General features: G+C 39.0%; 1 long non-coding RNA gene across 3 annotated transcripts; it reads left to right on the forward strand.

The window, feature by feature from the left end:
- The first annotated feature begins 7734 nt into the window (after positions 1–7734).
- LOC108947470 (uncharacterized) lies at positions 7735–27283 on the forward strand. Of its 3 annotated transcripts, XR_011407977.1 has the most exons (4): positions 7735–8108; positions 8212–8347; positions 20970–26641; positions 26843–27283. It is a non-coding gene; the product is annotated as an uncharacterized lncRNA (long non-coding RNA). The 3 variants fall into 3 exon arrangements; XR_011407976.1 differs by having other exon boundaries at positions 7749–8108; positions 20970–27283; XR_004510422.2 differs by lacking the exons at positions 20970–26641; positions 26843–27283 and adding an exon at positions 9566–11947 and having other exon boundaries at positions 7753–8108.
- The last annotated feature ends 44806 nt before the right edge of the window (positions 27284–72089 follow it).

A 72089-nucleotide genomic window follows, 5' to 3' on the forward strand; every position in this document is an offset into this window, starting at 1 on the left:
TTTATGCTTTTTGTAGAGGTGATTTACAAGGAAAGTGATTCAGCCGGGTGTTTCTTTGAGAGGGCGTTCATGTGCTAGTGGAGCCTTGGAGTTTGATTATATCCGGGACCAAGCCAGAGTGGGTGACTCTCAACAATGGTCCTAGTAGGTTCAAAATTTAAGGTGCGGTGCCTAAGGATTTTGAGTCTATGGTATGGTTAAGTATCGAGTTTTGGCAACGGATTATGGAAAAGGGGACTTGGAATGTTCTATGTTATCATCGATCTGTAGTGTGGCATTTGAGGAATGGGAGAAAATAACTTCAGGTTCATAGAGGGGTTTTCGGAATTGGTGTACCAGTTGAATACGCAAATATGCGCACAAGGAGAGTATGAGATAGTTTGTGGGTTTTGGGGACAATGTGGGTTCGTGAAATGGGGTCACTCAGGATGAGTGCGAATTGAGTTCGTTATATTGATAAAAGAGTTATTGCTATTTCTAAGGAAGATCCAGAGTAAATTAGGAGAAGTCAGATGTTGTTAACAATGGTTGAATTGGCATGATGATGGCAATGATCAGCTCTTTCAGCGTGTTGAGTTATACATGTGATTTGAGGCGGTATGTGCGAGGTTTGACGGCCGCCGTAATAGATTTTATTTGGAGGCATTCGAGTATTATGGCCTATTATGTGTAATTGGATCCCGGAAGAATTATGGTGGTTTAGACCACCACTCGAGGTTTGTATTTTTTGCAGTTATGGGAATTCAGTCACGTGTTGCAATGGTTCTCCTGAAATGAGTTAAGTGAAAAGTTTCTATATGAGGAAGTGTGTACCCTATTGGTGGTTCGGGAGTTATGATGTAATTTTTGTACTCTTGCGTATTGGTATGTTAGGTGCAGTGAGCGGCATGGGAATTGGAAGTTGGGGATCAAGGTTGCAGTTGATGTCGACAAGAATGTCACGAACTCGGATAAGCAGGGAAGAATTCAGATATTTAGAGTAAGCTGGTAGTGTCCTTAGTGTCACCTAAGATTGGTGTCCTGTATAACAGGCTTTGTGTACTCATTTGCAGCTTCTTAATTTGCTTTACAGCATTAGTGTGACCGATGCTATGGATGTGCATACTTGTTACCTGGTGCGGAGGGTCGTGGGAGTGTATCTAACGGGAATATTGTATAAGTGTGACATGTAGTTACTTGATTTGTTAAGGATTTAAAACCAAGTATGGAGATTATGGTACTATCGCTAATGTGTGAATTTATGCCTGAAGGGCACTCGGTTCATTTGGCTGTGGAATGTGGAAGCTTTTTCCGGATTTGACGGCCGTTCTTATGTGGCGTGAATAGATCATTGTGGGTCCTTGAGAGGCTATTTAGCCAAGCATGGTATGATCAGAATCGGTTTGAGGTTCGTGGATGGATATAAATGTGAATGTGGGCTCTATATCAGGCCGGATGTGCTCATCTCAGCATAGCGTTGTTTTCGGAAAGGTCTTTGGGCCTGGGATATTATTTTTGTCATCAGCTATTCTGTGTAATCTATATTATACCCGGTAGGTTGTGAGGTGGTTTGATTATTCACACTCGTATTGAGGTCCCGTATGGTTTATGGTATTATGTGGGTAGTATAGCTCTCGAGATGCAGATCATATATCCCACCTTAGTTGTGCTTGAGTTTTGTAGCGCGTGATGCTACCCATCTCCCCAGGATTTATATTATGCACTTGGTGTGATTATGGTTGATATTCGGGCATTTCGTGTGTATGAGCGTTATGGCTCGATGTGTGTCTTCTTTAGATTATTGTGTGCGGATCAGGTGGTATGCCACTACTGATATATGGTTGGATCGTGAGGAGAGACCCCATAAATTGTAATTCGGCAGGTGGCTATAAGTTCTACACATCTTCTATGTCGTGGCATTTCAAGAATTGGAACAAGATTATATCAGTCATGAGGTGTGTTGTAAGCATCCGATTCGTGGGATTTCGGCTATTGTTGTCAGAAGATGTTATTATGGTCATGTGAATGATGTGGTGCCTGGTGTGAATTCAGTGAGAGTATACAATCACGTATTGGTACATCATGTAGTGATTGATATTGTGTTCGGATGATAGGAGCAGGCCTGACAAAAAATTCTGGATGTTGGAATTTAGCTCTAAGGCAAATTTAACTAAACAAAAGGGGAATCTTTAGATTTTGCTCAAGCAAATGTACTCAACTGGGTGATGGTAGCACGGGTAGGTGCACGATGTTCTAAACAGTGATTTCAGACTACTCCAGAGCAGTTCTTAGCATGTTCGCGGACGAACGTATGTCTAAGTGGGAGAGAATGTAACGACCCGACCGGTCGTTCTGAGCTCTAGCGCGTCATTCAGTGGTTTGAGACCCTGAGCAGCTTCACTGCAGGTATTATGACTTTTGCGTATGGTCGAAATTGAATTTTGGAAAGTTCGGAGTTAGTTTGGGAAGAAAATTCTAAATTCGGAAACTTTAAGTTGGAAGAATTGACTAAAGTGTGATTGTGAGTAAACGACCTCGAAATCAAGATTTTAAGGTTCCAACAGGTTCGTATGATAATTTTGGACTTAGGCGTATGTCCGGATCAGACTGGTTTGTGTGATTGGACGGGGTCTCGGGAGCCTCGGGTGTGTTCGAGGTGGTCTCGAACTAAATTGGAGCTATTTTAGACTACTGTTGCTGGTGTCTGGTTTCCTTCTTCGCGAACGCGAAGGAAGTCCCGCATTCGCGAAGAGGAATTTATGGGACTTCTGGGTTTGGCCTTCGCGAATGCGAGCCAGTGGACGCGAACGTGAGGCAAGAGCTGGACAAGCCTTCGCGACCGCGGCCAAGGCGACGCGAACGCGAAGAGGAAAGGAGGGAGCTGGGCCTAAGGCGATTTGGCCTACGCGAACGCGTAGAGGGGTACGCGAACGCGAAGGGGCGGGTCAGCCGTCCTTCGCGAACGCGATCAAAGGGTGGCAAACGCGAAGACAGATTTATGGGCAATGAGTTGTTTTAAAACGGTATTTTGGCCATGTTTCACTTCATTTCCTCCATGGGAGCCGGTCTTGGAGCGATTTTGGAGCTCCATCATCATCATCATCTATGTCAAGGTAAGTGATTCCCATCTATTTCAAGTTAAATACTTGGATTATATAGGATTTAGACATGAAAATTTGTAGAAATTTGAGATTTTGAAGAAAAACCTAGAAATTGGTATTCTTGGATTTTGATCACGAATTTGGGCATGAAATTGAGAATAAATTATATATTTGAGTTCATCATGCTATGGATAAAGTTTATCTTCGAAAGGTTTCGGAATCCGGGCATGTGGGCCCGAGGGTGATTTTATCGACTTTTCAAGCGGAGTTAGGAATTGTTAGAAATTAGATTATAATAAGTATTAGATTGTGCATTTATGGATTTGCATGTTTATTGACTAGTTTTGGAGCGTTGGGCGTTGGTTTGAGTTATTGGAAGGGCTTGAGAGCCGGTGATAAAACTTCGGAGCGAGATAAATCTCTTTTCTAACCTTGTAAGAGGAAATTTATCCCATAGGTGTAGTTAATTAATATGTATTGTTATCTGTGGGTGCTACATACGCACGAAGTGACGAGAGTCCGTACGTAGCTACTATCCCGGTTTATGTCCGGATAGTTTTAGGTTTGCACCATATTTTGTGGACACCGTTATTTCATTATATTTGTTAATTGTATCAAATGAAACTAAGCCGGGGATTTTAAGGATTTAAAAGCTTCAAGTTGAATTGTATTTACTTTGAAAAGAATCAAGAAAGAGTTATGATTTATTGATAATTTATATTTGACCGCGTCGCATGTATGATCCGTGAGCGGGGTAAAAGATGTATCTATGGTTCATGTCGTTCGACCCTCGGCAGTGCACAGTTTACATTTATGTTGGATCGGGCCGAACGTCCTCGGTGAAATTTTGTGTGTGATAATAGAACTAGAAGTCCCTTTTATAATTGGTATAAATTCATTATTTGAAAAATTATTTGTTTTAAATGAAGGAAGTGATCTGGGTCCTTAAATATGGTGATGAATTGTTTAGTAATTTCTTGTTCTGGGTTTTATTGTTATATATATATCATGCTTAATTAGAATTTTATATTATCATATTGTTGGCCCTTAGTAAGTGTCGAAGTCGACCCCTCATCACTACTTCTTCGAGGTTAGGCGGGATACTTATTGGGTACGCGTTGATTTACGTACTCATACTACACTTGCTGCACATTTTCGTGCAGGTGCATATATGTCTAGTGGCCTTGTGGGCGCAGAGGTGCGGTCATTGCGGGGACTTAGGTGAGCTGCATTCCACGTTACGAGTCCGCAGCCAGCAGAGTCTCCTTCAAAGTATTTATATTTTTCCTGTCCAATTTGTATTCCGGACAGATGTTGTATTATATTTTATATTCCTAGTTGATGCTCATGCACTTGTGACACCAGGTTTTGGGAGATTATAGGTTGCACTGTATTGGAATTTTTAAAGATATTACTATTTATTTCATCAAACTTCATCTTTTTCTATTTAATTGAAAGAAATATGATTTCGGAAATATTAAAAATGAGAACCAAATTTAAGTATTTATTTTTGGCTTGCCTGACCGCGGTGTCCGGTGTCATCATGGCCTTTAATGGATTTTGGGTCGTGATAGTGTAAACCTAAAACTATCCGGACATAAACAGGGATAGTAGCTACGTACGGACTCTCATCACTTCGTGCGTACGTAGCCCCCACAAATAACACCACCTATTAATTAACTCCACCTATGGGGTAAATTCCTTCTTACAAGGTTAGAAAAGAGATTTACCTCGCTTTGTAGTTCCATCACCGGCTCTCAAGCCCTTCCAATAACTCAAACCGATACCCAACGCTCTAAAACTAGTCAATAAACGTGCAATTCCACAAATATACAATCTAATACTTATTATAATTCAATTTATAATAATTCCTAACTCCGCTTAAAATCGATAAAATCACCCTCTGGTCCACGTACCCGGATTCCAAAAATTTTCGAAGATAAACCTTACCCATAGCACGACGAACTCAAATATAAAATTTATTCTCAATTTTATGCCCAAATTCGTGATCAAAATCTAAGAATACCAATTCCTAGGTTTTTCTTCAAAATTCTAAATTTCTACAAATTATCATGTCTAAATCCATATATAATCCAAGTATTTAACTTGCAATAAGTGGGAATCATTTACCTTGTCATAGATGATGATGATGGAGCTCCAAAATCGCTCCAAGACCGGCTCCCATGGAGGAAATTAAGTGAAAATGGCCAAAATCCCGTTTTAACGACTCACTACCCAAAAATCTATCTTCGCGTTCGCGACACATTGATCGCATTCGTGAAGGCCAGGTGACCAGCCCCTTCACGTTCGTGTACCCCTCTACGCATTCGCGTAGGCCAAATGGCCTTAGGCCCAACTCCCTCCTTTCTTCTTCGCGTTCGCGTCGCCTTGGCCGCGTTCGCGAAGGCTTGTCCAGTTCTTGCCTCTCGTTCGCGTCCACTGGCTCGCGTTCGCGAAGGCCAAACCCAGCATGCCCATAAATTCCTCTTTGCGAACGCGGGACTTCCTTCGCGTTCGCAAAGAACAAAACCAGACACAAGCAACATCAGTCCAAAACAGCTCCAATTTGGTCCGAAACTACCCTGAAATACACCCGAGGCCCCCGGGACCCCGTCCAATCACACAAACTAGCCCCATAACATAACACGGACCTGCTCGAGGCCTCAAATCACATTAAACAATATCGAAATCATGAATCACACCCCAATTAAGGCTTAATAAACTTTAGAACTTCAAACTTCTACATTCGATTCCGAAACCTATCAAATCACGTCCGATTGACCTCAAATTATGCACACAAGTTACATTCGATATTACGGACATATTCCAACTTCCGGAATCGAAATCCGACCCCGATATCAAAAAGTCCACTACCGGTCAAACTTCTCAAAAACCTTCAAATTTCTAACTTCCGCCAAATGACCCCAAAATAACCTACGTACCTCTAAATCAACTTCTGGACGCGCTCCCAATACCGCAATCACCATACGGAGCTATTTCCAGACTCAGAATCCCAAACGCATATCGATAACATTGAAATACACTTCAACCCAAATTTACGAGATTCTTTTAAAATGCCAATCTTCCACAATAGGCTTTGAAATGCCCGGGCCATCCAAAACCCGATCCGGACATACGCCCAAGTCCAAAATCATCATACGAACCTATTGGAACCTTAAAATTCCGATTCTGAGGTCGTTTACTCACAATCACACTTTAGTCAATTCTTCCAACTTAAAGCTTCCAAATTTAGAATTTTCTTCCCAAACTAACTCTGAACTTCCCGAAATTCAATTCCGACCATACGCACAAGTCATAATACCTGCAGTGAAGCTACTCAAGGTATCAAACCACTGAATAATGCACTAGAGCTCAAAACGACCGGTCGGGTCGTTACACCATTATAACATTTTATAACTGTTAAATAAAATAATAAAACTGCTCACACTAACCTGCTAAATCTTTTCAATAATTTGATGAACAGTAAGAGGTGCTTTTTCTATCAACACCCTTTTATTTCCTTACAGCTTACCTTCACTTTCTTGTATGCATATATCAGAAAGAGTTGCAAGACTAGTAGAATCGGGTTGCCTTTCCTTTGGTGCGGATGGTGTGTTCAAATTTGATATAGAAATATATTGTTCCTCTTCAGGTGAATCCAAAATTATATTCCCATCTTTAATATCGCGCAAACTAGCATCAACATATGTATCTCCTATTACAATATTTGTTCCACTTTCCTAAGAGAGTGCAAGTACGATATATTGCAAAATATTTTCACTGGACTGAGGTGTGAAAAGCGCATATGTCCCATCATTTATTTTTCTAATAATAGCATCAATATCTGTACGAGATGTGAGATCGGTTTCATCTGGACTACAGTCTGCTCTTTCTTCATCACAAAAAGGACCTTTCACTATATCTGCGCCAATTGGTGCAGCTTGATCAGTACATTTGATATTTTGTCCATGATGGACTGATGCAATATCCATGGCTGATAGCATTGATGACACAGCTCCGCTATTTTGCTTATTATCTTGACTGCACTGTAGTGTTAAAATTGGATATGTCCCATCAACTATTCTTTCCATGATAGCAGCAACATCCGTACCAGTTGACCGAACTTGATCAAGTGCACTACATTCTACTCTTTCTTCATTATAATGAATTTGCGCTGAATTTCCATCACCTGCTGCATGTTCATTAGTAGTTTCTTCATCACAAGAACCTTTCACTAAACTCCAATAATTGCTGCAGCTTCATCAGTACCTTTATTATTTTGTCCTCCGTGGACTGATTCATTATCCATGACTGATGGAATTAACGATGCAGCTGTAGTATTTCGAAAAATATCTTCATTGCACTGTGGTGTAAAAACATCATATGTTCTTTAAGTATTATAACCTCGTTCCATCATTTACTACATAATTTATGCTTTACAGTTGCTATGTGATTTGCCGGGTAATTGATTTGAGTCCGGTGAAATTTCGAAATGAATTGAGACACTTAATCTCGAAGATGAATAGTTAAGTTGAAAAGGTTAATACCAGAAATTGAAAAGGACCGGTCAAACCAAGAATTACCAGAACATTCAAGTACTCTTATAAGACAAACAGTTGGCCATTTTATTAGGCCACGTCGTCTCAATTCAAAAACTGCCACTGATTTACTGTAGTGCTGCACAAGTAATTTCTCACTCTCTAGATAAGAAATAGATTCCCTTATCTTTACAGCTCATATTTCCATATATTCCACGAGAATTTGTTCTCTGCCTAGCTATAGGCACCTCCTAATTATAGACTAATAGTATAAGGAGAATTGAAGTCTCAAATTCTCTGTCCATCATTATTTAAAGAACATAAATTTCTTTTCATTTTCATCCTTGAAGTTCAATGACCAGTTAGAAACAGATTGAAGTTCAATTTGAAGAACCAAACCAACAGAAATGGTGTGTTCCACTAAAAGAAGATGTTTTTGTAACTTTCATGAACAAGGCGAATTTGACAACTCACAAGGCCTTGTGTAAAGGTGCGTTGTTTAGTCCACTACTGTTCGGAAATTTCTTTGATCCTTCAGATGCATTTCCAGTGTGTGAATTTGACTCAGATGTGTTGTTGTCCAATGCCCGCAGGTCCAACCAGTGCACATTTGACTGGTCTCAAACAGAGACAGATTATCTATTGAGAGCAGAAATACGAGATACGAGGCTTTCGGAGACCAATTTACGATGCAAGGGCATTGCGGAGTAAGAAATTACATGGTTTGAGGTAAGTATCATTTCTAACCTTGGTTCGGAAGGTATGAATCCCCTAAATGTTGTGTTATATCAATTATAGGAGATGACGCATATGCTAGGTGACGAGCGTGTGAGCGTGCACCATAAAAATTGTGACTTAAATAAATTCTGTGAAGTTGAGAAATTAAAGAACCATGTTATTACCCGTGTATCCTCCACGTGTTAGAGAAATATAGCCGAGGCTCTTAGTAAAGATCATGTTTAGGCTACGTGATGATATTTTGGGACCCATGGGGTCATGTCGCTGTTGAATTAATTGTTCGAAAATATACATTTCACACTCAGTAATATTTGTTGTGAGGATATTTATGGGATTCAGTTGCGCGACGCAGCAAGCCACAATGGCTTTATACTTTACTATTTTATGGATTGGGGCTGCACGCCTGCAGCAGGCCTTATAGCCTTTATTAATATATGGATCGGGGTTGCCCGCCTGCAGCAGGACTTTAGCGGAAAACGGACTTAATGGACAAATAAGGGATAGGCAAAAATCTGTTCTTGAACAATATAGGCTTTATTATTATTATGAGATCGTACTGCATGCCGTAGTAGGCCATATTAGTTTTATATCATGCTTGGGCTGAAGGAGCCCCTCCGGAGTCTGTACATACTCCCAGTGAGCGTAGATGATTATATATATTCGGGATAGATTTTCTTAGGGCATGGGCTTGCCTTACTTATTTATATTGTGATGAATTTACCTGGACATGGATCTTGTTCGTATCATTTACATTTGGGGATACATTTCCCAGGGCTCGATTGGCCTTATACGATACTGAGAGACTGACTATTAGTCGATGTGTGTGTGTGTATGTGTATATATATATATATATATATATATATATATATATATATATATATATATATATATATATATATATATATGGGATGTAATATCCCTGGGCCGGGTTGGCCATAAAAAGTACCGAGTGACCGAATGATTTGTGACCAGTATTACATGAGATCTTTCCACTAAGATGTCATATTCCTCATATCATGCAGTATTGATCTATTTCACTTGTACTGAGTTTAACTGTTAAGCTGGAAAGCATGCATATATTTCTGTACCATTATTTATATTGGACTGTACCTGCGGAGCTCATCATTACTTTCAGCCCAGAGGTTAGTCTTATTACTTATTGAGTTGGTTGTATCCATACTACATTCTGTACCTCATGTGTATATCCAGGTACTTTCGGACACGGAGACTATTAGATTTCAGAGTACTATCAATTAGAAACTATGAAGGTAGCTGCTTGGCATCCGCTGACCTTGTCTCTCTTTCTTTCAGTTATTGTATTGTTCTATACTTTCAGATAGTGATTTTTATCAGTCAGACATTGTATTCATATTAGATGCCCGTGTACTCAGTGACACCGGATTTTAGGGGTGTTATATTTATAATTGTGAGATTTCTTCCGCTGAATTTAATTATTATATTTTTAAATTTTAAAAGATATGGTGATTTATTGAGATTGTCGGCTTGCCTAGTATTAAGAAAGGCGCCATCACGACAGGTGAGATTTTGGGTCGTGACAAGTTGGTATCAGAGCTCTAGGTTACATAGGTCTCACGAGTCATGAGCAGGTTTAGTAGAGTCTTGCGGATCGGTACAGAGATGTCTGTACTTATCTTCGAGAGGTTGCCGACCCCTTAAGAAAATTTCACTTCCTTGTATTCTATCGTGCGAAATTGATTCAGCTTGAAACATAACTCTTTGAATCTCTTCCACGCATTCGTGTACGCATGTGAGCGCTCGGTATCAGTTGTGCACCACCGACTTGTGATTCCATGAACGAGGTTCGTGATATGTATTCTGTGTTTTGGTGATGGGCCAGCCTGGAGGACTTGAGTCCAGGGTTAGATCGCAACTTAAGCTCGGTAACTTCAGTTGTGTGAACTTGTACATTTGGACTCATATGTCTAGAAGTGTCCCTATGAATGAAATTTATGGCTCGATGAGCGGTTGAATAGATATATAATAAGTATGATGTGATTGCGGGATGTGTTCAGATGGGTTGAATGTGACGAATAAAGTTTACTTGTCACTCAAGAGTTTGCTATTGGGTACTTGATTTATGTCTTGATTTGGCGTATAGTCTCGAGTTGTGAGTGTATTGAAGCATCTTTCACGTTGTTAAATTGTGGGATAAATTAAATTCTCATGTCTTATTAACGAGTTTGGACTCAGGATGATTAAGTGATTGCGTAGTAATTGTGGCTGCAAAAAAGGTATAGCAAGATGCCAATTTGAGGCTATGCAGGTGGGTTGTCTCCTGCGAAGTAATCTACATAGGTGTGTTCCTTATAATGTTGAGTGGAGAGCTTCTTTTCTAACAGCGGGGTGTATGTGTTGAGATTTAAATTTGAATCTGGTCGAGAAAGTTGACTTGAGTGTCAAGAGAATGAATGCGATCTTAGTGGATGATTGAGGTATCTTATGGTTGGTGTTGCATAAGCCTGAGAAAATTTTTCGTTGAACTGACTGCGGTATTATAGCAGTGATAGAGTATGGATATTGTGAGTTATGGAATGTTTTATTCTATGGCTTTGAGCCATGTGGGGGAGTGTGCTATCACCGATTTGATTGCACAGTTATGTGTTGTATTGGTTTTGGTCTGAGGCATGCTTGTGGATTAGTTATGACTTGCAGAGGTTGAGATCGAGGATGTGTCTAGTAAGGAAATTCCCGGATACGGATGTAATGACCTGGTCGGTCGTTTTGAGTATTATAACCTCGTTCCCCAATTTACTGCTCAATTTATGCCTTACAATTGATTTATGACTTATCGGGTTAGTTGGTTCGGGTCCAGAAGGATTTCGGAGTGAAATGAGACACTTAGTTTCATAATTGAAAACTTAAGTTGGAAAAGTTGACCGGATATTGACTTATGTGTAAACGACCTCGGAATTTAATTCTGATGATTTCAATAGCTCTGTATGGTGATTTTGGACTTAGGACCGTGTCCGAAAAATTATTTGGAGGTCCGTAGTAGAATTAGACTTCAAATGCCGAAAGTTAAATTTTTGGGAAGTTTGACCGAGGGGTTGACTTTTTAATATCGAGGTCGGAATCCAATTCTAGAAATTGGAATAGATTTGTTATGTCATTTATGACTTGTGTGCAAAATTTGAAGTCATTACAGATTTATTTGATGTGTTTCAGCACAAAATATAGAATTTGAAAGTTTAAAGTTCATTAGGCTTGAATTGAGGTGCGACTCGTGGCTTTAGCATTGTTTGATGTGATTCGAGGCTTCGACTAAGTTCGTATGATGTTTTAGGACTTGTTGGTATATTTGGTTGAGGTCCCGAGGGGCTCGGGTGAGTTTTGGGGTGGTTTCGGACCATTCCTAGGCCATTTTTAATAGCTAGTTTCTGCCTACAGAGGTGTGCAACGCGATAGCGAACATTTGATCACGTTTGCGATGAGCAAACAACAGTTTGGGGCCTTGTGAATCGCGATCGCAGAAGCTCTTTCGCGATCGCGTAGAATAAATCTCTGCTGCACTGATCCGACTTGGGAAGCTTATATCTCGCAATCTATAAGGAATTCGGAGATGATCCAAAATTGAATGTTTTAGCCCTTGACGTCTAGTTTTCAGAAAGTTAAACCATTTGTGATTTGAAGTTGTGTACCAAAAGTTATTGTGGATACACTATAGGCTGTCTGGAAAGAGTTTGGAAATATCTGTTGCATAGGGCTGACTTTGGAAGCTTATATCTAGAAATCTATATGTAATTGGGAGATGAGAAACAAATAAAAATTATAGACCTTGGTCTCTAGTTTTCATAAAGTTAAACCATTTGTAATTTGGAGTTTTGTACAAAACGTTATGATCATTATACTAGAGACTGTCTGGAAGAGTTGGGGGAGTTTGTTCTTCGCGATCGCGATTGGTTTTTCGCAATCGCGAAGAGCAATTTTGGGGCTGAAAACTTTTGTGCTTCGCTGTTGCGAAGAGTAAATGTCAGGACAGAAGATATATTTTGAGGTTTCGGCCATTTTAACACATTAGGGGCTATGGAGCTCGGATTGAAGCGATTTTTACCATATGGATTGGGGTATGTGTTCTATATCCGAAAGTGATTATACTTCATGATTCTATGGTTATATTCATCATTTATTTCGGATTTAAATAGAAGAAAATCAATATTTTTGCAAATTCTTTCAAAAACAAAAATTTAAGATTTGGAGGTCGAGTTGTTATCGAAATTTAATAAAATTGGTATGGTTGAACTCGTATCGGAATGGGTGTTCGGATTTTTAACTTTTGTCGGGTTCTAAGACGTGGGCCCCACATGCGATTTTTGAGCTAAATTTCGGATTTTTATGGAAAATTAGTTTTTTCTTATGGAATTAATTGCAATAAATTTTATTAACTGAATCGAATTAATTATGGCTAGATTCGAGGCATTTGGAGGCCAATTCACAAGGCAAAGGAATAGCGGAGTAAATAATTACATGGTTTGAGGTAAGTAACACTTCTAAACTTGGTTCTGAGGGTATGAATCCCCGAATTTGGTATGATATGAATTGTTTGGAGGTGACACACACGATAGGTGACGAACATGTAGACGTGCACCACAGAAATTGTGTCTTGAATAAATCTTGTGAAGTAGTAAAATTAAATAATCATGTTATTATCTGAACATGTGGCACGTGTTAGAGGAATTAAGCTGAGGCTAGTAATAAAGATCATGTTTAGGCTATGTGCCGATATTTTAGGACCCATGGGGTCGTGATGCTGTTGAATTAATTGTTCTAAAATATATATTTCACACTCAGTAATAATTGTCCATTGTGAGGATATTTATGGGATTGAGCTACGCAACGCAGCAGGTCATTTGGCTTTATATATGTTATTATTAAAAGGATTGGGGTTGCCCGCCTGCAGTAGGCTAGAATGGCTTTATACATTATTATTGTTCTGGATCGGGGCTTCCCGCCAGCAGCAGGACTTATTGGCTTTACTATTTTATGGATCGGGGTTGCCCGCCTGCAGCAGGCCTTATTGGCTTTATTATTAAATGGATCGGGGCTGCCCGCCTGCAGAATACCTCATTGGATTTATTATTATATGGATCCGGACTGCCTGCCTGCAGTAGACCATATTGGCTTTATATCATGCTTGGGCTGAAGGAGCCCCTCCGAGAGTCTGCACACACCCCCAGTGAGCGCGATCGACTTATAGCGCTTAGGCTGAAAGAGCCCCTCCGGAGTTTGTACACCCCCAGTGAGGGTAGATGATTATATATATTCGGGATGGATTTCCCAAGGCATGGACTTGCCTTACTTACTGCTTATATATATGTTTGGGATGGATTTTTCCAAGGGCATGGACTTTCCTTACTTATTATATTGTAATGAATTTACCTGGACATGGATCTTGTCCGTATCATTTACATTTGGGGATAAATTACCCCAGGACTGGATTGGCCTTATACGGTACTGAATGACTGACTGTCGGTCGATGTGTATATATATATGGGTTGGAACACCCCGGAGCTGGACTGGCCATAAACTGTACCAAGTGACCGAATAATTGGTGACAAGTATCTATAGGAGGTCTTGCTAATGAGATGTCATATTCCTTATATCATGCAGTATTGATCTATTTCACTTGTACTGAGTTTATGTGTTGAACTTGAAAGCATGGCTATATTTCTGTACCATTATTTTTACTGGACTGTACCTGCGGAGCTCATCATTTCTTTCAGCCCAGACATTAGTCTTCTTACTTATTGAGTTAGTTGTACTCATACTACACTCTGCACCTCGTGTGCAGATCCAGGTGCATTCGGATACGGAGATAGTTAGATTTCAGAGTACTATCAATTGGAGACTATCAAGGTAGCTGCGTGGCGTTCGCTGACCTTGTCTCTCTTTCCTTCAGTTATTGTATTGTTCTATAATTTCAGGCAGTGCTTTTTATCAGTCAAACATTATATTCACATTAGATTCTCATGTACTCAGTTACACTAGGTTTTGGGAGTAATATATTTGAATTTTTGAGATTTCTTCTGCTGAATTTAATTATTTTGTTTTCAAATTTATAAGAAATGGCGGTTTATTGGAATTTTTGGCTTGCCTAGTATTGAGATAGGCGCCATCACGACAGGTGAGATTTTGGGTCGTGACAAGTTGGTATCAGAGCTTTAGATGACATAGGTCTCATGAGTCATGAGCAGGTTTAGTAGAGTCTAGCGGATCGGTACAGAGACGTCTGTACTTATCTTCAAAAGGCTGCCGAACCCTTAGGAAAATTTCACTTTCTTGTATTCTATCATGTGGAATTGATTCAGTTTGAAACATAACTCTTTGAATTCCTTCCACGCATTCCGTATGCACATATGAGCGCTCGGTATCAGCTGTGGATCGCCAGTTTGTGATTCCATGAATGATGTTCAAGAAATATACTCTGTGCTTTGGTGATGGGCCAGTCCGGAGGACTTGAAGCTAGGTTTAGACCGCAGCTTAGGCTCGGTAGCTTCAGTTGTAACGTGTACATTTGGGCTCATATGTCCGATAATGTCCCTACGAGTGGAATTTGTGGCTCGATGAATGGTAGAATGGCTTTGTGATGAGTATGATGTAACTGTGGGATATGTTGAGACGATTTGAATGTGACGAGAAGTGTTTCCTTCAAATGTAAAGGAAGGCCATTGGGTGCTTTATTTTTGTTTTGATGTGACGTACAATCTCGAGTGTGAATGTTTTGAAAGATATTTCATGTTGTTAAATTTTGGGGAAAATTAAATTCTCGTGTCTTGTTAATGAGTTTGGACTCAGAAAGATTAAGTGATTTCATAGTAATTGTGGTTGCGAAAGGGTATAACAAGATGCCAATTTGAGACGAAGCAGGTGGATTATCTCTTGCGGAGTAATCTATGTAGGTGTGTTCCTTATGATGTGAATAGAGAATTTCTTTTTTTCCAACAGGGCGTATGTGTTGAGACTTGAATTTGAATCTGGTTGAGAAAGTTGACTTGAGTATTAAGAGAATAAATGCGAGATTAGCGGATGATTGGGGTATTTTATGGTTGGTGTATCTTGAGCTTGAGAAGAATTTTCGTTGAACTGACTGCGGTATTAAGGCAGTAATAAAGCATGGGTATTGTGAGTTATCAAATATTTTAATCTATAGCTTTGAGCCAAGTGGGGGAGCCTGCTATTGACAATTCAATTCATGGTTATGTGTCAAATTTTTTGTTTGGTCTGAAGTATACTTAGGAATCAGAGATGACTTGCAGAGGTGGAGTTCGAGAATGACTCGAGTGAGGAAATTTCTAGATACGAGTTATATTGCGCTTTATGAGTATATGAAAATCGCGGGATGTGTGAGTTTTTATTAGTGAATGATATAGTGCGCACGGAGTATGAATTTGATAGGTGGTATTAAAGTAGGGTTACTTCTTTGAGTGTTGTTGTGCTGATGGGGGCACGTGTCTTTTGGCCCATTTGGGCGGTGTAATGTGGATTTGAGCAAAGGGGGTGACTCTTGAGAAAGTTCTAATGGATTCGAGATTAATATGTAAGAATTGAGAATTTTTGGCAGATTTGTTTATGGCTAAAATCTGAGATTTAAGTTGGATGGTGTCGAGACTTGTGGCATTTTTGTATATCATTATGGATTTTATATTTCGGTATGAGGAAGGTGAATGAAACGGCCTTAGACTAAAATAAGGTATTTTCAGAGTGGGTGTTTCGGTTGTGGTATTTATAGGGATAATTGTGATGTGGTGAGACTCTACAGATGTTTGGTGGCAATATTCTTGGATTTTGGTGACCTACGTGGTTTGGTCGAGTTAGAGGAATTCAGTTCTGATAGTTTAGTTATGTGCAAATGGATTTCAAAGTGTTCTTGATGGTTTCTACCATGGTTTGAGCCGGATATTTCCTATCAGTATGGGGAACGTATTGTGTATTGTGGCTTCCTCCTGGAAAGAAGCAAGAGAAAGGTTTCTAACTAATAGGGTATGTAAATTATTGGTGACTCAAATATGATAATGAGCTTCTTGTGCTTGTCACATGATGGCATGATAGATGTGGTGTGTTGTGCGAGATTTAGATTTATATGTATGAGGTAGTAGCTCATTCTTGAAAGGAAGATCACGAATTCTGGACGGAATGATCAGTGTTATATATTTAGATGAATGTTATAGTTGCTCGGTAATCCCTGATAAGGGTGTGCGATTGAAAGGGGCATTGTGTTTTGATTTACGGAGGTGCATTGGTATTACAATACTCTCCTAGTTAATAGACTATTGATATACGAGTTACTGATATGTGGCACGGAGGAATTATAAGAATATTCCTAGTGGGATGATCGTGCATGAAGGATGTGATAGCCATGCGAGTGCTGGAGTTGTGATAAGTTGCGATGGTTCATGTGTACTTATTTGATTTCTCCTATATGATATGCTTGAATTAAAGGCATGTGACCATGCCAAGCGGATTATGTTACTGACACGTGAGTTGTCCGTGCGGATCCATGTACTGATATTATTGGCACGTGAGTTATCCGTGCGGATCCAGATAATTATATTATTGGCACGTGAGTTATCCGTGTGGGTCCATATATTGATACTATAGCATGTGAGTTGTCCGTGTGAGTGATGTTAATATGAGCTCTAAAAGAGGTGGTTAATGTTATTAAATTTGTGTATCTTGGTTCTACTATATATATAATGAGCTTATATCATTACAGTTGTGGTGGTGCTTGTTGAACTTATAATACGGTTCTCTACTTTGAGACATCTTCCATTTTGGATACAAGGTTGTGTAGTTGTGGATTGAGTTGTATTGGTGTGGCATGTCAATGGGATAGTTGTGTTTAATACTATAAGGTCATTGGACCTAGAATGTGTACTATCAGGTTTGATTACGGTATATTGGGAGGATAATATTGAAAGTCGGCTTCGAAAATGATTTTGGTTCTGGCTGGGGCGGGAGAGCTCCATGACTTGTTGATCTGATAAGATGTTATGAGATTTCGCGTGTTTCTTTCATTATCAGCAGTGTGCGAAAGTTGTAGAATGAGGTTTTGTTTGATATGGGGTTTAATACTATTACCGGGTTACTTTGGAGTAGTTAATGTGATCGAAAATGGTGTAGCAAGCATGGGAGTTGTGTAGTATGTTAAGTGATTATATTTGGGGTTATGGTTATGGCTTAATACAGCTTGTTCAGACTCATACAGCGTGTTGATGTGAGATTCAGGTCTTGAAAAGAAATTCTGAATGTTGGAAATTGAATTCCAAGGTTTATGGGCTAAGGTTGAAGTAATGATTTTTAATTATGTTGTGTTGTCAGGCCTATACAATTTACATGGAATAGGGTGGCGTGGTATCACCCCCCGGGTATGTGCGTGGTAGATGGAATAGTGATGTGGTGGCGTGGAAACAACTTCTGGCATGTTCGAGAATGAACGTATGTTTAAGTGGGGGAGAATGTAACAACCTGACCGGTCGTTTTGAGTATTATAACCTCGTTCCCAAATTTACTGCTCAATTTTTGCCTTATAATTCATTTATGACTTATCGGGTTAGTTGGTTCGGGTTCGGAAGGAGTTCGGAGTGAAATGAGACACTTAGTCTCATAATTAAAAACTTAAGTTGGAAAAGTTGACCGGATATTGACTTATGTGTAAAGGATCTCGGAGTTTAATTCTGATAATTCCAATAGTTCCGTATGGTAGTTTTGGACTTAGGAGCGTATCCGGAAAATTATTTGGAGGTCCGTAATGGAATTAGACTTCAAATGCCGAAAGTTGAATTTTTGGAAAGTTTGACCGGGGGTTGACTTTTTGATATCAAGGTCGGAATTCAATTCTAGAAATTGGAAAAGATTCATTATGTCATTTATGACTTGTGTGCAAAATTTGAAGTCATTACGGATTGATTTGATGTATTTTGGCACAAGATATAGAATTTGAAAGTTCAAAGTTCATTAAGCTTGAATTGAGGTGCGATTCGTGGTTTAGCATTGTTTGATGTGATTCGAGGCTTCGTCTAAGTTCGTATGATGTTTTAGGACTTGTTGGTATATTTGGTTGAGGTCCCGAGGGGCTCGGGTGAGTTTCGGGGTGGTTTCAGACCATTTCTAGGCCATTTTTAATTGCTGGTTTCTGCCTACAGAGGTGTGCATCGCGATCACAAAAATTTGGTCGCATTCGCGAAGAGCAAACAACAGTTTGGGGCCTTGTGAATCGCGATCACGGAAGCTCTTTCACGATCGCGTAGAACAAATCTCTGCTGCACTGACCCGACTTTGAAAGCTTATATCTCACAATCTATAAGGAATTTGGAGATTATCCAAAATTGAAAGTTTTAGCCCCTGATGTCTATTTTTCAGAAAGGTAAACCATTTGTGATTTGCAGTTGTGTACCAAAAGTTATTGTGGATACACTCTAGGCTGTCTGGAAAGAGTTTGGAAATCTCTATTGCATAGGGCTGACTTTGGAAGCTTATATCTAAATATCTATAAGTAATTGGGAGATGAGAAACAAATAAAAGTTATAGACCTTGGTCTCTAGTTTCAGAAAGTTAAACCATTTGTAATTTGGAGTTTTGTACAAAACATTATGACCATTATACTAGAGACTGTCTGGAAGAGTTGGGGGAGTTTGTTCTTCGCGATCACGATTGGTTTTCCGCGATCGCGAAGAGCAATTTTGGGGCTGAAAATTTTTGTGCTTCATGATCGCGAAGCATTTTCCGCGATCGCGAAGAGTAAATGCCTGGACAGAAGAGATATTTTGACGTTTCGGCCATTTTAACACATTTGGAGCTATGGAGCTCGGATTGAAGCGATATTTGAGGAAATTTTTACCATATGGATCGGGGTAAGTGTTCTATATCCGAAAGTGATTATACTTCATGATTCTATGGTTATATCCATCATTTATTTCGGATTTAAATGGAAGAAAATCAACATTTTTGCAAAATCTTTCAAAAACGAAAATTTATGATTTGGAGTTCGAGTTTTTATCGGAATTTAATAAAATTGGTATGGTTGAACTCGTATCGGAATGGGTGTTTGGATTTTGTAACTTTTGTTGGGTTCCGAGACGTGGGCTCCACGAGCGAGTTTTGAGCTAAATTTTAGATTTTTATGAAAAATAAGTATATTCTTATGCAATTAATTTCAATAAATTTTATTAACTGAATCGAATTAATTGTGGCTAGATTCGAGTCGTTTGGAGGCCAATTCACAAGGCAAAGAAATAGCGGAGTAAATAATTACATGGTTTGAGGTAAGTAACACTTCTAAACTTGGTTCTGAGGGTATGAATCCCCAAATTTGGTATGATATGAATTGTTTGGAGGTGACACATACGATAGGTGACGAACATGTAGACGGGAACCATAGAAAGTGTGTCTTGAATAAATCCTGTGAAGTAGTAAAATTAAAGAATCATGTTATTAGCTGAACATGTGGCACGTGTTAGAGGAATTAAGATGAGGCTAGTAATAAAGATCATGTTTAGGCTATGTGCCGATATTTTAGGACCCATGGGGTCGTGATGTTGTTGAATTAATTGTTCTAAAATATACATTTCACATTCAGTAATAATTGTCCATTATGAGGATATTTATGGGATTGAGCTGCGCAACGCAGCAGGCCATTTGGCTTTATATATATGTTATTATTAAATGGATCGGGGTTGCCCGCCTGCAGCAGGCCAGAATGGCTTTATATATTATTATTGTTCTGGATCGGGGCTTCCCGCCTGCAGTAGGCCTTATTGGCTTTACTATTTTATGGATCGGGGTTGCCCGCCTGCAGCAGGCCTTATTGGCTTTATTATTAAATGGATCGGGGCCGCCCGACTGCAGAATGCCTCATTGGCTTTATTATTATATGGATTGGGACTGCCCGTCTGCAGTAGGCCATGTTGGCTTTATATCACGCTTGGGCTGAAGAAGCTCCTCCGAGAGTCTGTACACACCCCCAGTGAGCGCGGTCGACTTATAGCGCTTGGGCTGAAGGAGCCCCTCCGGAGTGTGTACACCCCCAGTGAGCATAGATGATTATATATATTCGGGATGGCTTTCCGAGGGCATGGACTTGCCTTACTTACTGCTTATATATATGTTTGGGATGGATGTTTCCAAGGTCATGGATGTTTCCAAGGGCATGGACTTGCCGTACTTATTATATTGTAATGAATTTACCTGGACATGGATCTTGTCTGTATCATTTGCATTTGGGGATAAATTACCCTAGGGCTGGATTGGCCTTATACGGTACTGAATGACTGACTGTCAATCGATGTGTATATATATACGGGTTGGAACACCCCGAGGCTGGACTGGCCATAAACTGTACCAGGTGACCGAATAATTGGTGACAAGTATCTACAGGAGGTCTTGCGACTGAGATGTCATATTCCTTATATCATGCAATATTGATCTATTTCACTTGTACTAAGTTTATGTGTTGAACTTGAAAGCATGCCTATATTTCTGTACCATTATTTTTACTGGATTGTACCTGCGGAGCTCATCATTTCTTTCAGCCCAGACGTTAGTCTTCTTACTTATTGAGTTAGTTGTACTCATACTACACTCTGCACCTCATGTGCAGATCCAGGTGCTTTTGGATACAGAGATAGTTAGATTTCAGAGTACTATCAGTTGGAGACTATCAATGTAGCTGTGTGGCGTCCGCTGACCTTGTCTCTCTTTCCTTCAGTTATTGTACTGTTCTATAATTTTAGGCAGTGATTTTTATCAGTCAAACATTGTATTCACATTAGATGCTCATGTACTCAGTGACACTGGGTTTTGGGAGTGATATATTTGAATTTTTTAGATTTCTTCCGCTGAATTTTATTATTTTGTTTTCAAATTTAAAAGAAAAGGCAGTTTATTGGGATTTTTTGCTTGCCTAGTATTGAGATAGGCGCCATCACAACAGGTGATATTTTGGGTCGTGACAACGGGTTATATTGCACTTTATGAGTATATAAAAATCATGGAATGATTAAGTTGTTACTTGAATGATGTGGTGCGCACGAAGTATGAATTTCATTGGTAGTGTTATGGCATGGTTACATCTTTGGGTGTTGTTGTGCTAATGGGACACATGTCTTTTGGCCCGTTTGGCGGTACAATTTGGATTTGAGCATAGTGGGTGACTCTAGAGAGGGTTCTAATGGATTCAAAATGTATATGTGGAAATTGAAAATTTTTCAGATTCGTATATCGTTAGAATCAGTTATTTACATTGGATGGTGTCGGGACTTGCGGTAATTATGTATGACTATGGATTCTAAATGTCAATATAAGAAAGGAAAGAAAAACAATTTAAAATTCACATAAGGTCTTTCAGAGTGGGTGTCTCGGTTATGGTACTTTATGGTGTAGTTGTATGTTAGGATGTCTTGTAGTGAGCTTTGGTTAAGGATCATGAAGTTCCGACAAGAAGAAGTGTCAACTTGAGGGTAATTCAGAAGAAACTCAGAGAAAATAGGACGAATGGGTAGTAGGCTGGACCAGTTTGGAAATGGTATGATCATATCTTTGGGTACCTATGATGTGGTGAGGCTTTACAGATGTTTTGGTGGCAATATTCTTGGATTTGGTGACCTGCATGGCTTGGTCGAGTTAGAGGAATTCAGTCTGATATCTTGGTTGTGTGAAAATGGATTTCAAAGTGTCCTTGGTGGTTTCTACCATGGTTTGAGTCAGATATGTCCTACCGGCGTGAGGAACATGTTGTATATTGTGATTTTCTCTTGTATGGGAGCAAGAGGAAGGTTTCTAACTAACCGAGTATGTAAATTGCTGGTGATTCAAAGTTGATAATGAGATTCTTGTGCTTGTCACATGATGACATGATAGATATGGTTTGGTGTGTTGTGCGAGATTAGGATTTACATGTACAAGGTTGCAGTTCATTCTTGAAGGGAAGGTCACAAATTATGGACAGAATGTTCAATGTTATTTATTTAGATGAATGTTAGAACTTTTCGGTAATCCCTGAGAAGGGTATGCATTTCACAAGGCGCATTGTGTTTTGACTTACGGATGTTTATTGATATTGCAGTACTCACATGGTTGATAAACTGCTAATATTCAAAATATTGGTATGTGGCGTGGAAGAATTATGGAAGTATTCCTCGTGGGATGATCGTGCATGAAAGATGTGTTGGTCATTCGAATGCTAGAATTGGGATCAGTTATGATGATTCATATGTCCTATGGATTTGGAGACTGGGAGTTCTCAGAAGCATATTGTTTCAGGGTTGTGACCTATTTGAGGTGAGTATTTTATTTAGACTCAATGGAGGCACTAGTTGCGTTAATTATTTGTGATAGCTACGCGCTATGAATGTGCATATATGTGAGGTTTGAGCCCATGTCCGGGCATCAGGGCAAGTATTCATACTCAGAAGAATGCTTAGGCTATGATATGCCTAGAGTTGACTGTTCAGCATAAAGTTATAACGCTTCTCGTATTCGTACATTTGTGGAGAACTACTTGAGATTATAAAGAGGCTAATTCCCTGAGAAAACTTGGTAGTTACTATTTTTGTGTTAACTTGCCGATTTGAGTTTTGATAGCAGACTTTGCACATGGCTACACTATGGCGTATTATTTATACCAGTCCAGGAGCATGAGAATCTTATTTCATTATCATATACATGTATACTTGTTTAATTGCTCCTGTATGATATGCTGGGACTGGAGGCATGTGACCATGCCAGGCGATTTATATTATTGACACGTGAGTTGCCCGTGTCGCACGTGAGTTGTCCATGCAGTGTGTGGGAATTTTATTTATTTGATAATTTATCTCATTTCATTGATTTCCTTCCTCTACGATAAAAATTACTTGAGTACCGTATTTGAGGAATTATGTACACGCGCCTACAGTTATCCTCTTCATAAAATTTGAGGAGTTGGTTGTAAAAATTAGGTTGTGGCGGTGCTAGCTAAACTTGCAAAACGGTTCTCTTCTTTGAGATATTTTTTATTTTTGGGTGCACAGATTTCACAGTTTTTGGCTTGAGATATATTGGTGTGGTGTGTATGTTGAATAGTTGTGTTTGATAATATAAGGTCATCGGACCTAAAATGTATACTATCGGTTTTGATAATGGTATATGTAGGAGGATGATATCGAAAGTCGACTTAGAAAGTGATTATGGTTCTGGTTGGGACGAGAGAGCTCCATGACTAGTTAATATGATAAGTGGTTATGAGATTCCGCATGTTTCTTTCATTATCAGTAGTGTACGGAAGTTTTGGGAACGATGTTTTGTTTGATATAAGGTTTAATACTAGTACTAGGTTGGTTTTGAGTAGTTATTGTGATCAAAAATGGTGCTGCGAGTATGCGAGTTGTGTAGTATGTTATGTGATTATATGTGGGGTTATGGTCATGGCTTGATACAGCTTGTTCAAACTTATAAAGTATGTAGATGTGAGACTCGGGTCTTGTAAGAAATTGTGGATGTTGGAAATTGGGTTTTAAGTTTTACGGACTAAGGTTAAAGTAATGATCTTCAATTATGTTGTGTTGTCAGGCCTATATGGAATAGGGTGGCGTGGTATCACCCCCAGATATGTGCGTGGTTTAATGGAATAGTGATGTGATGGCTTGGAAACAACTCTTGGCACGTTCGAGGACGAACGTATGTTTAAGTGGGGGAGAATGTAATAACCCGGCCGGTCGTTTTGAATATTACAATCCCATTACCCTATTTACTGCTTAATTTGTGCTTTACAGTTGTTATGTAACTTGTCGGGATAATTGGTTCGGGTCCGGTGAAGTTTCGGAATGAAAAGGTTAATACCAGAAATTGAAAAGGACCAGCCAAACCAAGAATTACCAGAACATTCAAGTACTCTTATAAGACAAACAGTTTTACTATTTTATTAGGCCACGTCGTCTCAATTCAACGACTGCCGCTGATTTACTGTATTGTTGCACAAGTAATTTCTCACTCTGTAGATAACAAATATATTCCCTTATCTTTACAGCTCATATTTCCATATATTCCACGAGAATTTGTTCTCACCTTCTAATTATAGACTAATAGTATAAGGAGAATTGAAGTCTCAAATTCTTTGTCCAGCATTATTAAGAGAACACAAATTGCTTTTCATTTTCATCCTTGAAGTTCAATGACCAGTTACAAACAAATTGAAGTTTAATTTGAAGAACCAAACCAACAGAAATGGTCTGTTTCACTAAAAGAAGATGTTTTTGTAACTTTCATGAACAAGGCGAATTCGACAACTCACAAGGCCTTGTGTGAAGGTTCGCTGTTTAGTCCACTACTGTTCGGAAAATTTTTTGATCCTTCAGATGCATTTCCACTGTGGGAATTTGACTCAGATGTGTTGTTGTCCAATGGCCGCAACTCCAATCAGTGCACAGTTGACTAGTCTCAAACAGAGACAGATTATCTATTGAGAGCAGAAATATCAGATACCAGGCTTTCAGAGACTAATTCACGACGCAAGGGCATTGCGGAGTAAGAAATTATACGGTTTGAGGTAAGTAACATTTCTAACCTTGGTTCGGAAGGTATGAATCCCTAAATATTGTGTTATATCAATTGTTGGAGATGACGCACATGCTAGGTGACGAGCGTGTGGCCGTGCACCATACAAATTGTGACTTAAATAAATTCAGTGGAGTTGAGAAATTAAAGAACCATGTTATTAACCGTGTATCCTCCACATGTTAGAGAAATTTAGCCGAGACTCTTATTAAAGATCATGTTTAGGCTACATGCTAATATTTTAGGACCCATGGGGTCGTGTCGCTATTGAATTAATTGTTCGAAAATATACATTTCACACTCAGTAATATTTGTCCATTGTGAGGAAATTTATGGGATTGAGCTGCGCGATGCAACATGCCATAATGACTTTATACATTATTATTTTATGGATCGGGGTTGCCCGCCTGCAGTAGGCCTTATAGGCTTTACTATTTTATGGATCGGGGCTGCCCGCCTGCAGCAGGCCTTATAGGCTTTATTATTCTGGATCGGGGTTGGCCGCCTGCAGCAGGCCTTATAGGCGTTATTATTATTTTTATGGGATCGAAATGTATGCCACAAAAGGTCATATTGGCTTTATATCACGCTTGGGCTGAAGGAGCCCATCCGGAGTCTATACACACCCCCAGTGAGCGTAGATGATTATATATATTCGGCATGAATTTTTCCAAGGCATGGACTTGCCTTACTTATTTATATTATGATAAATTTACCTGGACATGGATCTTGTCCGTATTATTTACATTTGGGGATAAATTTCCCAGGGCTCCAGCCCTTATACGGTACCGAGAGACTGACTATTAGTCGATGTGTATATATATATATATATATATATATATATATATATATATATATATATATATATATATATATATATATATATATGGGATGGAATATCCCTGGGCCGGATTGAATATAAACAGTACCGACTGACCGAATGATTTGTGACCAGTATTACATAAGATCTTTCCAGTGAGATGTCATATTCCTTATATCATGCAGTATCGATCTATTTCACTTGTACTGAGTTTAACTGTTGAACTTGAAAGCATGCCTACATTTCTATACCATTATTTATACTGGACTGTACCTGCGGAGCTTATCATTACTTTCAACCCAGAGGTTACTCTTGTTACTTATTGAGTTGGTTGTACTCATTCTACACTATGCACCTCGTGCGCAGATCCAGGTGTTACTCTTCTTGTTACTTATTGAGTTGATTGTACTCATACTACACTCTGCACTTCGTATGCAGATTCAGGTGCTTTCGGACACGGAGATTGTTAGATTTCAGAGTACTATCAGTTAGAGACTATCAAGGTAGCTGCTTGGCGTTCGCTGACCTTGTCTCTCTTTCCTTCAGTTATTGTACTGTTTTATACTTTCATACAGTGATTTTTATCAGTCAGACATTGTATTCATATTAGATGCTCATGTACTCAGTGACACCGGGTTTTGGGAGTGTTATATTTGTATTTGTGAGATTTCTTCCGCTGAATTTAATTATTATATTTTTAAATTTTAAAAGATATGGTGGTTTATTGAGATTGTCGACTTGTCTAGTATTGAGATAGGCGCCATCACGACATGTGAGATTTTGGGTCGTGACAGATGACGCAGCTCCACTATTTTCCTTATTATTTTGACTGCACTGTGGTGTTAAAATTGGATATGTCCCATGAGCTATTTTTTCCATGATAGCAGCAACATTCGTACTAGTTGACCGAACTTGATCAGGTGCACTACATTCTACTCTTTCTTCATTACAAGGACTTTTCACTGAATTTTCATCACCTGCTGCATGTTCATTAGTAGTTTCTTCATCGCAAGAACCTTTCATTAAACTTCTAACAATTGTTACGGCTTCATCAGTACCTTTATTATTTTGTCCTCTATAGACTAATTCAATATCCATGACTGATGGAATTAACGATGCAGCTGCGGTATTTTGCAAAATATCTTCATTGCACTGTGGTGTAAAAATATCATATGTCCCGTTAGCTATTTTTTCAACGATAGCATCAACATCTGTACCAGTTGAAAGAACTGGTTCAGTTTAAAGAACTGGTTCAACTGCAGTACAGTTTGCTCTTTTTTCATCACAAGAAAGACTTTTCAGTAAATCTCCACCAGCTGCTGCACCTTCATTACCACCTTCTTTATCTCGTCCTCCATGAACTGAATCAATATCCATGATTGATGCCATTGAGGATTCAGGTGTGTTGTACTGAAAAATATCTTGACTGCACTATTGCGTAAAAAGTGGATATGTCCCATTAGCTATTTTATCCATGATAGTATCAACATTTGTACCAGCTGTGAGAACTAGTTCAATTGCATTATAGTCTGCTCTTACTTCATCACAAGGACCTTTCACTAGCTGTTGCAACTTCATCAGTAACTTCTTTATTTTGTACTCCATGAACTAAATCAATATCCATGGCTAATGGCATTGAACTAAAATGTGCTCGACCTTCATGAGCAGCTTCTTTATTTGATCCTCCACGGACTAACTCAATATCCATGATTACTGGCATTGAAATAGAAGGTCACGTCTCCTCAAACTCCTTATTGCACTGTTCATCATGTTTTTGTAAATCAACATCTTCCTCTTGTTCATCCTGTTTGTCACCCGACAATTGAGCAGAATCTCTATTATAATAATTCTCTTCACCAACATCACCACCTAAAGAATTTTGATCAACATCTCTATCAGAATATTTCTCTCCATCATTACTTTCACTATTTTCATGTTCATTACTTTTGTCATGTTTTTCCTTTGAAAATCTGGAACAATCTCTTAATTCATTCCTTTCATCTTCATCATTCAACAAGCCATGATGATATTTCTGTTTACTTCCTTCATTAAAATTTCGAATGAATTGTAAAACTATATCAAGCTTCTCTCTAATAACCTGTAACAATGAATAAATAATATTAACATATAATATATTATTATACCAACAAAATCAACACTAAAAAAAGCACCAAACTAGTTAATTACCTTAATAGATTTATCAACATATGTCTTCATCTTTTTTCGAGTAGCTTTAATATTTTTCTTCATCTTTTTCTGAAAATTAACCTGATCTGCACGTATAATATCTTCAATTTTGGCTGATACCCTCTGAAAAGAAAAGAAAAATGAATGTTTTAGTTTCTCTACTAAGAATTTGAGCATCATAACACAGGAACATTCTTATCGAGTGTAAAAATAATTCAAGAAGGCTAGCATATAATTTTGTATTGTAAGTTATTAGAACTGAAAAATATAGTGAAATAAAATATATTATACTTATCCAGTATCATATACTGATGGAGTATATTATGGTTATCCAGTATATTATACTAATCTAGTATAGAGTATATTATATTAATCCAGTATATTATATAGATTGAGTATATTATAGTAATCCATTATATAATACTAATGAAGTATACTGTATGAATATATTAAACTCATAAAGTATATTAAAATGATTGAGTATTATAATCATCCAGTATACTAATCTAGTATAATATATACTAAAAAATATGTTAAACTCAACCGGTATAATATATTGATCGAGTATATTATACTTACACTGATCGAGTATATTATCCTCATCCAGTATATTATACTTATGCAGCATACAAATTATATTAATCGAGTATATTATGATCATTCAGTATACTATACTAATCTAGTATATTATACTCATACAGTATATCTCTCATATAGTATAATGTTGATCTAGTAAATTATACTGATCAAGTATATTTCACTTTCCAGTAGAAAAAACTGAAAAATAATGCATCTGAGAACAGACTCACAGAATAATATACATCAACCAAAATTTGAAATGCAAATTATCAGAACAAAAATCTAGTATACGATAGTAGAAATTAATTAAAAGCAAGACTAATTAAAATCAGAGAAACAATAACTTACATTCACAATGTCGCTAACATTAACTTTTGATGAATGTTGGAGAAGATATGATGGATTCACCTTGAAAACCTTAAACTTCTATTAAATAAATAAAAAGATAAATAATCAGATTAAAATAAAATATATGAGCAAAGAAATATGATAAAAAGTCAAATTCTATTAACTTACATTTGCATTTGTAAAGAAATTATTATAAAGTGTGTCATATTTTGGACATCCAATGCTTGAGTAACGCAACATCCTAATTGGCCCCCGATCCTCATATTTTGAAAATTGACGGAAATCATTAAACACTTCCATTATCCATACATTGAACAAAAATGGGAATCCAAGCGCCGCATAAGATGGGATCCTACCAATTGGTTTCTTTTTCACTGACTCAGTTATTAGAAGATGAGATAAATTATCAATAAACTCATCAAAATAGAAACTGCCCCATGGAGAAGAAACACAAAGCGCTTCGTCATTTATGATTTTTATAGAACGATCACTTATATTTCGACCTTCAAATTTACCCAATAGAACGGCTTCTAATAGATAAATCTGAGCAAGCTTTACTGCATCTTCATCGCAGATCTCGACATCAACACATACATCATTTGTTGTACCATCATGCAATCGAGACCGCTTTTGCATAAATTTATACAAAGTCTCTACCTTCAAACCCTTTTTCACTTCAGAGAAATACCGTTCCTTCAAACGGTTCACTCTAGCGTCAACGAAACTATAATCGGATGCCTCAATCTTAAGTCCAATAATAGTATGGAAATCATCTTCTGTAAATGCTCCATCATACCCAAAAATATTAAAAACTATTTTGCTTTTATCATTGTAGAAAAGTTAAGATAGCAACATACAATGAGTCAACTTCCCAGAGTGACTCACTTCATTCAACTCGAAAAACTTTCCAAATACACTGTTCTTCAACACATCCATTTGAGTTTCGGACAAAAAAGATAAAATAATTTGCTTAAAATTTCGATCGTCTTTCCAATAACAATCACCAGGAAACCACTCCTTAAAGTCATAAAATCTATCTCCCTCCTAAAATTAAAATACAACAAATATAAGCAACATTTCATATAACTTTAACATAAAAACTTGAACATTTCAGGAATACGTACCTTCAATATACTACTTGAAGATTCCATTTCTATAAAATCATGAAAACAAAGAATATTACAAATTAGATTAGTAAACGCGATCATAATCCAGTATATAAAACAGAACTAAAGTATAAAAAGAACTCATCCAGTATAAAGTACTGGACAACAAAGCCTACAGATAGCAGTCTTCCAGTAAAATATAATAGATCAAATTAATTAGAAGGAATGAAACTCCAGAAAAAAAATACTTGGGTATAAAGAAGAAAAATAATCAAAAAACATAATTAAAAAAAGACAAATAATCATTCAAAAAAGGTAATCACAAATAAAATAAAACTCTAGTCTAAACAGAACTCATCCAGTATAATATACTTGACAACAAGCTTACAGACGGCAGACTTCCCGTAAAATATACTGGAATCAAACAAAACTCAAGTATATTATAATAATCATCCAGTATAACATACTAGAGAAAAAACATTCAGGTGACAGACTTCCCGTATAATATACTGGACAAAATATATTACAAAACTCCATAAACAAAAAACATAATCAAAAACCATCCAGTATAAAATACTGGGAAACAAGCCTTTAGAAGACAGATTTCCCGTATAATATACTACACCAAATTTATTACAAAAATAAAACTCCATAAATAAATACTGGTCTAGAATTAAAAAATATAATATACTAGAACTAAATTTATTACAAAAAAATTAAATTTTTAAATATGAAGTCCAGCACATTATTCTGGATTTCAAGTTTTAACAAGAACTCGAGAAATCTATAATGCAGTTGAAGCAAAAAAAATACTTGAAAATTAACCCTAATATACAGAGATTAGAAAAATATTTGAACAACGTATCAAAATAAATTACGCAACGATTACACCATTACAACATAAACTAATAACAGAGTGACAAAATTATCAGAAATAAGATGACTACTGAACAGAGAAACAATCGTAAATGTTAAAATACCACAAATATTTAAACGCTAACAGTACGGAAATCAAACTTAAAACTAACGAAACAATAATAATAATGAAAATTCAAACACATTATTATAAAAACAATACTCACCCAGACAATTTTGAAAAAAATTGGACCTAACCCAGACTAAATTCGAAGAAAGTGCTCTCACGAAATGTGATGATCCAAAAGGTCATCTTATGTTTTAGAACTCGGATCTACGCTCTTAAGCCTTAAAGATTTTATTTTTATTCTCCTCGATTTGCGTGCACAGTCCGGGCAGATTTTCGAAAATGCTTTTATGTTGAAAACTAATGAAAATAAGAATTTATGCCTTAAAAGTTAATTTTAGTTGACTTCGGTCAATATTTTTGGTAAACGAGCCCGGATCTATACTTTGACGGTCCCGATAGGTCCGTATTGAATTATGGGACCTGGGCGTATGCCCGGAATCGAATTTGGAGGTCCCTAGCTCAAGTTATGATTTTTGATGAAAATTAAAAGTCTGAAAATTATTTGTTTTTAAGAATTGATTGATGTTTGGCATTGTTATTATCGGGCCCGTATTTTGGTTCTGGATCCCGGTACATGTTCATTATGATATTTAAGACCTGTCTGTGAAATTTGGTGAGAAATGGAGTTGATTTGATGTGATTCGGACCTTCGTTTGAGAAAATAGTAATTTTAAAGTGTTCTTGAGAATTTCATTCGATTTGGTGCTAAATTCGGAGTTCTAGGTGTTATTTTGGCGGTTTGAAAGTGCGAGCAGGTCCGTATGATATTTTTAGACTTGTATGCATGTTTAGTTTGGAGCCCCGAGGGCTCGGGTGAGTTTCGGATAGGCTACGGGGTGATTTGCACTTAAAAAATCTGAGATTTTTGCTGCAGCAGCTGTTCTGGTGTGCCCTTCTTCGTGTTCGCGTAGGTAGTCTCGCGAACGCGAAAGGTAAAATGGGGGCAGGGGAATTTTCTTCTTCGCGAACGCGAAGCGTTGGGGATGGTACCGTTCGTGAACACGATCTATCTCACGCGAACGCGATAGCTTAAGGGACCTGGGGGGGGGGATCATGTTCTTCTATGCGAACGCGTCCATTGGGTCGCGAACGCGAAGGCTTGGGGGGAGCTGCCTTATGCGAATGCGTAGAAAGACTAGAGAACGTGAAGGCCTTAGGCCGTTGTGCATCGCGATCACGACAGGCCTCACGCGAACGCGATGAAGGCCTATCCAGTGACTTAATACAGACTCCAAACACGGGTTTAAGCCATTTCTTCAACATTTTTCAAGAACCAAACGGGTAGAGGCGATTTTCAAGAGTCATTTTCTTCTCCAAAGTGTTGGTAAGTGATTCTAAACCATTTTCTTTTAATTACCCATTATATTTCTTGAATTTCAACCTAAAATCTAGAGTTTTCATGGTAGAATTAGGGGTTAGGGTAGAAACTAGGGATTTCGGAAATTTGGGGATTTAGACCTCAATTTGAGGTCGGATTCCAAAACCAATTATATATTCGGGGTCGGGGATGAATGGGTAAATGAATTTTGGTCTGAACCTCGGGTTTTGACCAAGCGGGCCCGGGGTCGATTTTTTGACTTTTTGGAGGAAAATTTGGGAAATTTAATTTATGCAATATAATTGATTCCTTTAGCAATATTTGATATTATTGAGTCATTTTTGAATAGATACGAGTGGTTTGGAGGTGAATTCCAAAGGAAAAGCTGTGATTGAAAATTAAGTGGCTTTCGGAGCGAGGTAAGTGTTGTGTCTAACCCTGACTTGAGGGAATTAGGAACCTTAGATTGCTTGCTATGTGAAATTCATGTGAGCAGTGTATATGTGAGGTGACGAGTACTTATGTGCCACCAATTTACCTGTTTTCCATGTTTCTCTGTTTTTTTTCTTATATTTTCTCATTCCTATGTCTAATTGTTACGTGTTATACTAGTGTTATTTAATTTATCGTTCTTATCATGTTTACAGATTTTCTGGTGATAATTGAGTTTCTATTTCAAAGTTGAGATTGATATTATGGAACCAAATGTTGAAGTAAGGTTTGTACTTGTTATTCTATCTCCCTGTTATTATTTATGCATTGCATTATGGTAAGGGAGAGTGTTAATGCACAAAGGATGATGCCATGCCATATTGTGCGTGTTAATGCACGAAGGGTGATGCCGTGCCATATTGTGAGTGTTAATGTACAAAGGGTGATGTCGTGCCATGATATGAGAGTTAATGCACGAAGGGTGATGCCATGCCGTTTCAATTAATTTTATGGTGAGATTGAATGTCGTGCATTTTTCCTTACTGTATTCTCTATTCCTGTTGATTAATGGTATATTTACTGCCCGGTGATCGTTCTGTTGTAGTTCTTTATCTTGTATTTCTCTCAGTATGTTCCCCTCCCTACATTTCCTGTTTAGTTCTTCATTTCTGTTATTTGTATATATACTGTTAAATTGTACAGGTTGATTTGTAGGTGCCTTGCCTTAGTCTCGTCACTACTTCGTCTAGGTTAGGCTCGACACTTACCAGTACATGGGGTCGGTTGTACTGATACTGCACTCTACACTTTCTGTGCAAATTTTGATTCAGCTCGGGTTGATCGAGATTTTGCTATTGGTCCGCTGTCCGGAGACTCAAGGTAGATCAGTCGGCGTTCACAGACCTTGAAGTCCCCGTCTATCTTTTCTGTTTTACTGTTTCTTTCATTCAGACAGTTGTATTTATTTCAGACTATTACTTGTAGTAAATTCTAGAATGCTCGTGAATTGTGACTCAAGATCCGGGTGGCAGTAATTAATACAGTTTTATGATAGTCCGCACTAATTATATTTCATCTTAGTTAATTATTGTTAATTACTGAATGGGAATAAGAAATTGGTATAATGATTCTTTAACGTTGGCTTGCCTAGCAAGTGAAATGTTAGGCATCATCATGGTCCCGTCGATGAGAAATTTCGGGTCGTGACAAGTTGGTATCAGAGAAGACTGAGAAACCACGATCATTTCGAATAATATCACTTTAATTAAATAATCTCATTTCGAATAATATCACTTTAATTGGAAAAACTCCCATATCCCCTCGGGAAAAAGGAGGTGTGACAACGATCATAAAGAGAAGACTGAGAAATCACACAAGCCAAAACTTGGCTCAGCTCAGAAACATCCAATCTAACAAACTGGTTGGCCAAGGCCTGGACATCCAATGCTAAAGGCCTCTCTGTTACCGGTAAATATGCTAAACTACCCAAACTCTCTGTCTTACGACTCAAGGCACCAGCCACTACATTGGCCTTCCTAGAGTGATAGAGAATGGCGATGTCATAATACTTAAGCAACTCCAACCATCTCCACTGCCGCAAGTTAAGATCCTTCTGTTTAAACAGATGTTGTAGACTCCGATGATCGGTGAAAACCTTACAAGGAACACCATACAAGTAGTTCTGCCAGATCTTCAAGGCATGAACAATAGCCGCTAACTTGAGGTCGTGGATAGGATAATTCTTCTCATGCACCTTCAACTGTCTGGACGCGTAGTCAATCACCTTACTGTCCTACATCAACACCGCACTGAGACCAATGTGAGACGCATCACAATACACCGTGTAGGACCCTGATCTGATAGGCAACACTAATATTGGGGCTGTAGTCAAAGCAGTCTTGAGCTTTTGAAAGCTCTCCTCACACTCCTCCGTCCACCTGAACGGAGCACCCTTCTGGGTCAATCTGGTCATAGGTGCGGCAATAGAAGAGAAACCCTCTACAAATCGGCGATAATGCCCCACCAAGCCAAGAAAACTCCGGATCTCCATAGCTGAGGATGGTCTGGACCAACTCTTCACGACCTCAATCCTCGCACGAAACTATATGACCCAAAACTCCCACTGAATCAAGCCAGAATTCACACTTTGAAAATTTTGCATATAACTTCTTTTCTCTCAATGTTTGAAGCACAGTCCTCAGGTGTTGTTCATGATACTCCCGACTCCGGGAATACACCAGAATGTCATCAATAAACTGATGGTCAGCCCAAAAGACATCACAAGGAACTCGTAATGACCATACCAAGTCCCGAAAGTAGTCTTTGGGATATCTTGCTCCCAAATCTTTAAATGATGATAGCCTAAACACAAGTCGATTTTAGAAAACACTCTGGAACCCTGAAATGGATCAAATAGGTCATCAATACGTGGCAATGTATACATGTTCTTCACTATAACCTTGTTCAAGTGGCGATAATCAAGACACATTTGCATAGAACCATCCTTCTTCTTCACAAACAATACAAGAGCATCCCATGGCGACACACTAGGCCGAATGAAACCTTTATCGAGCAACTCTTGCAATTTTTCCTTTAACTCATTCAACTCTACTGGGGCCATACGATAAGGTGAAATAGAAATGGGCTGAGTGCCTGGTAATAAATCAATTCCAACGTCAATATCTCTGTCGGGCGGCATGCTCGGAAGATCTGCTAGAAATACGTTTGCAAATTCCTTCACTACCGAAACTGACTCGACAGTAGGAGTATCAATACTAACATCTCTCATATAGTCCAGATGCGCATCACACCCGTTCTCAACCATTCGTTGAGCTTTAAGAAATGAAACAACACTGCTAGGAACATGATCCAAGGTACCTCTCCACTCTAGTCGCGGTAAACCTATCATAGCCAACGTCACCATCTTGGAAGGACAATCAAGTATAACGTGATAGGGCGACAACCAGTCCATGCCTAAAATAACATCGAAATCCACCATACTAAACAATAATAAATTGGCTATAGTCTCAAAACCACTAAGAACAATCAAACACGAATGATACACAAAGTCAACAACAATGGAATCACCCACAGGTGTAGATACATAAATAGGTGAACTCAAAGAATCACGGGATACACCCAAATATGAAGCAAAATAAGATTACACATGGGGAAAATGGAGCCTAGACCAAATAAGACTGATGCATCTCTATGACAGACCAAAACAGTACCTGTGATAACAGAATCTTATGCAACTGCCTCTGTCCTAGCAAGAAGGACGTAATATCTGGCCTGACCTCCCTCGCTAGGGCGACCTCTACCTGTCCAACCTTCACCTCTAGCTGATTGTGTAGGTGGGGTGGTAGCTGGTGATGTAATTATAGCCTGAGGACCCGGTGGAGCACGCGGTGCCTGAGAAATCTATGGAGGTGCACCCCTCCTGAATCTGGGGCAATCCCTCACCAAATGACGAGTGTCGCCACATTCAAAACAAACTCTCAGAGGACGTGGCTGTTGCGACTGGCTCGGGCCTAATCGACTGGACTGGCCACTGGAAGCACCTTGTACAGGAGGCACACTAGACACTGGCGGTGCATAATAAGGATCCTAGGGCCTAGAAGTGGCCTAAGCACCACTGGCGATTGGAAGTGCTGAATGAACAAGGCGACCCATATAACCTCTGCCCTGACGAGCTATAGATGGGGCACGAGTACCACTATAAGTTCCAGACTTTCGAGACCTCTTGGCCTCTCTCTCCTCTCTATCCCAAATCAGCATACCCTCCAACCTCGTAGCAATCCCTACTACCTGCTGGTATGTAATTTCCATCTCCAACTCACGGGCCATGCTAAATCTGATACTGGGGTTGAGCCCCTCAATGAACCGACAAACAAGCTCTCAAATAGTAGCGACCACGGCTGGTGCATGCCTGGCCAAGTCACTAAATCAGATCGTATATTCTGACACGGTCATAACACCCTGGCGCAAATGCTCAAACTCCGCGCGCCAAGTGAGTGAAGCTACCTCAGCCGGGCTATCCAACTCATATGCGCGCCACCACAGATAGGCCGCTCCTCTAAGCTGGAATGTAGTGAAAGAAAACCCGCTAGTCTCTGCAACACCTATAGTTTGGAGGATACGGTGGCACTCCTCAAGAAAGCCCTGGGCATCCTCTGACACCAAGCCACTGAAAGTAGGTGGGTGGTACTTCTTGTACCTCTCGAGTTTGAGCTGCTCTGCCTCAAAAGTTGCTGCCCTAATATCGGGCTGAACTGGAGCTACCGGCTGCATCGATATAATCTCTGGATCCTGGTCTACCTGAACCCGCTGCTCTAAGGTGCCGGCGATGGGAGTTTGTGCTCCTCCCCCGGCCTGAGATGTGGCAGGAGCAAGAGGTATCAATCCTGTCTGAGCCAAGGTAGTGAACATGCTCAAGAACTGGGCTAGAGTCTCCTGGAGGGATGGTGCAGTAACAGTCATCTCGGGTGCCTGTCCTCCAACTGGAACTATTGGTGGCTCCTCTGTAGTAGCTCGTGCGGGGGCTCTGGTTACACCACGTGGACGTCCTTTGCCTCTACCCCGGCCCAGACCTCTCGCGGCTCTAGCAGCGGGCGCGGCTGGCTGGTCATCTGATCCAGTTGTACGTGTCCTCACCACCTGTGAGAGAATAGAAAGACAGAAGTTTAGAGTCCGAAGTCAAAATCTCACACGATAAGGAAATCAAGAAAGTGAAACTTTTCCTAACAGTTCCATAGCCTCCCGAAGATAAATACTGACGTCTCTGTACCGATCCGCGAGATGCTACTAAACCTGCTTGTGACTCATAACACCTATTAACCTCGTGCTCTGATACCAACTTGTCACAACCCCATTTTCCCTCTGTAGGACGTTGTGATGACACCTAGTCTCTAAGACTAGGTAAGCTTACAAATTTGCGGAATCAATGAATAATGAACTGAACTCCAATATCAACTCATGATATATAAATATAAAGCTGTCATTCAATAATTACAACTCCCAAACCCCGGTGGAAACAAGTCACAAGCTTCTAATAGAAATGCTAAGTGTCTCTATACATCAAGTCTAAGGAGAATCAGGGAAATAGCATAATAAGGATAGAGAGGGACTCCGAGGTTTGCGGACGCTGTCAGATATACCTTGAAGTCTTCATGTGCGGTCCAACTCACTGTATCTAGTCTGGTGGAAAGAACCTGGATCTGCATAAAAAGATGTGCAGAGTGTAGTATGAGTAAGCCACAACGGTACCCAATAAGTGCCAAGCCTAACCTCGGTAGAGTAGTGATGAGGTCAGGTCAGGGCCCTACTAGTTTAAAAGAAAAGTTAGGCAGAAAATATAATAATATTATGAAATGACTGAGATTTTAAACAATAAGAAGTTTCAGAAAATATCAGCACAATAAATAGAGGCACACAACATGGGCAATCCTGAGGTACCGCCTCGTAGTCCCAAATGTAAAGATGCAGTACAGGGGGATCTCTCGAGGAACCGCCTCGTAGTCCTAAAGTAAATATACAGTACAGGGGGATCTCCTGAGGAACCACCTCGTAGTCCCAAAGTAAATATGCAGTACAAGGGGATCTCCCGAGGAACCGTCAAAACTCTATTCCGGAGTTGTCTTCACACAGTTCCAACTAAGGTCAATTCCTATGACTTAAACCTCCATCTTAGGGACTATGTGTCCCATTTCGCTCTAAAACCAAAAACAAATCCTCCCGGTAAGTCACAAAACCAAAAAAATTAATTAAAGGGAACATTAAATAGGGATTTGGGGCTAATTTCCTCAAAATGACTGGCTGAGTCTTTACAGCCACCCGATGAACACATAACAATAAATAAGGAAATACCCATCAAGCCATAATGCTCATACCTACAAAATACCGAATATCGGCCACAAGCACGCCAAATGCAAAAATACAACCCTGGGGAGACGGATAACGCCATATGCTACAAAACCCAACCATAACTAAGATGCGATAATGATCCGTATCTCGAGAGACATCTTGCTCATATAATACCACAAGCTACACGGGATCTCAATACATGTGCAAATAATCAAGCCGTCTCACAACCCACATGACACAATAGAGTATTACATGGAATAACTGACGACGGGAATAACATCTAATGTACGAAGACTCTTCCATAAGCAACGCTATGCTAAATGAACACATCCGGCCTGATGTAGAGCACACATTCACATTAGACCCATCAACGGACCTCAAGCCGGTTCTGATCATACCATACTGGGCTAATAACCGTTCAAGGATCCACAATAACCTTTTCTATGACACACAAGAACAACCGTCAAATCCGGAACAAACTCACACTGTCCACAACCCACGGAATAGAATGCCTATCAAGCATAAACCCCCACATTAGCGATAGTACCAAAATCTCCATAATTGGTTTCAATCATTAACAATCAAGTGACCATCATGTCACACCTATACCAATTTCCCCGTGGGATATGCTCCCACGACCGTTCGCACCAGGTAGCAAAGTCTGCACCTCCACACCACCAACCGTACTAATTCTGTAAAGCCAACCAAGATTCCGCAATTCAATACACAAAGACTCTTACACGGGACGCCGTTCTCAGGTGGCACTAAAGATGATGTCAGCTAACTCTGAACTTCTGGATCCTTTCCCCCGCTCCTCCAAGCTCGGGACATTCTCATCAAACTAAATTGTAAGCTTGATCCTCAACCTCAAATTTCCATAACTGCAGAAAATACAAACCTCAAGTTGTGGTATAAACCACCAAAACTCTTTCGGGATCCATCTACAAATAAAAGACCATTATAATCAAATACCTCCATATCAATCAAATTACGACGGCTATCAAGCCCACACGTATAACAATAAACCACCTGTATAACTTAACACGCCGAAGTAATTGATCATTTCCACAATCATGCTGATTCAAACCATTACTAGTTAACCCCACTTCTTCCAATTTACTCTAGACTTGCCTTAGAAATAATAATTATTATAATAGCTTCATTCGAAACATAACGAACTAAATCCGCTCTCATCCTAAGTGACCCGAATCACAAGACCACATCGCCTCAATACTCATGAACCATCTCATACCCTTCTCATGCTCACAACAACATCTCCAATTGGTACACCCATTCCTCAAATACTGTGCAAACTCGATGATAACATAGAACACTCCAACCCCCCCCCCTCCCCCTTCATAATCCATTGCAAAAACTTGATCCTTAACCACACAACGGATTCGAAATCCTTAGGAACTGCACTTTAATTCTTGAACGGTCACGACCCGAAATTTCCCACCGTCGGGACCGTGATGGCGCCTAACATTTCACTTGCTAGGCAAGCCAACGTTAGAGAATCATTAAACCAATCCTTATTTCATTCATTAATTAATAGTAAATTAACTAAGATGAAATATAGTGAGTGCGGAATAATATAAAAACTGTATTAATTACTACCACCCGGATCTAGAGTCACAATTCACGAGCATTCTAGAATTCACTACAAGTAATAGTCTGAAAGAAATATAACTGTTTGAATGAAAGAAACAGTAGAACAGAAAAGATAGACGGGGACTTCAAGGTCTGTGAACGCCGACAGATCTACCTTGAGTCTCCAGATAGCTGTCCAACAGTAAAGATCTCGACCAACCTGAGCCGATACCAAAATCTGCACATAAAGTGCAGAGTGCAGTATCATTACAACCGACCCCATGTACTGGTAAGTGTCGATCCTAACCTCGATGAAGTAGTGACGAGGCTATGGCAAGGCACCTACAAATCAACTTGTACAGTTTAACAATGTATATACAATTAACAGTAATGAAGAATTAGACAGGAGATATCGGGAGGGGAAACATGCTGGGGGAAATACGAGATAAAGAACTACAAAAAAATGATAACTGGAACAACCAATATATTATGAATCAACAGGAACACGAATACAGTAAAGGAAAAATGTACTGCATCACCCTTCGTGCTTTTACTCTCAACCTCACCATAAAACTCAATAGAAACAGCACGTCATCACCCTTCGTGCATTAACTCTCATATCATGGCACGACATCACCCTTCGTGCATTAACGCTTATGGTACGGCATCACCCTTCGTGCATTAACACTCATAATATGGCATGGCATCACCCTTTGTGCATTAACACTCACAATATGGCACGACATCACTATTCGTGCTTTTACACTCACAATATGGCACGACATCACCCTTCGTGCATTAACACTCACAATATGGTACGGCATCACCCTTCGTGCTTTTACACTCACAATATGGCACGGCATCACCCTTCGTACATTAACACTCTCCCTTACTAGATTGCAATGCATAAATAATAACAGGGAGATAGAATAGTAAGTACAAGCCTTACTTCAACATTTGGTTCCACAATATCAATCTCAACTTTGAAATAAATACTCAATTATCACCAGAAAATCTGTAAACATGATAAGAACGATCAATTTAACAACACTAGTATAAACACGTAGCACTTAGGCATAGGAAAGAGACAATATAAGAAAATGGGAGAAACAGGGAAAAACAGGTAAATTGGCGGCGCATAAGTACTCGTCACCTTACATATATGCCGCTCACATGGATTTCACATAACAAATAGTCTGAGGTTCCTAATTCCCTCAAGTCAAAGTTAGACACAACACTTACCTCGCTCTGAAGGCCACTTAATACTCAATCACAGGTTTTCCTCTACAATCCACCTCCAAACTACTCTTATCTATTCAAAAATGACTCAATAATATCAAATATTGCTAAAGGAATCAATTACATTGCATAAATCTAGATTTCCAAAATTTTCCTCCAAAAAGTTAAAAATCGACCCCGGACCCGCTTGGTCAAAACCCGCGGTTCGGACCAAAATTCATTTACCCATTCATCCCCGAGCCCGGATATATAATTGGTTTTGGAATCCCACTTCAATTTGAGGTCTAAATCCCCAAATTCCCGAAATCTGTAGTTTCCACCTAAACCCCTAATTCTACCGTGAAAACTCTAGATTTTAGGTTGAAATATTATGAAATGAAATGGGTAATAGAAAGAAAATGGTTTAGAATCACTTACTAACACTTTGGGGAAGAAATTATCACTTGAAAATCACCTCTAGCCCGTTTGTTCTTTGAAAATGTGGAAAAATGGCTTAAGTCCCATTTTGATTCTGTTTTATGCACTGGGCGACAGTGTGCATCGCATTCGCGAGGCCACTGTCGCATTCGCGAAGAGCAGAGCTACCAAGCTTACGCGTTCGTGAGTCCTCCCTCGCGTTCACGAAGGCTACTCCCCCTGGCCTTCGCGTTCGCGAGACCTTACTCATGTTCGCTATGAAGGATTACTGACTCCTCCCCCCCAGTGCCTAACACTACGCGTTTGCAATGAGCTGGTCGCGTTTGCGAAAGGTAACGCCCCCATCGCTTTGCATTCACGACCAAGCCATCGCGTTCGCGAAGAGGAAAATTCTAGCCTGACCATCTTACTCTTCGCGTTCGCGAAAGTACCTTCGCGAATGCAAAGAAGAACATACCAGAACAGTTGCTGCAGCCAAAATACCAGATTGCCTAAGTCCAAAACATCATGTAGCCTATCCGAAACTCACCTGAGCCCTCAGGGCTCCAAACTAAACATACACACAAGTCTAAAAATATCATACGAACTTGCTCGCATGATCAAATCGCCAAAATAACACCTAGAACTACGCATGTAGCACCAAATCAAATGAAATTCTCAAGAAAACTTTAAAACTTTTATCTTCACCACCGGACATCCGAATCACGTCAAACCAACTCCGTTTCTCACCAAATTTCACAGATAAGTCATAAATATTATATTGGACCTATACCGGACTCCGGAACCAAAATACGAACCCGGTATCAACAAGGCCAAACATCAACCAATTCTTAAAAACAATTAATTTCAGACTTTTAATGTTTCATCAAAAATTTATAACTCGAGCTAGGGACCTCCGAATTCGATTTCAGGCATACGCCCAAGTCCCATAATTCGATACGGACCTACCGGGACTGTCAAAACACCGATCCAGGCCCGTTTACCAAAAATGTTGATCGAAGTAAACTAAAATCAACCTTTAAGGCAAACATTCTTATTTTTATCAATTTTCAACATAAAAGTTTTCCGGAAACACACCCGGGATGCGCACACAAATCGAGGAGGGTAAAAATGAGATTTTTAAGGCTTAAGAGTGCAGAATCGAGTTCTAAAACATAAGATGACCTTTTGGGTCATCACATTCTCCACCTCTAAAATAATCGTTCGTCCTCGAACGGACATAGAAAAGTACCTGAGCTGGTGAAAAGGTGGGGATATCTACTCTGTATATCGGACTCGGACTCCCAAGTTCCTGCCTCAACAGGCTGACCTCTCCATTGCACTCAAACTGAAGGGTAACTCTTTGATCTCAAATGGCGAACTTGTCACGCTAGAATAGCCACGGGCTCCTCCTCGTAAGTCAAATCCTTGTCCAACTGGAAAGAGCTAAAATCTAACACATGGGATAGATCGCTGTGATACTTTCGAAGCATGGACACATGGAACACTAGATGAACTGATGATAACACCGGTGGCAACGCAATCCTGTAAGCTACCTCTCCCACTCTCTCCAGAATCTCAAAAGGTCATATATACCTTTCATAGGTGAAACCCAGAGTAATATTCTTTCTCCAACCATGAATGCAATATCACGAACTTTACGGTCGGCATAACTCTTTTACCTAGACAAAGCTGTGCGAAGTCGATCCTGAATAACCTTGACCCTATCCAAGGCATCCTGTACCAAATCGGTATCCAACAACCGAACCTCTCCCGGTTCAAACCAGCCATCTGAATGCTCGACTTTTAGCTATTATTATAAGCAAACTCCGCAAGTGGAAAGAATTGATCCCAAGAACCTCCAAAGTATATAACACAAGCGTGAAGCATATCTTCCAATATATGAATAGTGCGCTCTGGCCGTCCGTCTGTCTGTGGATGAAATGATGTACTCAACTCAACCTGCGTGCCTAATTCACATTGTACAGCCCTCCAGAAGTGTGAGGTAAATTGCGTACCTCGATCTAAAATAATAGACACGGGCACATCGTGTAGGCAGACAATCTCACGAATGTAAATTTCAGCTAACCGCTCTGAAGAATAGGTAACTGCCACTGGAATGAAATGTGCTCACTTGGTCAACCTATCCACAATGACCCAAACTGCGTCAAATTTTCTATAAGTCCGTGGGAGCCCAACAACAAAATTCATAGTGATACGCTACCACTTCCACTCAGGAATTTTTAGCTTCTGAAGCAAACCACCATGTCTCTGATGCTCATACTTGACTTGCTAACAATTTAGACACCGAGCTACATATGCAACTATATCCTTCTTCATTCTCCTCCACCAATAATGTTGTCGTAAATCTTGATACATTTTTGGTGGCTCCTGGATGAATAGAATACCTGGAACTGTGTGCCTCTTTAAGAATTAATTCATGAAGCCCGTCAACATTAGGCACATAAATACGATCCTACATTCGTAGAACTCCATATTCCCTCACAGCAACCTGTTTGGCATCACCGTGTCGCACTGTGTCCTTAAGGACAAGTAAATGGGGATCATCATATTGTCGCTCTCTTATGCGCTCATATAAAGAAGATCGAACGACTGTGCAAGCTAGAACCCGACTAGGTTCCGAAACATCTAACCTCATGAACTGATTAGCCAAAGTCAGAACATCTGTAGCTAACGGTCTCTCACCAACCGGAATATACGCAAGACTACCCATACTCACAGCCTTTCTACTCACAGCATCGGCCACCACATTGGCCTTTCCGGGGTGATACAAAATGGTGATATCATAGTCTTTCAACAACTCCAACCATCTTCTCTGCCTCAAATTAAGATCTTTTTATTTGAACAGATACTGAAGGCTACGATGATAGGTAAATACCTCACACGAGACACCGTAGAGGAAATGTCTCCAAATCTTCAGCGCATGAACAATGGCTGCCAATTCTAAGTCATGAACAGGATAATTCTTCTCGTGAACTTTCAACTGGTGCGATGCATATGCAATCACCCTGCCATATTGCATTAATACTACACCAAGCCCAATGTGAGATGCGTCATAATATACCGTATACGATCTTGAACCTGTGGGTAATACCAACACTGGCGTCGTAGTCAAAGCAGTGTTGAGCTTCTGAAAACTCAACTCACACTCGTCTGACCATCTGAATGGGACACCTTTTTGGGTCAGTCTAGTCAATGGGCTTGATATAGATGAAAACCCTTCAACGAACCGACGATAGTAACCTGCTTAACCTAGGAAACTCCGGATCTCGGTAACTGAAGTAGGTCTAGGCCAATTCTGAACAGCCTCTATCTTCTTAGGATCCACCTTTATGCCTTCTGCCGATATAACATGCCCCAAAAGGCAACTGAGTCTAACAAAAACTCACATTTTGAAAATTTGGCATATAACTGATTATTTTTCAAAGTATGAAGCACACTCCGAAGATGTTGCTCATGCTCCTCTCGATTGCTGGAGTAAATCAAGATATCATCAATGAATACAACCACAAAAGAATCCAAATAGGGCTTGAACACCCGATTCATTAAATCCATAAATGTTGTTGTGGCATTTATCAACCCAAATGACATCACTAGGAATTCGTAATGCCCATACCGAGTCCGAAAAGCTATTTTAGGGACATCAGATGCCCTAATCTTCAACTGAGGGTAACCAGATCTCAAATCGATCTTCGAAATACCTTGGCACCCTGAAGCTGATCAAATAAGTTGTCACGACCCAACTGGAGGGTCATGACTAGCACATGGGCCATACTTGCGGAGCACCAACGTACATTTTATCTAACCTTCCTTATTATCTTTAAGGGCACAAGATCAATATAAATAGTAGACATGGATCATGAACATCCAACAATGAAAGATAATGTCATGAACATACATAACATGGGACGACAAGACTGTCAAGAAACTATATATAAGGTACGAGCTACCATGCTGCCATGAAAGACTACACAACAAAAATCAGCCGACAAGGCATTCCAAACCATACATAAGTCGACACCTGTCTATGAGCCTCTAAAGGAACATAAGTGCTACAACATTGCCGGAACAGGGCCCCGACATACCCATAATGTCTATAACAAAAATGCATACCAAGACCACGGCAAGTCCGGAGAAGGGATCTCGCCAATAACCGCTGAACTGGACAGCCTACTGTGGTGGGGGAGCTACGTCTACCTGTCTATCAGGACCTGCAGCACGACATGCAGCGTCCACAAATAAAAAGGACGTCAGTACGAATAAAGTACTGAGTATGTGAGGCAAGAAAGCATAAGTAAGAACAGTAATGTAAACAGGGATAGAGAATATACAACCTGTGACATCTGGGTACCTCTGAGGGCTACTGACATGAAATACATGATACATACATATATATACATAAACTTTTAAAACATACGCCTTTGTGGGCATCACCATCATCATATCGTACCCGGCCATAATAGGCTCGGTAAAACGTACCCGGCCATCATAGGGCTCGGTAGAATCGTACCCGGCCACGTGGAGCTCGGTAAAACCCAACTGATCAGTGGTTGCACAATAGGTGCCATACCCGGCCGACTATAGCGCGGCTCGGTAGAGTAAAATAGATACATATATATGATGCATGCTGGACTCATTGGAATCACATTTTGAACCTTTCGGAGTGACGTAAGGTCGGTATCCTTCGTACACGTTATTAGGATTAACTCTTCATCAAGAATCTTATAAGAATCAGGAACTACCAACAACATTGATAATATAAGAATAAGAGAAGTAACATCAATATCAATCGTTTCATAAGAAGGGCAGCAATGTAAGTACTGCTAGCTTCTAAGAGTAGAGTATCTTTGGGAGCTCGTTCATTACATTATGTACAATCGGAGTCGTGCAAAAGAATGAAGGGGATATCCTCACATACCTTGTATATACTGCCCAACCTCAAGCTATGCAAATGTCACGACTCCTTAGTCTACAATAAGAGAAATGACACTATTATTATCGTTTAAGCGTCGTAACTATTATGTATCGACCGCAACCTATTTTATGATGAAACAGACAGCACCTCCCCTATTTATATGACTTCCCACAAGTCAATACAATCACCAAACATCCCAAACAAAATCATTAATAATCATATTGAGCCTCCAAAATAGTCCACCAACTAACAACATTACTACCAAGCCTGTCGATATATATTTCACAAGTTCTAGCATCAACGACTTAGCCACAACTTGGATAATCTTAATTATATATAGAGTAAGAGGTTCCTTACCTTTAAACAGAAAGAACAACTACAATTTGACCTTAATTTTCCACGAAATATCCCTTCAATTCTGCCACAAGAACAAGGAAGCGAAACTAGCAATTAATTCGGGTTTTTCGACACTAGAATTACTTTAGAAGACTTGAAATCACCTAGGGTTGATATTTAAAACTTGAAGGTGTATTTACAGAACATAAAACACTTAAAACAACCTCCCACACGAGCTGGAACAACACAAAAATCAGCAACAACAAGAAGAACAAGAAACTTACTAGCGCCACGGGATTCCCGATATTTGATTTGTGTTGTTTACCCTTTGTTTGGGTCTTGGATCATGAGAGAACCTTGAGAGACTGTTTTTAGGGTTATAAGATCTGAATATACAGAAAAATAATGACTTAAAACGGGGTTGAGGTATCTTATATATGTCCATATGTCTTAAACCGCCTTTGTGGTCCCCATAGAGAGCAGCTTGGCGCACTCTCGCGAAAACGCGAATATCTCTCTATTCCAAGATCGTATCGACAAACGGTTTAATGCGTTGGAAACTAGACTCATAGATATTCAATTTGATAGGTAGATCACCCCATAATTCTAAGCACATTGGGAGAAAAATGTAGTAACATTTGACCTAAAGTTTAAGTAAAATTATAAACCTAAGTTGCGACAACATTTATCGACTTTTGTTTCATAACTCGCTTGACTTCAAGACTTATGATACGGATATTATATGATTCAAATACATTAAAACAAGACCTCTTGGGACAGTTAATCACCTCTAGTGTTACCCGAAAATACGGGTTATAACATCCTTGATTCGTTTAACTTCTAATACTTGTTAACCACTCTTATACACCCTTGTATCGTTTAAGACCAATAGGATTAACTTCTTATCATCTCAAAGATAATCTCTTCTTGGATTTACGTCGACTAACTTACGACGTGATCTATGGTACACGAAATTGGGTTGTAACATAAGTCATCAATTCTTGGCAGCGAATATTTGTTCTTAATAGTTGTTCATGATCAATTACAGATTTGCCAATTAACCTCATGTTAGCAAAAATCTCGTTGCAAACCTTCACAATACTAATAACGAGATATGAGGCATGAAGACCTCGAAATTATTCACCCGAATAAATGAGTAATATTTAACGCTACCTGGGCGAGCACTACCTCGTAGGTTAAAATTCGATAATTACAAACACGAATTTTGGCAAATATACACAGAGAATTTCATACAAGAATTCTCAAATAAGCCTAACAGGAATGACTCCCTATTAGTACTATAGTACAAAATGTAATTTCACAAGAGAGAGCTTAAACACAAGAATTTTCATGACAAGGATCTCGTCCTTATATAACTTTCACCGCAGTTCATAGCCCGATTTAAACATATCAATTTCTTTTAAAATGGGAGGATCTCGTCCTCAGTTCTGAATCACAAGTAATATGCACATTGTGCCCATCGAAACTTTCCATTTTCTCCTTTAAAATAATTTATGTTAAACAAAATCACAACACATAATGAACCCCATACTGGCAGGGCATCTAATTCACAATTTGTAATTAATTATCCAGAAATTACATTAAAACTTACCGAAATGAGTAACAAAAAGCTACCTTTAGCCTCGCAGATCTTATTTGTGGCCAACACGGAATGATAGGCATAGTTATCTCCATAAAATCTCCAACATGAGTAAACACATAAGTAGATTATAGAATTACAAAGCTCACTCATAAGTGAAGCACAATAGGAGGACTCGTCTCAATACTCAGAACCAAATCAAGTTAAGGAAATTATTCCTTTATATTAAATCGAGGTCGTACCAGTAACAACACCATCTGATGTAGCGACCCCCGCCATACCATAAAACAAATATATCAAAGGTTGGGCCTCCACCTCTAGGACGCCTTCTACTCGTCTGTCCTCCACCCCTAACCGGTCATGTGGGTGGTATAGTAACTGCAATGTGGCACGTAGCCTGAGTGCTTTGATGAAATATGTATGTCCCAAGTCTGGGACAATTTTCTCATGATGTGCCTAGTATCACCACATTCATAAAACCTCTTGCGGGTTTGTTTTCTCATACTGAGTTTGTGTTAGATAACTGGAATGACCATTGTAGGAAACTCATGTCAGTGGTGCATTAAAAGAACTTACTGGAGCACCTCGAGTAATCCGATGTGCGAACTGGGCTGGCCGACTGCCCGAGCTCTCGTCATAATGATTTATACTTGTAGAGTAGAATCCACTGAATCCTCTAGAACCTCGAGACGTCTTGGTCTCCTTAGTTTCCTTTTTCCTCACCCCGAACACGGTCTAATATTTTGGCAATTTCTACCACTAGCGTAAATAAAGTATCAGAATGTAGCTCCCGAGTCGTACAAAATGTTTTGATCATAATTGAGTCCTTTAATGAGTCTGTGGACTCGCTCCCTGACTGTAGGAAGCAAAGTAGGAATATGACGGGCTAACTTATTGAACCTGATGACATATTCTATCACCGTCATAGTGACCTGACGCAATCGTTTAAACCCTATGCGCCATACATTACGGAGAGTCCGGGAAACAAACTCTTTCAAAAGCATTTTTGAGAACCGATTCAAGTGGGCGGTATTGCATTGGCTGGTCTGCCCTCTTCATAGGCTTGCCAAGAACACCTGTGGAGAATTATCTCTCCCAAGGCCAATTTCTTCTTTTGTTATGCTAACTCAACACGGTTGAGCTGACCCATTTCTTAACATACTCTTCGATTCTTCTTTGGGATAACCTTTCAGTACCATATATATATATATATATATATATATATATATATATATATATATATATATATATATATATATTTCAGGCCAAAACTGATATAACACATGACCCCGCAATCCATCCATAGATAGTGGACTCCTCCCCACTCGGCTCGAAGTCATAGGTCACCACGTCCGATGATCCACAATATTAACTGTCTCTCAATGCGTCCGCATCTTCAGTCGGAACCACACATTGAGGCAATGTTTGAGCATCTCTGGCTCCCTCTTAGTCCACCTGCAGCATCACAAACCATCGACGCATAACTGATACCGAGTGCGCAATGTCATACACGAGTGGATACAAGGGAATACAAGATATATGTTTCAAGCTAAATCAATGTTGCACGATAAGAAATGAAAGAAGTGATATTGTTCCTAAACTTCATAGCCTCTAAGAGATAAGTACAGACATCTCCGTACCGATCCTTCAGACTCTACTAAGCTTGCTCGTAACTCGTGAGACCTATGTAACCTAGTGCTCTGATACCAACTTGTCACGACTTAAAATTTTCCACCGTCGGAACCGTGATAGCGCCTAACATTTCACTTGCTAGGCAAGCCAACATTAGAGAATCATTAAACCAATCCTTATTTCATTCATTAATTAATAGTAAATTAACTAAGATGAAATATAGTGAGTGCGGAATAATATAAAAACTGTATTAATTACTACCACCCGGATCTGGAGTCACAATTTACGAGCATTCTAGAATTCACTACAAATAATAGTCTGAACGAAATACAAATGTTTGAGTGAAAGAAATAGTAGAACAGAAAAGATAGACGGGGACTTCAAGGTCTGTGAACGCCGACAAATTTACCTTGAGTCTCAGAATAGCTGTCCAATAGCAAAAATCTCGATCAACCCTAGCCGGTACCAAAATCTGCACAGAAAGTGCAAAGTGCAGTATCCGTATAACCGACCTCATGACTCAATAATATCAAATATTGCTAAAGGAATCAATTACATTGCATAAATCTAGATTTTCCAAATTTTCCTCCAAAAAGTTAAAAATCGACCCCGGGTCGGCTTGGTCAAAACCCGAGGTTCGGATCAAAATCCATTTGCCCATTCGTCCCCGAGCCCGGATATATAATTGATTTTGGAATCCGACCTCAATTTGAGGTCAAATTCCCGAAATTCCTAGTTTCTACCCAAATCTTTAATTCTACCATGAAAACTCTAGATTTTAGGTTAAAACTTTATGAAATGAAATGGGTAATTGAAAGAGAATAGTTTAGAATCACTTACCAACACTTTGGGGAAGAACTTATCTCTTGAAAATTGCCTCTAGCCTGTTTGTTCTTTGAAAATGTGGAAAAATGGCTTAAGTCCCGTTTTGATTTTGTTTTATGCACTGGGCGACAGTATGCATCGCATTCGCGAGGCCACTGTCGCGTTCGCAGAGAGCAGAGCTACCAAGCTTATGCGTTTGCGAAGGCTACTCCCCCTGGCCTTCGCGATCGCGAGACCTTGCTCGCGATCGCGATGAAAGATTACTGACCCCCCTCCCTCCAGTGCCTAACACTACGCATTCGCGATGAGCTGGTCGCGTTCGCGAAGGGTACCGCCCCCATCACATCGCGTTCGCGACCAAGCCTTCGCATTCACGAAGAAGAAAATTCTAGCCTGACCAGCTTACTCTTCACGTTCGCGAGAGTACCTTCGCGAACGTGAAGAAGGACATACCAGAACAGTTGCTGCAGCCAAAATACCAGATTTCCTAAGTCCAAAACATCTCGTAGCCTATCCGAAACTCACCCGAGCCCTCGAAGCTCCAAACCAAACATGCACACAAGTCTAAAACATCATACGAACTTGCTCGCGTGATCAAATCGCTAAAATAACACCTAGAACTACGAATTTAGCACTAAATCAAATGAAATTTTCAAGAACGCTTTAAAATTTCTATCTTCACCACAGGACGTCTGAATCACGTCAAACCAACTTCGTTTCTCACCAAATTTCACAGATAAGTCATAAATATTATATTGGACCTATACCAGGCTCTGGAACCAAAATACGGACCCGGTATCAACAAGGTCAAACATCAACCAATTCTTAAAATAATTAATTTCAGACTTTTAATTTTTCATCAAAAATTCATAACTCGAGCTAGGGACCTCCGAATTTGATTCCGGGTATACGCCGAGGTCCCATAATTTGATACGGACCTACCGGGACCGTCAAATCACAGATCCAGGCCCGTTTACCAAAAATATTGACCGAAGTCAACTAAAATCAACCTTTAAGGTAAAAATTCTTATTTTCAGCAATTTTCAACATAAAAATTTTTCGGAAACACGTCCGGACTGCGCACGCAAATTGAGGAGGGTAAAAATGAGATTTTTATGGCTTAAAAGCGCAGAATCGAGTTCTAAAACAGAAGATGACCCTTTGAGTTATCACATGAATCCTCTAAGATCGTTGTTGAGAGTCACCCACTCTGACCGGGGCCCGAATATAAGCAAACTTTAACGCTCTGCTAGCACATGAACACCTTATCAAATAAGCAACCGGCAGAAATCTTTTCCTTGTACATTACATCCACAGGAAACATAAACTCTGAGTCTTCCCAAAACCTGCACATGAATCGATAAGGCAAAAATATATCACACATTTAACAAATTCTTTGCTCGAATTACCCTTGATGTTTTCTTTTCTTAGTCATAAATAATCCACCAATGCCCCGATAGCCAGAAACCACACAAGCAGACAACCACGCGATCCAATTGTAGATGGTGGGCTCCCCTCACTTAGCTTTAAGCTAACATCACAAAATGTAGAGCCCACAACGATTCCTCCTTCTCAATTACCATGATCTCGCACCGTTAACCCGCCAAATTTCTCGAAGTCATTTGTTAAGCTTTTCATGAAACATTCCAAATTATCAGCCACGATCGCATAGTCGACCTTCTATTGGGTAGTAGGTAGAACTCTTCGTGGAAACCTCATCAAAATCACGCAACCGCTAAACTGTTCATAGGGGATAACCCACATGTGGAAATTCCATACCGACATCTTCCAACAATGTTGCATTGGGTACAACTACCACGAATCTTGTAAACCCTCCTGGGCCTATGCTCATCTACCAGCTGTAGAAATTTGTTCCTTCCCCATTGACATCAACTGAAAGTCCAACAATACCTTCCAAACTCAAAGTCAGGTTGCATCCAAAATGATAATCAAATCTTCACACCCCTCTTTATTTCAAGCAAACTCTTTTCTTCCATATTAAATCTTCCTTCGTACAGTAACCACCATTCCAATTATAATCCGTGGACCTAGTCACTTTCCACCATGCCTCCCAAATCGCTCACAACTTCCTCAAGGTATATGGCTATCCTATCACAGAATCCATATGCTACTCTTCCACTCCCACTTCGGTCAAACCATCTCCTTTAAGCAACTTCTCGACCTCCGCTTTTCATACTTGACCTGCTTGTAATTCAACCACCGCGAGACACCTCCCGCCATATCCTTCCTTATACTTCGCTACCCAAATGTTGCCTCAAATCAAATCCATGCCTCATCCAAGATTACCTCTCTCTCCAGCCATCAGCATTAGAAATACCATTTCGATTATGAACCACTACACACCGCTATCTATGACAACCGCTCCTCAGGCACCATTTGATAACAACCTGCCCTGAAGGCAAAACCAAAGAAGACCATATCACCGGGGAACACTATTGCGTTCGAACAAGGATGATGAAACCACATCACAAATGAGAATTCCACCACGCTCAAAAATATCAAGTCTCATTACTTCATCAACCAAACCTGGACATCTATAGTCCGATTGCCTTTCCTCTGCTGGAATTAAATGATGAACCTCCAAATCATGCACTGAGAAATCCTCCCTTCAAGTCATTCACTGCCTCAACACATAAACGATCACCCTACCATTACACCAACACTATGCGATAACAATGCATGAACATCATAGCAGTCTGTGCGTAGCCTAAAAGCCATAGGCAATACTGATACATGGCATGGAACGAGATAACCCTATTCCACAAGACAACGATAATAACTCGCTCGACTATGCAGGGAAAAATATCCTGCACCACATCTGCAGTACCATTACAACTCCTCAATGCCCAATTGATACCAAGTGTTTCATGTCGCATAAGATTGAGTAGTAAGAAAATAAAGGCATAAGCCTCAAAGGAATCAAATCACACGATAAGGAATCAAGATGGAAAGTGCTCCTAACAACCCTGTAGCCTCTCGAAGATAAGTATAGATGTCTTTGTACCGATCCGCAAGACTCTACTAAACTTACTCATGACTTGTGAGACCTAATTGAACCTAACGTTGTGATACCAAGCTGTCACGATCCAAAATCCGCTAAAGGTCATGATGGCACCTAACACCGCCGTCAGGAAAGCCCACAGTGATTGATCAACTTCTTTACTCATTTTATTACTTTAAAATCAAAATTTCCATCAATTAAATAGTATAAAATAGAATTTACAAGGTAAATGATAATATTTATACGAACTACAAAAATGAACAACCTGAGGAACCCCCAAAACCCGGTGTCACAAGTGCATGAGCATCAACTAGAAAATGTAACAAAATACAACATCTGTCTGGAATACAAATTAGATAGGAGAATATAAATAACTCTAATGGAGACTCTACAGGTTGCGGATCGTAACATGGAATGCATCTCACGGTAAAGTCCCCGTAATAGTCGCGCCTTTGCGCCCAAAATACCATCAGTCATATATGTACCTGCACAATAAGTGCAGCAAATGTAGCATGAGTACGTAAATCAACGCGTACCCAGTAAGTATCTATTCTAACCCCAAAAAAATAGTGATGAGGGGTCGGCATCGACGCTTACTAGTGGTCCAATAAGACAAATATAGTAGAAGTAATATATGTGAGTCAGAGTAAATAGACGAAATAACAAGTATAAATACCTGGTAAAATCCTCCTCTCAACAATAAACTCAAGCTCTCAGCTAGTATTTACCTCCTCAATTGGAGTATATATATAATGGACCTCACCAGATAGGTCTCCACAATTCAATCAGGAAAACTTATAGATATACTGGCTTTTTGTCAAATATTACGCACGATTTCATAAGGTTATTTTGAGAAATGCCGAGGCGTACGGCCCGATGCCATCATAATGTGTTCACAGCCGAGGGTCGAACAGCACGAACCATAGATACATCTATTATATTGGCGAGGCGAACTGCCCGCTCACATGAGAGTGTGATACATAATCCTGCCGAGGCGAACGACCCTATCCCATCATAATGTGCGCACTGTCGATAGTCAAACGGCACGAACCATAGATGTACTTATTATACTGTCGAGGCGAACGGACCAATCCCATTAGAATAAGAAGCTTTAACGGGTCCTTGACCCCATTCACAAATAAACTTGCGAGTTATGAACTTTAAGGAAGCTTTTGGAAGAAAACGCAAACGCGGGAGAAATTCGTAAGGAGAGCACAATTATTTTGCGGCTAATCATGAAGCCCGTCGAATCTTTACAATAGCAAGTCTATCACCCTATGCAAGTCTAGTCTCAATTTATAACGTAAAATAAAGGAGTTTAAACGAGTAGAGATAGCTCAAATAGTAAATTTATAGCATGGCGTGAGCCTAAGTCTACACGGACATAATCATGAATTCTAGCATACACACGGACACTCGTCACCTCGTACGTGCGTAGCTCCCACAACATGTAGCACATAAGAACGTAATACCAACGAGGTAATTTCTCCCTCACAAGGTTAGACAGGAGACTTACCTCACTCTGAAGTTCCATAACTTGCTCCAACGCCACTCAAACACCTCAACCCGTATCCCGTCTCTCCAAAACTAGTCAAACAACATGCAAACCAATCAAAATATACCCCAATACGTAATAATTTAACAATTTATAATGATTCTCAACTTAGCTCAAAAGCCAACAAGTCAACCCTCGGGCCCATGCGCCCAGATTTCAAAACATTTCAAAGATAAGCTTTACTCATAACACCACGAACTCAAATATATAATTTATTCCAAATTTCCATTTCCAATTTCGTGGTCAAATTTCAAAAATACCAAATTCTAGGTTTCCTTCCAAAGTCCCACAATTTCTACTAATTTCCATGTTTAAATCCTTACAGAATTCATGTATTTAACTTACAATAGGTGGGAATAACTTACCTTGCTATAGATGATGAAAATCTCCCCTTGAAGCTCATCAAAAATCTCGCCCAAACCAAGAGAGAAAATGAGTGAAATGAGAAGAACCCCCGATTTTTAAACAATATGCCCAGCCAACTTTCCGCACCTACGAAACTCCTTGCGCGTCTGCGGCTCTACTTCTATGGAAGCTTCCTCGCATATGCGGCTTTCCCTAGAGGTTCCAGCTTTTTCCGCTTCGGCGGCCGTATAACTGCAAGTACGCATCCTCTTCTGCGAAAATCCTCTGCATCTGCTGACTCCCCAGCTCAAGCACCACTCTGCACCTGCGCAACCATGACCGCACTTGCGGCTCCGCAGGTACACTACAACACTCGCACCTGCGATCATCCAGCCCCAAACCACTTCTGCTTCTGCACTTCTTCGCCTGTATCTGCGAGCCCGCAGGTGCGGTAAATTCCTCGCAGCTACGAACTCATCTAACCTCATTTCCTATCGCTTCTATGACCCTTGGCTGCTTCTGTGGTCTCGCACCTGCGACCATAACCTCGCAGGTGCGATCACACCAGAAGCCTTAAGCTTCAGCAGTTTCTCCAAGCCCAAACTCGATCTGTTTCCAATACGATTTGCACTCGAGGCCCCCGGGACCCCGTCCAAAGATACCAACATATCCCACAACACGATACGGACTTAGTCAAAACCTCGAATAATGTCAAACAACATCAAAATTACAAATCGACGGCCAAAACCTTTCTTTCAACTTTCCAACCTTCAAACTTCGCCGAACGCGTCTGAATTATAGTTAAACATCTCGGAATGACGCCAAAATTTACGTGCAAGTTATAAATTATGATACGAACCTATTCCAAGGCTCGAAACTTCGAACGGACATTAATAACACCAAAATTCATTTCAAATTAAATTTAAGAATTTCTTAAACTTCCAAAATGCCAACCTTCCATAATAGGCGCCGAAATGCACCCGGATCACCCCGTACTCAACCCGGACATACGCTCAAGTCCGAAATTATCATACGAACCTATTGTAACCTTCAAATCCTAATTCTGAGGTCGTTTACTCAAAAGTTAAACCTTAATCAATTCTTCCAACTTAAAACTCTCGAATTTAGAATTTTCTATCCGAATCAACTCCGAGCTTTCTGAAATTTAATTTCGACCACACGTACAAGTCATATTACTTGAAGTGAAGCTACTCAAGGCCCCAAGCCGCCGAACGACGCGCTTGAGCTCAAAATGACCGGTCGAATCGTTACAATTCATTCACTGTGTATTTGATCTCGATGAGTTTTACAAAGTATCGATCATTAGGTGCTATGCAATTATGGCATTCAATTAACTATAATTTAAATCTTCATTGACTATAATTCCGTCAACTTCAAAATCTATGTATCTTCCAAAGTTATCCCACTGACTATTGAGCTGAAGTATTATTGCCAATTTTGACATTATATCGCCAAATTCAATTCAATTGTAGAGAAAAAAATTACCAAATCTTATAAAAACTTTAGAATGTAGCTATATTTTTAGAGCTGATTGTCAATTGTAGAGAAAATATTAATCTGCAATTATTTTCTTCAAAAGATTTTTGTTTTTTGGAATTTATTGCCTTGTTTATGGAAAACCAGAGAAAATCTGCGTTAGAGAAGGATTCTCCTGAATTTGGGGTGATGATTGCGTTTAATGTTTGTTTTAAATTTTTACCGTCTAAATTTTGTAACTGAAATATACGCTGTCCCAAAATCGCGCGTCTAAAAAAGGAAGTCTATCGAAGAAAGGAGTCTATTTTAAACGAATATATAATTTTTGTAGTTAAAATATGTTTAGATCGGATAAATTCCAAAACTGGGACAATTTTGACAATGAGGTTTCATATAGCGTATAGGAAAGAAAAATCCATTTGTTATATCCTTTACTACTAATTATTTCTCAGTCGTATGGTTGATCTCATAAATCTTTAAGCCCATTAGGCCACAATTCTCTCTCTTTTTTTCCATTTTGGAACTTCTAAAATCTTGTTTTAGTAGTATATCAAACAAAACAGATACACACAATACAGCTAAAGATAACGTAAGAGTATAAGCTGATGATTGGCCTTAAGTACAGAAGGAAATTGGATTGATTCTTTTTGTACTATTGAAAGGCCGGCTGCAAATTTAAATTGTTTCATCAGATATTATTGGGTAATTTAGTTGGTTTTATTTTAGTACTTCTAGCTACTTACAATATTAAATATCGATGTCCTAATAAGCTAACAACCCCGGTTACTTTTATTTGATCAGAAGCCCTTTCTTTTCTTTCAAATGTCACCTTATTTATTAGGTAAAAATAGCACTGGCTAGTCAGTTTTTAGACTAATAATTCAAAAATAGCCAGCGTTTGTAAAGTCATTGAAAAATAGCCACTATTTTACTGCAATACAGACCGGTCCAGCATAATATACTAGAAATTGGTACACATGTGTATGAACTTCTAGCATATTATGCTGGAGCGGTATATTATACTGAAACTTCTAGCATATTATGCTGGAGCGATATATTATACTGGAACTCCAGTATATTATGCTGGAGTTCCAGTATATTATACTGGAACTCCAGCATATTATGCTGAAATATTTTTCGAATTTTGAATAGCGTTTTCGTTCAGATTTATCTTTATATGAAAAGTGGCTAAATTTTGATTATTTTTGAAACTATTGCTATTTTTCAATTACCACTTGTAAATCTGGCTATTTTTGAATTTCTCCCATTTATTAGGGGCTTTTGCATCTATATCCGATTTTGGGATCACAATTGAACCTATACCTACTTTGTAAAAAACTTTACAAGCCTACCCACTTTACGATGAACTTTAGACTTATCGGGTCTGAAGTTAAAAAAAAAAAATTAGTCTGAAGTGAAAAATTGCACTTTAAATGCACGTAAGACTAAATAGGTCTGAAATACAACCAATGCCTATATGCACTTAAGGCCAATAAATCTGAAGTGAAAAATTACACTTAAGGCCAAAAGGTCTAAAGTGGAACAAACGTTTTCCTACACTTAAGGCCAATATCTGAAGTAAAAAATTGTACTTCAGATGCACTTAAGGACAAATAGGTATGAAGTGCAACCAATGGTTTCATGCTCTTAAGGTCAATAAGTCTGAAGTGAAAAATTGCACTTCAGATGCACTTAAGGTCAAAAGGTCTGGAGTGTAACAAATGTTTTCCTACACTTAAGACTAATAAGTTTGAAGTGAAAAATTGCACTTCAGATGCACTTAAGGCCAAAAGGTGTGAAGTGCAACTAAAGTTTTCATGCACTTAAGGTCAAATAGGTCTGAAGTACAAATTGCCCAAAAACATAAATTTGTTTTTCAAATTTTAACAATTCAATATATGATTTAATACCTAAATCTACTCCAAGTGAGCTCAAATTTGAAACATAACTTTCAAATATCATCAAGAACAAACCCCAATCATCAATTTGTCAAAACAACAATAAATCTAACAAACCCATTTTGCAATTAAGAAAAAGAAAAAAGAAGAAACCCTAAGCAATAGTAAAAAATAAAGTTGCACAATAACTCACAATTGTAAAACATCATAAACTACATTAAAATTTATTCACAAATACCATATAAAATCATTGTTATCCGACGACGACGAAAAAGAAGAAGAAGATGAAGAGGAGGAGGAGGAGGAGGAGGAGGAGAATGAGGAGAAAAAACGTAAATTGTTTAAATAGTGAATACAAGTTTAAAAAGATTTAAAAAATGGGTAAATATTAAATTAGGCAGACCAAATAGCGCCGATGCAAGTTTTACTATTTATTATGTAGATAAGTCATTTTTCATGTAAAGAATTATTATGTCCATGTAATGTTGTGTATAGTTCTTTTTCCTTACCGAACATTTAGCTTTAATTTGGTTCAACATGAAACATGCAAATTAGAAACCAAATAGTGAAGTACGAAGATAAAAACAACGAATAATTAGCTAGCTGTGTGATACACTCATAAGCTGCCTCCACTAAAGTTCGATCGATCCTTCGATATGCGAAAGCATAAACGTCACCATATATTAATGTTTAAACTTCCACAATTATAAAATAATTGGTCAAATCTATTTTTAAGTATTAGAACTTGCCACTATCTACAATTAATTATAGGTATACATGAATGTACTAAATTAATGTTTAATGGAGCTTTTGGCAAGAATTCATAAATAGCCTTTTCATTCTTGTGAAAAAGGAACACTAATAAGAGCAACAAGAGAAGAAAAAATCTAAGTATATATTCACTTAGGTCAATCTTCTTTTTCCCTCATTCTCAACATGAATTTTGACATCAATGCTTTAATCTTTTCATCTTTAATTATCATCTTATTCAATGGTGTTTTTGCTATTAGTTCTAACTCTGCTTCCTAATGGTACGAATGCTTTATTCCTCCGTTGTTGGTCTAAAGACACTAATTTTGGAACTCATTTCCTTAATCATGGAGAGGGTGTTTTCATTGGCATTTTCACGAAAACTTTTGGGAGACAACTAAGTTCCAATGTGAATTTGTTTGGAATATAAAGACCATAACCTTTGACGTTTTTGACCATGGCTTGTCAAGCAAGTGTGAAGGTCGTGGTAATATATGTTATTGGTTAGTTAGGGCAAATGGCTTCTATTTTGCAAATTATCTCAATCATTTCGAATATGTATCCATGGTGATACAGAGAATGCAACATTGTTAGTATAAAATTTATCAACGGCTGATTGAGTGGTTTTACCTGTTGTTTTCTCTTGATCTTGTGATCACACAAATTAAATAATAAAGCAATCAATTAGACTTTATGGTCAGTTTTCAAATTAAAACTCAAAATTGTTAACAAACTTGAGTAAATAAGTTAATAAATTAGCTACAATTTCTAACATCATCTAGTGCAATTTCTGCTAGAACTACGTAATCTTTAGGCCTAAGTCATATTTAGATCATAATTAAGTTCTAAATATATTTTTGTTATACAATGAACATAGTACAAAAAACCAAAAGGGTCCCCACGAAAGGTTCATCATGAAAACTTGGGTCACACTCATGATATCAAACGCAAAAAATGGCTGAATAATAGATAACCGCAGTTGATTTGAGATTGCAAAAATAGTTAAATAGACGGGCGCAGTTCTAGAAACATATATATATCCTTTTTTTCTTTATTATATTTTATGCTCCACATTATCTCAAATCATGCAAGGGTAAGGACCAACCACGAGTAGTTTAAAATAATAATTTAAAGTAAAAACATAACCAAAATCTGCTAACTTAAACAAAAAAGAGTCATTGTTTTCTATTACAACACACTATTAAGAATTAATCCAAATAACCGTTCATCTAATCTCTTAAACTAAAAATAGTCGGTGAAAGTATAATTTATATATTATATGTATATAATTATGTATAATCAATGTATAATTTATGTATATGATTAGAAAAAGTAAGCAATGAATATGACCGACTATTTGTACAAAAGATCCCCACACTATTTGCCTAGATTTCAGCCCACCCTTTTTTTATACGAAGCCAAAATATGATATGACTTTCCTTGAATTATGATACTGAAATAACTGAACAAGATATCTAAGCATATAAAGTATAAGAGGATTGGTGAGGACTCACTTGGAACTTCTTTTTTGAGCTACAACTTTGCCGACGCAAATACAATTGAATTAGCTTTGGACAACGAGAGAGCTAGATAACGCGGATAAATGTAAAACGACTTTAAGAGAAGAATTATATATTTGAAGAAATAATTCAGTATTTAAAGGGTAAAAAGATCGATCAACTTTTTGGAGTTGTTTTCGTTGATTAACATTATGCTTCATAGCTTCTTACAATAATATAAATATAGATATAACTGTAGATGAGATACCATATAGATAGATCCATATTAATGTTTAGCATCAACCGTTATAAGACTATTGGTCAAATCTAATTTTGAGTATCAATTAGAGCTCGTCATTTTTTGCAATTAAATGATAAAAATCATTAATGCCTAAATGTGCTATCACTAACTCCAAAATTGCATAGATTGTGTAATCTAAAATTGTTTGACTTTCTAGGTATGTGAATAAGCTAAATTAATGGAGCTTTTTCCTCATGAATTAATAAATAGCCTTTTCATTCTTGTGAAGAAGAAACACTAATAAAACCAATAGTAGGAGAAAAAAGTATTCATTGGGGTCAATTATCTTTTCTCATTCTCAGCATGCACTTTAATATCACTACATTAATCTTTGCATCTTTATTTATCTTGTCCTTCAATGGAGTTGTTGGTGTTAGATCTAATTCTCCTTTAAATGGTTATCAAATATGGTTTGCTGATGACCTCCCTAATAATACGAATTCTTTGTTCCTCCATTGTTGGTCCAAAAATGATGATCTTGGAACTCATTTTCTTGTTAATGGAAATGGTTTTCATTGGCATTTTCGCGAGGATCTTTGGGCGTCAACTAAATTCAAATGTGAATTTGTTTGGAATATGAAAACCATAACCTTTAACGTTTTTGATCGTGGCTTGTCAGGCAAGTGCAAAGGTCGTGGTAATATATGTTATTGGTTAGTTAGGGCAAATGGCTTTTACTTCGCAAATTATCTCAACCCTTTTGAATATGACTTAAAATTCATGTATCCATGGTGATATGAGTAGGATAAAATGCCAACTGCTTATTGAATGTTATTAACTGTTATTTTCTCCTGATATCTCAAATTACATACAAAAGAGTACAAAACAAAATGTGTTTAATCTGCAGTGATCTTGAATAGGGATCCTACAGCGATAAATAGAATCCCCTTCTTATTTATAACCGCTTTGCAAGACGGTGAAACTCACCATGTTATGTTTAACGCGGCAATGGAGGTCAAATTAACAAAATATAATATTCAAATCCTTGTTCTTGAAAAATGGGAGTGCATGGTACAATTTCTTTAAATTAATTAACCAAGGATAGTTTATACAGAATGCATTAATTGTAATAAATGAATTGATAATCACTTGATTATTTAGTGTGTTTTTGTGAATATTAGGTTCGCTGCATTAAGAATAAAATAATGAGTGATATATGTGAGTTTAATTCAAATTTTACGTGTTTTAAAATAAATAAAAGACAAAAGGGAGAAATCAAAGTTGTGTAGGTGTTTTATATCTTAACAAAGCTAATCCTAGTATGAGTTTATCCCATGTTGAATCCGCATAAAATAATATTGTAAGTGTGGTACAAAACTATATTGGTGTTACTTATACTTAAACGAAATACCAGTCAAAAACTGTATAAAATAATACCAAACCTTATATCAAGATTATGACCTATTGTTTAGTTTATCTGAGCCAACTCATCTAAGGCATACCAGTAACCCATACATCTATTAATCTTGTTATTTTACCGTTCATGTCCAATCCAGCGAACTTTTTTGCCACCTCTAGATCAACTTATTAACATTCTTCTATATTTTGAATATTTTGTGCTCCTCACAATCTCCAATCTATATTTTAACACCAAAACCTACGCCTTTGTCTCTCCACTGTTCGGTGAAGATTCGAAAAAACAATTATAGACCAACTTTTTTATAAACCTTAAACTGCAGTCTAGTGCCACCTAATTTGAAGCACACTGACCTCACACTTAGTATTGGATAAAGGTGTACAAATCGAATCTGAAAATTGCACCAAATTAAAAAGTCAAATAAAATTGATTAAAATTTTTGATTAAGTTTAGTTTGATTTAGTTTGGTATTAAGTAAAAAAAAATTTAAATCAAACCGACATATAAATATATAATTTTTAAATATACTTTTAAGACTTTATATAGAAATTTCTTTAAAATATATCTAGAAATATGAAGTGCATGTTAGAACATGCGCAGCGGAAGCAAGCATAAACTCAGGTATCACAAACATGTAAACTAGACAATGATTTAATTACAAAGATTAGAAGAACTAACCTCTCGAAATTGTTGCACAAGTCCTTCACAGAACAAGAATCCAAGGCTGCAGTCTTCTGCTATGCTCTTAGTAAAGCCTTGGACGAAATTATTTGTGTAGGCAAATAATACTACTCTGAAGAGTGAGTAACTAGGTGAAACTAGTCTTCTATTTGTAGACCCGAAATTAAGCCAAAAACCATGCCAAAATCGTGTAGGATTCTGCTAGTGTAGCAGAATCTTAGTCCAACTCAAACAGAGAACTTTTCTTCCAAGTCACTTTTTACCCTAGTCTATCAAGGTTTTTATTAGGTATAGTAGGGACCACAAAAATAATGAGAGGCTACCAATTATAGTATTAATTTGAAATTCGGATGAATTAAATCCTACTATAATTAATCACAGTTTATTCCACTAAAAACTGCAATTGAACTCCTCAATATGAATTTTGAAATTCACTGTCACGACCCAATTCCCACAATAGGCCGTGATGGAGCCCAACATCGTCGCTAGGCAAGCCAACGGTGAACTATCCATGTAATTATTCATTTTAATATTTTTAAAGTCATTGATTTTATTTAATAAGAGAACGATTAATAAGTGATTGTAGTAATGTAAGGCATGAAATAAACGAAAGAGTGAAGTAGTGAATTTAATAATCAAAACCATAAAATATCTACTAGAATCTACCCAAACTCGGTGTCACAAGTGCATGAGCAAACTAGTAGAATATACAAAACTTCTTATACCACTGTCTGGAATAAGATAGACAGAAAAATAAATACAACAAGAAGAGACTTTGGGCGCTGCAGAATGGGCATAGAGAGCAGCTCACCACTAAGTCTTCGGGTAGCGGGGGTACGTACCTGAATGGCCGCCAGATGCATCTGCCTCAGATAATGCACGATTAGTATAGAAGTGTAGTGTGAGTACATAAACAATATGTACCCAGTAAGTATCTAGTCTAACCTTGAAGAAGTAGTGACGAGGGGTCGACATCGACACTTACTAAGGGTCAATAAATAAAGTACAGAAATTACAGATAGGCATGGAATACATCAGTAATAACGAATTAATGAACAATAAATAAGAGGTTCTTTGACTAAATATCAATTAGAATCTCCAACTATCACATACTAATTTCAACAAATAAGAGCCATCAAGTAATTATAAATTCTCAAATCATGGAAGAAATATCAAATATAATCGAACTCCAAGCAATATCATGCACGATTTATGCCTGTCACGACCCGAATTCCCTCTGTAGGATATCGTGACAGCACCTAGTCTCTAAGACTAGGTAAGCCTAATAATATACAGAAATATTAAATAAGAGATTAAAACTTGAACATCCTAACATTTTAATAAATAAAATCTACTAAAACTCAATACGTACAACCCCAAAACTTGGTGAGATATAAGTCACAAACACTAGGTACAGTACCGAACAATCCTATACATCACTGTCTATCAAAATATAAAGAAATAAGAAAGTAACGGGATAGAAGAGGACTCTGAGGCCTGCGGGCGCAAACAGGTATACCTTGAAGTCTCCAAAGTAGCAACACAATGCACTAATATCGAGGTTGATAGGATGTACCTGAATCTGCACAAAACATGTGCAGAAGCGTAGTATGAGTACACCCCAATGGTATCTAGTAAGTGCCAAGCCTAAACTCGATAGAGTAGTGATGGGGTTGGGTCAAGGCCCTACTGGAGATAATAAGAAACAAGACAGAGATAATATAATATAATGAAAATGACAGGGAAGTGAGCAATAAAGAATTTACGGGAATTAATAACACGGAATCAAGGAAAGTTAATACAACACGAAAGGAAAACAAAAATTTTGCATGTTATGGAAAACAAGAACCAAACAATACAGCAAATATAGAATAACAACAGGGCGCTCCCGAGGTACTGCATCGTAGTCCCAAATCATAAAAACAAATCACAGTCTTTCCTTATATCACCGCGGAAGCCTTTATATTTGATTTTTGAAAATTGTTTTCCCGAAATAGCATCCCGCGTTTTAGCCTACCTTATCACACTGCATGGCTTCTAGTAGTTCCCTTACTAGCCATGCGTATCAAGCCCACCTTATCTCACCACATGCATTTTAACACACAGACCTTATACCACCGCATGCGTAACAATAATCACAACCGCACGGCAGAAACCTCGTGCAAACAATAACAACTGCACGGAGAAACCTCGTGCAACAACCAAACAATCACCTCAACAATAACACGAAAGTCAAAAAATAACAACTAAGTAAATGATATTTCAAGGATAACAATTCCAAGTAAAGAACTCCCACAGTTAAGTAATGAATACGGAAATCAAGAAAAATAAGTAATTCAACTAAATATGTGATACAAGTTACAAATAGGAGATAAGACAAGTAGACATGTGACATGAGGCTAAACATGATGACTATGATGTGCCAAAGTAACTCAATTAAGGCATGAAAAGAAAACTACGTAGCAAAACCAGAATTTCAACATTTAGCCTGTATACGCACGCGTCACCTTGCGTACACGGCCTTCATATATCACAAATTATCACCAAAATACCAAATCCTAAGGGGAATTTCCCTTACACAAAGTTAGACAAGTCACTTACCTCAAACTATGCTCAATCAATCAATTAGAAGGCCTTCCCCTCGATTTTCCAACTCCGAACGATTTGAATCTAGCCAAAATAAATTTCATACTATAAATACAACTATAGAAAACTAGTTTAAATAATGAAATAATGATAGTAGCAAAGAATTGGACAATCGCCCCAAAAAGTCACTTCGGGCCCGCATCTAGGAATCCAACAAAAGTCACAAAATCCGGAAGCTCATTCAACCACGAGTCCAACCATACCAAATTTACCAAAATCCGACACCAAATCGTCACTCAAATTCCCAATTTAAACTGTCCATATCCCTAGCCTCAACTCCCAAACTTACACCTCAAAACCACACAATCTAGGTGGGAAAATCAATGGGGAAACATAATTATTGAGTAAAAATAACCACAAGTGACTTACCTCAAGAATCCCTTCGAAATCCCTCTCAAAAATCACCTAATCCCGATCTTGAAATGTTCAAAAATGAAGAAAATCACGGAACCCTCGATTTTAATACTCTGCCCAGGCTTTCAGCACCTGCGACAACTTAACCATATCTGCGATGTCGTAGAAGCGACAATCCTTCCGCTTCTTCGGTAAACCACTAGAACCAAGCCTTCGCGCCTGAGGAAAATACTCCGCTTCTGCGCAAATGCAGGTGCGACCATCTTCTCGCTCCTGCGCTGATCCCTCGCTTCTGCGCTCAACCTCTCCCTATCTGCAACCACGCAGATACGGACAATCCTTCGCACCTGCGACCACATCCTTCTTCACTCCTGGCCGCATCTGCGCTTCCCAGCTCGCACCTGCGACCAAAGCTCCGCAGGTGCGATTGCACCAGAAGACTCCAGCTACAACACCCCTTTTAATTCCAAACTTGATTCGATAATCATCTGAACTTCACCCGAGACCCCCTGGACCTCAACCAAATGTACCAACAAGTCCTAAAATACGATATGAAATTAGTAGAGACCTCAAATCGTATCAAACAATGCTAAAACCACGAATCGTGTATCGATTCATGCCTAATGAACTTTGAACTTCTAACTTCTACATCTGATGCCGAAACCTATCAAATCACGTCTGATTGACCCCCAAATTTTGCACATAAGTCATAAATGACACAACGGACCTACTCCAACTCCTGGAACCCCAATTTGAGCCCAATAACCACAAAGTCTACTCTCGGTTAAACTTCTAAATTTTTAAACTTTCGCCATTTCAAGCCTAATTCAACTACGGACCTCCAAATCACAATCTGAACACGCTTCTAAGTCCAAAATCACCTAACAGAGGTAACGGAACCATCGAAACTCCATTCCGGGGCCATTTACACATAAGTCAACATTCGGTCAATTTTTTCAACTTAAGCTTCCAACCTTGAGACTAAGTATCTCAATTCATTCCGAAACTTCTCCGGACCCGAACCAACTACCACGGCAAGTCACATAACAACAATTAAGCAGGGAATGAGCAGTAAATAGGGGAGCGGGGCTATAACTCCCAAAATGATCGGTCGGGTCGTTACATCCTCCCCGTCTTAAACAAATGTTCGTCCTCGAACGAGTATAGAGACATACCTGAAGGGGTGAAAAGATGAGGATAACGGTTACGCATATCATGCTCGGTCTCCCAAGTCGCCTTCTCGACTGACTGACCCCTCCACTGGACCTTAACTGAAGCAATTTTCTTCTACCTCAACTTTCGAACCTGCCTGTCCAAAATGGCCATCGGCTCCTCAACATAATATAGATCTTTGTCCAACTGGACTGAGCTGAAATGTGACGCATGAGACGGATCGCCATGATACTTTCGGAGGATAGAAACATGAAACACTCTATGAACTGCAGCTAGACTAAGTGGTAGTGCAAGTCTGTAGGTCACATCTCCAACCCTCTGAAGAATCTCAAAAGGCCTTATATACTTAGGGATCAACTTGCCCTTCTTCTCGAACCTCATAACACCCTTCATGGGTGAAACCCGGAGCAAGACCCTCTCCCTAACCATGAATGCAACGTCGGGAACCTTCCGATCCGCATAACTCTGCTCTCTTGATTGGGCTGTACGAAGTCGGTCCTGAATCAATTTAATCTTTTCCAAAGCATCCTGAATCAAATTTGTACCCAATAGCCTAGCCTCACCCAGCTCAAACCAACCCACCGGAGACCGGCACCTCCTACCATACAAAGCCTCATACGGGGCCATCTGAATGCTCGATGGATGACTGTTGTTGTAGGAAAACTCTGCAAGCGGCAAGAACTGATCCCAAGAACCCCCAAAATCCATCACGCACGCACGAAGCATATCCTCCAATATCTGAATAGTGCGCTCGGACTCTCCGTCCGTCTGAGGGTGAAATGATGTACTCAAGTCCACCCGAATACCTAACTCATGTTGTACGTCTCTCCAGAACCGCGATGTAAACTGCGTACCCCGGTCAGAGATGATAGATACCGGCACACCATGAAGCCTGACAATCGCACGAATGTAAATCTGAGCCACCTGCTCCGAAGAGTAAGTAGTCACTACTGGGATGAAATGAGCTGACTTGGTCAATCTATCCACAATCACCCAAACTGCATCGAACTCCCTTTGAGTCTGTGGGAGCCTAACAACAAAATTCATAGTAATCCGTTCCCATTTCCACTCTGGAATCTCTAGCTTCTGAAGAAATCCACCTGGCCGCTGGTGCTCATCCTTCACATGCTGGCAATTTAGGCACCGAGATACATAGTCTACTATGTCCTTCTTCATTCTCCTCCACCAATAATGTTGGGCCTGCCTCTTTGAGGCCCAAACACCAAAGTCCTTTCTTTTCCTTCACTCCTTCATTTACTGTCTTCGCTATTGTCATGACCCAAAACGCATAATAGATCACGATGGCACCTAAAGTTGACGTTAGGCAAGCCCACAAGTGAGACTACTATTTATTTACCCCTTTTTACATTTAAAACCACAGTTTCCCTTTTTAAAAGAACAAAACAAGTAAGATCTCATGCAACCGTAACTGTTCTTTTCTTAATAAAATACCAACATAATAAGTACATCCACTGTAGTGATAGAAGTGATAAGTACAACAGTACATAAATGCTAAAAGTCCCCAAAACCAGGCTCCACAAGTACATGAGCAATCTAGATAATATACAAAACTACTATAACTATTGTCTGAAGGTGATAAACAGAAATAATAAATAAGGTAGAGGGAGACTCCGGTGTTGCAGATCGTAGCAAGACAAGCAGCTCACCGCTAAGTCTCTGTAGATGATCAGCTACACGCACGCGTGACCACTGGTAGTACCTATCTCAGTACCTGCACATCAGTGCAGAAGTGTAGCGTGAGTACGGAAAATAACACATACCCAGTAAGTATTTAGTTTAACCTCGAAGAAGTAGTGATGAGAAGTCGACTTGACACTTACTAGAGGTCAAATAACAATATAAATACGTAAAGTAGACATGGTGAGTATACAACAAATAGCAGCGAAGCAAATAAAGTAACTATAGTAAGTCCACACATGAGTCTATATCAAGTCACTAAACACGTCATAATCGGCCTTGAAGGCGCTAACTCAATAATTAACAAACCAAAACCAGTTCCAATTATTAAGCACGAAGTTGCCGAAGCGAACGGCTCGATCCCATAGGAATAGTGGTACTCAGTACTGCCGAGGCGAACAACCCGATCCCATAATAATAGTATTACCAACCTGCCGAGGCGAACGGCCTGTTCCCATAAGAGTAGTGTTACCATCATGCCGAGACGAACAACCCGATCCCATAAGAGTAATTTATGTCACTGCCGAGGCGAACGGCCAGGTCCCATAAGAGTAGAGAAGTTTACCTCGCTCGTGGAAGCACTTGCGAGACGAGAAAATGCAGATTTATAGTTTATCAAGTATTTCCCAATTTTCTAAAGTACGAAGCTAAGTCAATATCGTCAATTTAAACCCTCAATCTGAGTCCTAATCAAGACAATTAATACACATGATAGGCATAACTAGTACAAATAAAGGCATGATGTGAATCTAAGTCTACCCGGACATATCATGAAATATAGCTACGTACGGACTCTTGTCACCTCGTGCATACGTAACTCCCCATAACAAGTAGCACACAACAATAATACACCTAAGGGGATAAGTTCCCTCTTACAAAGTTAGGCAAGAGACTTACCTTCGTCCCAAGTCCTCAATCCGGCTCTTCAACCTCACTAGAACTCCTCAAACGACGCTGAGGACTCTAAAACTAACCAAAATTCGTACAAACTAATAAATATATGCTCAAAAGTTCATAATTTAACTATTAGAGTAATTACCCAACCCAATTTGAAAGGTTCCTAAAATTCACCCCCGGGCCCATGTGCCTGAATTCCGAAATTTTTTAAATATAAATGTTACCCATGACCTCACGAACTCAAATTTATAATTTATTCTCATTTACATAATAGATTTTGTGGTCAAATCTTATTTTTACCAAACCCTAGCTTCTAGCAAAATCTCATAATTTTTCCCTTAATTTCATGTTAAACCTACCCATAATCTGTGCATTCAACTAAAGAATTGATAGGGTTTACTTACCTCTTGATGTTGATGAAAATCCCTCACAAAATGCTCTCAAAATCACCCAAGACCAAGTGGGAAATAAGAGAAAAGAGACCAAGTCCCATAATAAAAATCCATTTTCAACAGTGTATCCTTCTTCGCGATCACGGAAGAAGGCTCGCGATCGCAAAGACCTAACTGGCCCAGGTAGTGAAGCTCTTCTTTGCGAATGCGAGGGAAGCCACGCGATCACGAAGTCTTGTCCAGCCTGAGCTTCGCGAACGCGGTCACACCTTCGCGAACGCAAAGAGCAAAAGCGACTAACGCCCCCAGGCCCTTTGTTCTATGCGAACGCAGGCCCTCAAGCGCGAACGTGAAGGTTACCTGACCCAGACCTTCACGAACACGGCCCCAAGAACGCGAACGTGAAGGGAAAAAATGCCCAGTCCCCAATTCCTTCTATGCGAACGGACTCCACCTCCTCGTTCGCGAGGAAGGAAACCAGAACCAGCATTTTCAGTTTTCCTGACTTAGCTTCGGGTGGTCTGAAATTCACCCGAGCCATTCGGGACCCGGACTAATCACACCAGCAAGTCCAAAAACATAATACAGACCCGCTCAAACCCTCAAAACACGTAAAACAACATCGAAAACAAAAATCGTACCCCAAAACCAACTTGAATCAACTTATGAACTTCAAACTTTTCAATTATCTCCGAACGCGTCGAATCATACTTAAACTACTCGGAATGACACCAAATTTTGCGTACAAGTCATAAATCACCACACGGAGCTATACCCAGACTCGAAATCCCACACGCACCTCGATAACACCAATGTCTACACCAAACCAAATTTAAAGAACTAAAAAATCTTCAATGAACCAACTTTCCACATTAAGTGCTGAAACGCTTCCGGGTTATCCGAAACTCGATCTGAACACACACCCAAGTCCG

Source organism: Nicotiana tomentosiformis, chromosome 5 (assembly GCF_000390325.3).
Source record: "Nicotiana tomentosiformis chromosome 5, ASM39032v3, whole genome shotgun sequence".
Lineage (NCBI taxonomy): Eukaryota > Viridiplantae > Streptophyta > Magnoliopsida > Solanales > Solanaceae > Nicotiana > Nicotiana tomentosiformis.